This window comes from Camellia sinensis, chromosome 15, assembly GCF_055761805.1.
Source record: "Camellia sinensis isolate YWXY chromosome 15, ASM5576180v1, whole genome shotgun sequence".
Lineage (NCBI taxonomy): Eukaryota > Viridiplantae > Streptophyta > Magnoliopsida > Ericales > Theaceae > Camellia > Camellia sinensis.
In genome coordinates, this window is record NC_138975.1 from 72,143,912 (window position 1) to 72,209,729 (window position 65,818).

Below are 65,818 nucleotides of genomic sequence, written 5' to 3' on the forward strand. Positions count from 1 at the left end.
CTTTGAAGTCGAGCAGAGCGAGGACGAGGGTGACCCCGTATAAAAATACCTATTGTGATGTTTAAACGTAAATCGCGTTCAAAACTATGTAATCGTTTCGCCTAATTGAATAAAATGTTTTATTTTAAATGTGTTTTGTTATAATTTTCATTCGACACACACGTGTTTGCATTTTCTGTTTTCATTGTTTAATTGAATATTTATTCGGCATACACGTGTTTTCTGTTGTGTTAATATTGGCCGGCCCAAGCTAACTACTCATTGTATTCTGAATGTTTATCTGTTTTGATGTATAAATGGGTTTTGCCGACTATATATGAGAGCATTCTACATTAAGTATCTAATCGGCATAATTATGAGGGGCGCCGAGAGACGTCATGCTCAGATGAGGCTCCGAATCCGGAGGCTTAATCGGCCTAAAGACGTCATGCGTCGATGGGGCTCTAAATCCGGAGGCTTTGGCCAATCGTGATATCCACGAAGGGCGCTCCGAATCCGGAGGCTTAATCGGCCTAAAAGACGTCATGCGCCGACGTCATGCGCCGATGAGGCTCCGAATCCGGAGACTATTTGGCCAATTATGATATCCACGAAGGGCGCTCTGAATCTAGAGGCTTTTTCGGCCCAAAGACGTCATGTGTCGATGGGGCTCCGAATCCGGAGGCTTAATCAGTCCAAAGACGTCATGCACCGATGGGGCTCTGAATCTGGAGGATTTATTTGGCCAATTGTGATATTCACGAAGGGTGCTCCGAATCTGGAGGCTTAATCGGCCCAAAGACGTCATGTGCCAATGGGGCTCCGAATCCGAAGACTAGACTTGGCCAATTGTGATATCCACGAAGGGCGCTCCGAATCCGGAGGCTTAATAGGCCCAAAGACGTCATGCACTGATGGGGCTCCAAATTCAGAGACTTTATTTCGCCAATCATAATATCCACGAAGGGCGCTCCGAATCCGGAGGCTTACCCGGCCCAAAGACGTCATGCGCCGATGGGGCTCCGAATCCGGAGACTTTATTTTGCCAATCATGATATCCACGAAGGGCGCTCCGAATCCGAAGGCTTAACCGGCCCAAAGACATCATGCGCCGATAGGGCTCTGAATCCGAAGACTTTATTTGGCCAATCGTGATATCCACGAAGGACGCTCCGAATCCGGAGGCTTAATCGGAACACCTTTGAACTGGAGTTGTAGTGAGTAAATAAGGATATTTTCATTACAGAAAATAAGATGTACATGGCGAACCATTCAGAACAAGTATCATGCTCCACAAGTCAGGTTAATGATAAAATTTACGTAAATACGTCGAATTCCAAGGTCGTGGCAGACTCTTCCCTGACATGTCTTTGAGCCGATATGCCCCTACTCTTGCGATCGAATCAATCTGATAGGGGCCGTCCCAGTTAGGGCCCAATTTTCCATCAGCCGGTTTCTTGGCAGCTAAAAGTACCTTCTTCAGGACCAACTCTCCGGGTGTATAGTGGCGCAGCTGAACACATTGATTATATGACTTGGTAAGCTGCTGTCAATACCGCGCCATCGACGCAAGGGCACAGTCTCTTCATTCTTCAATAAGAATCAGATCTAGTGCCAGCATCATGTCGTTTCGGCCCATATCATAAACTTGAGATTTTAGGGTTGGGTGGCCGATCTCCAGGGGTGTGATTGCCTGGGATCCAAAGCACAGAGCAAACGGCGTTTCGCCAGTAGATCGCCTCGGCGTAATTCGATGAGCCTATAATACACTCGGCAATTCTTCGACCCATTTGCCTTTAGCTTTCTCCAGCCTCTGCTTGATGCCGTCCAATATGGATTTATTAGAGGCTTCGGCTTGACCATTGCTTTGTGGGTAAGCCGGTGTAGAAAAGTAAGGATGGATACCATATTTGCTGCACAGCTCTCGGTAGATGCCACAATCAAACTGGGTGCCGTTGTCTGAGATAAGAGCTTTTGGAATGTCGAATCGCGTTATGATATTTCTCCACACAAAGCGCTTGACATCAGGATTTCGAATGTGCGTTAATGCCTCCGCTTCAACCTATTTTGTGAAGTAGTCTGTGGCGACGATCAAGTATCGCTTGTTCCCTAGGGCCCTCGGCAACGATCCTACGATATAAAGCCCCCACTGAGCAAACAGCCAGGGACTAGTGATAGAGCTCAACTTTTCAGCAGGCAAATGGGTTAACGGGGAGAACTTCTGGCACTGTTCACATTTTTTCACATAGCACTCCGTATCAGATCTCATTGTCGGCCAATAATACCCCTGTGTTATAGCTCTATGGGCCAAGGAACGCTCGCCAAAATGGGCACCACAACTGCCTTCATGTATTTCAGCAAGAAGCTCTTCGACTTTGTCAGGGTGCACACATTCCAAATATGGACCAGAGAGGGATTTTTTATAAAGCCTTCATTGTGGATCCAAGTAGTATCACAGGGCTTTGTTTCGGAGCTTGTGTGCTTCTTTCTTGTCCTCTGGGAGCTGTTCGGAAGACAGGAATGCAGCAATGGGATCCATCCAACTCGGTCCAGATTCAATAACGTTGACCTGGACTTCCTCCAAAGGGCCAATGCTCAGCTCCGGGATGAAGCCCACTTCAATGGTCCGTTTAATCTCTGAGTTAATGGCGGAGGCTAGGCAAGCAAGGGCATCTGCATGTGTGTTCTGATTACGTGTTATCTGGTTCAATTCATGGTAGTCAAATTTGGCCAGCAAGGAGTTGGCCATTTTCATGTAAGCCGCCATACAGTCGTTTCTTGCCGCGTACTCCCCTTTTAGCTGATTGATCACCAGTTTTGAATCGCAAAATACAAGCAAGCGCCGAGCACCCAGAAGATGTGCATTCCGCAAACTAGCTAGAAGGGCTTCGTATTCGACTTTGTTATTTGGCATTTCGAAGTCGAGCTTGACGGCCTGCTCAATTATTGTGCTGTCGGGGGCCATGATCACAACTCCAGCTTCGTTGCCCTGCTGATTGGATGATCCATCACAGTACAACTACCAGATGTCCCCAACATAAATTCTCCAGTTCGGCTCCGGTCGAATGTCATCGGACTTGAAATCGGCCAGGCCCCCAGTGAATTCGGCAACAAAGTTAGCTAGCACCTAGCCCTTGATTGAGGTTATAGATAGAAACTAAATGTCGTACTGGCCGAGTTCAAGAGCCCACTTTGAAACACATCCTGATGCTACTGCACTTCGTAATACTGATCGGAGGGGAAAATCTGTTAGCACCCCAATGCTATATCCTTAGAAGTAATGTATCAGTTTTCTTGCCGCCATGACTAGGGCTAGGATGAGTTTTTCCAGCGGAATGTAGCGTGTTTCGGCGTCAACCATTGCCTTGCTCACGTAATACACTGGCCGCTGCTCCCCCAGCTCTTCCTTTATTAGTATGGCACTGATGGCCCTATCGGATACTGCCAGATACAAAATGAGCGGGTCACCAGCAGCAGGTGTTGTCAAGAGTGGTACTGAGCGGAGGTAAGTCATGAGGCCGTTGAAAGCGACTTCGCATTCAGCGGACCATTCAAAAGCCTTACGCTACCGTAATGTATGGAATAATTGTCGGCAGCGATCTGTAGACCGACTGATGAACCTATTGAGTGTCGCGGCCATCCCCATCAAATTTTGAACCTCTTTTACTGAACGAGGGGAGCTGAGTTCCAAGATTGCTGTGATTTGCCGCGGGTTGGCCTCGATTCCCCGGTGGTTGACAATGTAACCCAAGAACTTGCCGGAGCCGATCCCGAACGCACATTTGGAAGCATTCAGCTTCATTTTGTATTTGCGCAAGATGCCGAACATTTCTTCTAGATCGGCTAGATGGGTTTGCTCTTCTCTGGACTTGACTACCATGTCATCAATGTACACTTCCATAGTGCGGCGGAGTTGCTCCTTGAACATAGCCGTGACCAGTCTTTGGTAAGTTGTCCCTGCGTTCTTTAGCCCAAAAGGCATAACCTTATAGCAGTAGGTTCCTCTTGGGGTGAGGAATGCGGTTTTTTCTTAATCCTTAGGATGTATGGCGATCTGATGGTATCCTTTGTAAGCATCGAGGAAGCTCATGCGCTGATGGCGTGCCGTTGCATCGACAAGTTGGTCAATTCTGGGTAGGGGAAAACAATCTTTGGGGCAAGCTTTGTTGAGGTCAATGAAATTGACGCAAACTCGCCAAGTCCCATTTTTCTTCTTCACAACCACTGTGTTAGAGAGCCATGTAGGGTAGGTCACTTCCCTGATTGCCCCGGCCTCAAGTAGCCTGTCAACCTCCTCAACAACGGCGGCGGTGTACTCTGCGGCTGACCGCTGGCTTTTCTGAATAATCGGCTTGCACTTAGGATCAACATTCAAATGGTGCTACGAGATGGACGGATCTATACCTGGCATCTCGTATGGAGTCCATGCAAAGACATCGAGGTTGATGAGCAGGAAAGAGATTAGCTGCTGTCTATCGGCCCGATTCAGGGATGCGCCGACCATGAAGAATTTGTCTGGGCTTCCATCGATTTCAACTCGGTCTAAACTTTCCGTGGCCTTTTCATTTGGGAGCTGCCCAACATCGTCGAGGCTCTCTTGATCTAGCACCTCAATAGAATTCACCTGCAGCTCCTTTGGTGTTTTTTAAGCAAGGAGATAACATGCTTGTACCGATTTCTGGGAGCCACAGATTTGCTCAATACTGCACTCTGTCGAGAAGCGTAGCTGCTGATGATAGGTGCTTGGCACAGCTTGCATAGTATGCAATCAAGATCGTCCCATGATGAGATTATACGGCGACGGCAGCTTGACGACCAAGAACTCCACATCCACTGTTCGGGAGCCTGCTCGAACGGGTATTATGATTTTCCCCAACGGGTACTCTGGATTGGCGTTGAAGCCAAATAGTGGGTAAGAAGCTGGAGAGAGATCTGATTCAGAGAAGCCGAGTTTGATGAATGTCTTGTAGTATATGACCTCCGATGTGCTCCCGGATCAATGAGTACGCGCTCAACTGTGAATAGGTTTATGCACAACTCGATTACCAAGGGGTCGATGTGGGGCAGTGTTACTCCGTCCAAATCTGAATCATCAAAAAGTAATGCTTGGAGCTTCATGGGGCCGTTTAGCCGGAGTGAGTTGATTTTGAAGGTCGGGATTCAACTGAATCGTATGCACCGCTGATGTCATTGGCAGGCTGTATATCATGTGGATCACGCCGAGCGGAGGTGAATCCTGTCTTAAGGCTATTGCTTTGGTTGGGTTGCTTTTTCGGACGTACTGTTGTAGGCGCCCATCTTGTACTAATTCCTCCAGGTGATACTTCAGTGCATAACAGCTCTCCGTGTCATGGCCATGGTCCTTATGATATTCACACCGTCTATCCTGTCTCCTCGTGTCGGGAGGTCCCACCATTTTTTACGGCCACTTAAAGAACAGAAGGTGTTGGGTTTTGGACATAACCACACTGATCGGCTCTATCAATTTTGTATATTTCTTGTTGGCTCGCCTCGTGTACCTACTGTCGACTTGTAGTTGTTCATTTTCTCGATGGGAGCAGCGGTCGCTTGATCGGCGAGAATCTCGCCTCTTATCTCGTTTTGCCCGGTGCCGTGGTTCAGGGCTTTGGGGTGCTATAGAATTTAACGGCTGAGCAATTTTCGCAGGGGCCGTCTTGTTGATCACATTTCCGGCTTTAACCCGCAAGGCATCATCTTCTACTTTACAGTATTCTTCAACTTTCTTCATCAACGACCAAACTGTTTTGGGGTGCCGTTTGGTCAAAGAGCTACGGAGGGCACTATCGGGATGCAGCCCCATCTTGAAGGCAGTGATGGCCATGGAGTCATTACAAGCATCGTCTACCAGATTAAAGCATTCCCAATACCGAGCCGAATAAGCATGAAGGGTTTCCCCCTTTTGAATTTGCATTGCCCAGAGGGAGTCGGCTTGCTTCGGCTGGACCTCATTAGTGATGAACCTTGCTTTGAAAGATTTTTGGAGTTGGTGGAAGCTTTTAATCGAAGCCGGCTCCAGTTTATAATACCACCTGACAGCTAGTGGTCCCAAAATTCTCGAGAATATCCTGCACATCAAAGCCTCGTCATCCGCATGCAGTGTCATAGCTTGCTTGTAATGGCGGATGTGATCGGTGGGGTCTGATTTTCCGTCATACAGGGTGAATGACGGTGCTTTGTATTTCTTGGGTAGCACTGCCTTTGCAATCTGTCATACAAAAGGATCATGTTGATCTTCATCTGAACTATTTTTTCTTTGTTTATGCCTTATACGGGGACTCTCTTCAGAAGAACTGGAAGTTTCAGATCGTCCCTTCTTTTTGGGCTTCGGGATAATGAGTCGGAATTGCTATTAGTGTCTTGTTGTCGGGCTCGAGATCGTCGACCACCTACCCTCACAGGTCGTTCCGGGCCTTGCTGTATAACTTGTTTGGACTTCGCCACCTCCAAGGCCAAATCCTGACGGAGACGTTCGTTCTCTGCGATCATGTTCTCCAACCTTTGTTCGTTTTGCTTTGCTTGTCCCATGATCACTTGCATTGCTTCATGCTCTGGAGTCGAGGATGAGGGAAAGTTCAAAACGCGTCTTATGGGGATAGTCTCCGATCCAAGCATGTTTGTTGGAGTGAGGTTGTCTCTCTGCGTGGTTTCATCAGCAACTATCGGAGGGTCTTCCGTTATGCCCGCCATGGATGTGTTTGAGTATTCCCACAGACGGCGCCAATTGTGGGGATATGGTTTGGAAATACTCTTCTGATCTTGGGGGACGCTCATGATCCTTTGCTAGTCACCTGCAAAGGAATAAACACTCCAGTCGTGGGTGTCGGAATTAGCACTCTGACGGGCAAGTTAGTCTCTGCACCCAAGATTACTTGTATTCTAAGTTAAGCTTAATAGTTCTCACATACCTTTCCTCGTCTGTTGCCCCTTTATTTATACTCGTTTCCTGGGCCTCAGGGCCTGGCCCACTTTTCACTCATTATTCTCATATTTACTCGGCTTCATAGTTTAATAGATACTCGGCCTATCTAATTCACTCGGCCTCCTGGTCATGCAGGATGGAGCCGAGTAGTATCCATCTTGCAGAGTGTGCACTTCTGATTATGCTATTTATTCGGCTCCCCAAACTTTGATATGAAAAAGATTGATTATGCTTCATATGATTTGCAATGTATACTCTTTGATGATACTCTTACCTAAAAATCATGCATATGGTTAAATGTGTGGTACATATTGAAATTCATGATTTTTCTTGGCATATGGATTGCTATACCTTAAACATGCTTCATTTTTTTTGGAATTACATTAGCTCCATGAGATTATATTGAGTTTAACCTATTATGAGCAATATTTGATATTCTACATAATGCTTGAGCTATGATTATTAAATCTTCTAGATTGCATATTAGTATCTTTGGTAGATTGCATGTTGGTATCATTTTGACATCCTATTTGATATTATTGACGAGAACATTTCAATCATAAGCTTTCATTTATCATATCTCCTATTGATTTTGCCAAATGAAACAAGGAGAATAATTTAAACTTGATTATTTTTTAAAATCTCCTCAGTTTCTATTCTGCTTTTGATATCAAACTTATGGGCTTGTACCTTCACATGTTACTATTTTTTTTGCCCATTATTATCAAATGGTATGAGCTTCAATTGTATGATCATTATGTGCTATCATTTTTTTGGTATCATAGAGTTACCTTGATATAGATGATTATTTGTGCTATAATGAGACTTACATTCTTTCATCCTATATGCTATACCATACTCCCTCATTGTGCTTCATTTTGTTGAAAATGTCATCAGGGGAGAAAAGAGACTTGATTGATTTAGTATCTCTGATTATTTTGGTATCTCTATGCTTTTGGTATCTTAATTCTTACAACATGACCTTTGAGCTGATTAGTTGTTGATAATGTAAGAGGAAGATCGTTTTCCTCAAGGAAGAGTGACTTGAACTTTAGCTCCATAATTATGCTCTTGCTTGGCAACCTTGTTTGATCTATGCATTGTTATGTTTATTATAGTCTTGAGATTGGTATGCTCTTGCTAAGAAATTGAGAATTAGATCATGCTCAAATGCTTCTCATATACTCATTAACAATTTGGTTTCTCATTATTATTTTTTTATTGGGCTTAATTTTCTTATTTTTTTTCTCTGCTTTTTAATTTCATTTTTCAGTACTTAAACATAAACACAACAACAAATCAAAATACAAATATTTACATAAAAAAATTTTTTTTAAAAAAAACACCCCTCATTTTTTTTTTACGGCCACACGCCAATCAAAATAAACATAAAAAAAAGTCCTTCATTTTTTTCTGGCCATACGCCGATCTTACGTACTCGTCTCTTCCGTTGTTTTCTTCTTATTTTTATCACCTTGGGCGACCCTTGATGCCCCTGGCCCTGTGCTTTCGTCGAGAGCGACGACTCCCACTGAATATCAAAGGCCAAGAACGACGTTGCTCCAAATCGGGCCATGGAGGTGGTCTTCCATTTAAGCTCTTTATTTTCGGCCTTCAGTGCGCCTATTTCTGCTCGCGCATCCTTGTACATGCGTTGTAGCAGAGAGAGTTGGGCGTTGACCTGATGGAGCTCGCTCATCCTGTTCTGCAATCGGTGAGTCAATTTTGTGATTGTCGTCACCATTTCCATACAGGACGTTAGTGTGAAATGATTGGCTTCTATGTCAGATTGAGCTACCATGATTTGCTCAATCGATATCATAGGAAGAGGAATGACAGGGAGAGTAGGAGTAGGGGCACTCGGTCCAGCAGAGCTTATGGGATCGTTTAGGTCCGGAAATGGAGTGAGGGGACAGGATGAGGAAGCCCTGGTTTAAAGGTGAGAAATGAGTGGTAGAGAAATAGAAGAGAACAGATTGAGATTTGGCCTCCTCTGTTCAGTTTTTTTTTGTCTCTCGATGAGGAAGAAGAAACAGACGAGAGTGGTGAAGAAGAGATAGAAGAGAATGGTGAAGAAGAAGCAGACGAGTGTGATTAAGAAGAAGGCTGAAGAGAAGCAGCTGAAGAGAAGAAGACAAGGAGGGAGAGATAGCCAAGGTGAGCGACAATCGAGGAGAGCTGCTTTTGTCGGCCAATGAAGCAAAAGCCAAGCCGCGTGGCAATCGCGTTTTGCGAAAAAAGAGAGAGACGCGGGAGAGTTATTGTGACGCCTCGATTCTACGCTATTGGTTGCAGACAAGGGAGAGTCACTAATGAGTCCTATGGTCAATAGCCAAGTAAGATCCCAGATCGCCGGAGGAGTCAAAATAGCCTCCCTTCTAAGTCCAGCTTTCTTAGGCAGCGCACTACCCTTTTGACAGATCTTAAAAGGTATTGACACAAGGTCTCATAAGCAACGATAAGGTTCATGCATATAAATATATAGAACATAATAGCCATGAATATCCTTTATTACAAAAGTTCGTTCTATTACATTACATCCCGAAAAGAAAGTTTTAAACTTCAAATGAGTCTTACAAAATATCCAAAAGGAAACTTCTAATATTGTAGGATAGCCAAGAGTCTTCAAAGGTTTCAGGTTCGACGTCTCCAGCTATGAGTTTCTCTTCGTCACCTGGCATGATACGCTGTGAGCTTTGAATGCCCAGTAAACACACACACACACCCCGTCCCTTTTTCCCAGTCCAATACACACACAATCACAATTATAACATCAAGTAGTAAAGCATGATATTCAAATAAATAAGTAAAGAGTTAGGTCAGATGTTAGTAAACTAGAAATCCCCCAAAGAGATTTCGTTCTCCCAACCACAAGAATCGGACGCGGATTATTCGGTATGCCCCTTCTTTTGCTGCTTTGTTGCAGAACTAACCTCGGATGCCTACCAACGGTTATATACCGCGTAGCGCCAACCGCAGGGCCTCAAAAGAGACGGTAAAAATAGGGCCTTGCCCAAATCCCTCCTTACACCAAATACCTAGGGTCCGAATACAACCGCTCCGTTCAAGGGTTTCGAAACCACTTGCGCAAGACTTTAACTTTCAAATAGGGAACGCATCCCAACAGTCCATATATCACATTTTCTTATCTTTTCATTACTCAAGTGTTCGAAAACCCAATACCCACCCAATTAGATTTCCCGTTGAATTAGGTGTTTTAAGTCAAGGTTAGTTCAACTAAACGATAAAATAAAATTCACATAAGCATGCCTCCTCAAGATAAGAAGATAAATAACATAACATACCCATACAACATTATGCCAAGATATGATAATAAGCCATTAAACATTTTCACGAATACAAGGGTATAAAACATCCAAACATAACAAATTTCCAGATTTAACATCACATGAAGGTTAATATGGAAGGACTACTTAGGTTCATCCACCGGACTCGGTTTTCCTATGGTTCGTAGAGAATTTGATCTAGTTCCTAGAACATTTTTCAGAAATGGGATTGCTTTTCCCAATTTTAAGTTATTTAGGAAATAGTCCAGCACTGTTCCAGTATCTGTCCAGAATCTGCCCAGATCTGTCGACTGTTACCAAAACTTGATTTTCTTGCAAACCACTCAATGTTTTTCGATGAAACCAATTTTAGTTGAAAGCCAACTCCTTAAGGAAGGTTTTTACATAAAATAGAGGTTCAGAATATTTTTGTCCATTTTTATGGAATTTTTGAAAGTTGACTGAAAAAAACAGGTTTTAAGGTAGAGTGCCCAAACAAGGAAATTTAAAAAAAAGGGGTTCCACCATGGGAAAGTTTCATTTATTTTGTGAAGAAAATATGCTAACTATCACATGTTTAACTCAGAAATTTTGTTTGAAAGAGTACCCTTGAAAAGTTGAGAGATTTGTACAAAAAGAAGATGGTTTGTACCAAAATGAGGAAAATACAAGAGAGATGGAAACAATATTCAAATCTTGGTATTTTTAACATAAGAACATGATAATAACAGATCTGAAACATCACTTAAAATCTTTAAAAGGACATGCATTAGAAAAGAAAATGAAGAGAAGGTTGTGTTAGTGGCTTACCTTCTAGCTTTGAACAAGAAAATCTCTTCTTCTTCCCTCTCCTCCTCTAGACTCCTCTTCCTTGCTCTCCTCTCTCTCTCTAACCAAAATGTGTGAGTGTGTTGTGTGAGTTTGTAAGCTAGGGGGTGTGGTATATATATAGGCAAATAGGGGGTAAAAGGACATAAAAGCCCTTTAGTTGGAATTGGATGGAAAGTTAGGATTTTGCTTGAATTCTAAAGGAATGGAAGGGACTTAGGAGGTGTGTTCCATTGGTTTAGGCCACATCTAGTTGTAATAAAACTAATTCTTGGATTTTGTATCCTAGGTAGGTCACTAGGTTGTATAATTTCCTAGAATCTCATGATGGTATTTCTTGGAATTTGATTTCTCACATTCTCCAAGGAAGGGCAGCCATAGGGAAGTGTGGAGGGCAAATTCTTTATTATTTTATGTCCTAGGGTACACTCTTCAAGATGTATACATATATTTATATTACATGATTGATGGTACTTCAGGGTACAAGGTACAAGTACTAGTTTTGGGGTAAGTTTAGAATTTAAATAAAAAAGTGAGGGCTTGGAATTAAACTCATGTATTGGAACCTTACTTATGTAGAATTAAATTAAATTAGGTTAGGGAACCTAATCCGGCTAGTGTAATTCCTGTTCCGATAAAAATTAAAAATGCTATCAGGCAAGATTCGAAATAATTTAAGAAACTAAGGGGCTTTAAGGAAATAATTCAAATACATTTTTCCGGGGCTTCACATTAAATGTAATGAAATGAGGAGGATGATGTATTTAATTATGATCTAGTTAGGTCTAGGACTAATGTAAATATCTTAGAAGTACACACAAAAATATAGCAAATCTTTATAGGTACCAAAATCATTATTGCTCCAAGATTTCAAGAGATTTTAAAGTACAATGATTATAGTCTAGGGGGGGTATGATGGCTAGCCATGTGATGGTGAATTGATGGACATGTTATATATATATATATATATATATATATATATATATATATATATATATATATATATTTTGTACAAATCTTGGAAATTGTAAAATATATTATTAAAAAATATTTAAGTGTATATATATAAATATATAATAGTACTTGTTTGGGGTCAATTTGTGATTTAATAAAAATGTGCGGGCTTGGGTTCAATTAAAGTATCTATTTCAAGTGTAAAATAATTCAGTTTGTATTATCTTGCTTTGAATTTAAAGGTAAATAACCGAACGATGACTATAAAAATTGAAAGTTAAGGTTTAGAGCGATTAATCTAAAATTTGAGAGTTAAGTAATTAATATTAGAGTGTTAGAAGTGATTTCTAAGCTTCCAGGATCGATTAGGGTTTGTATGGATTCGCCCGTGATGCGTTTTCAGTCCTAGGGCTTAACTTGCGATTAATCGACGAACTAAGGGTTTTGTTATAATAATTTAAAATTTAGGGACCTAATAAGGTTTACAAAAAAAGTCAGGGGCCTCACAGTTATATGTGTAAGCATATATGTATATATATGTTTTGATTATCTATTTTTTGATGTCATTATCCCTATCATTTTCCTCCTCCTCCTCCAGATTTTGACCCATGATTTCCTTTTGATAATGTCACAGGGAGAGAAAACTTATGATGCTATGTATTATGTATTATTTTGAAACTATATGATGTTATGATGTTATGTATTATGGTATTATTTTCAAACTAATTTGATGTTATGTATTTATAGTTTGATATCTTAGTCTCATATCATGTCTCTAATTAAAGCTTATTTATTACACATATGCTAACTTATGTATTTAGAAATGAATTCAGGGAGCATGACTTGAGGGGGAGCTTTTCTTACTCCCAAATCAAATCAAAACATCATTGTGTGCCATTATCAAAAAGGGGGAGATTGTTAGACTTATTTATTTTGATGATTTATTTAATTATATTTTAATTTATTTGAAAGAGAAAAATAGAATCCAAAATTTATTTTGATGATTTATTTAATTATGTTTTAATTTATTTGAAAGAGAAAAATAGAATCAAAATTTATTTTGTTCCATTAATTATCACCTAAACCTTTATCCTAAATGTTGTTAGAATGTATTTAATATTTGATTAAATTAGGAGTTCAAATAGCCCAAAACATAGGTTCAAACAGCCCAGTCCAGCAGCAGTTCAAAAGGTTCAAGTGGAAGATATTCAAATTTGTAATAATGGAGTGAAAGATATTCAAATTAATAATGATGGAGTGAAAGATATTCAAATTAGTAATGATGGAGTACAACGGCTATAAACGGCTATAAATTCAAATGAATACAACGGTTGTAAACGGCTATAAATTCAAATGAATACAACGGCTATAAACGGCTATAAGTTTCGTTATATATACTACAACCTCTAATGTAAACAAGTTACAAAAAAAAAATCAGAAAATATTCTTTGATCTATAATCACTCACATCTATTCTCTGAAAAATTCTTTGAGAAGTTTTCTTCAATTTTTGTTTACATTCTCTCTCAGAAATTATATACTGAGCCTTATAGCATTAAACTCATCTTTCCTGTGTGAGGCCAACAGAAAAACCAGAGCTTCATTTTTATATCTATCTTTGAGAGATAATTATTGTAGCTTTTTGTGAAAGTAAAAACACCTTCTTTTCAACTTTGTAAAAGTGTAGTACACTCAGTGTTATTGACTTAGAAAGTCTGTGTAAAATCTGTGGATGATTGCTCCATCTGTGAAAAAGGTTGCTAGCACCCTATGAAGCTAGAAGATAGTGGAAAATTTCAAGTGAAGCTTGAGGAGTGGATGTAGGCTTGGTTGAAGCCGAACCACTATAAATCTGTTTGTCTCATCTTCCCTAATCTCTTTACTTTCCTACTACTACTATATCTATCTAATATTCATGTGTTAATCATTTGATTTACCCTGTATGTTAGTTATACTTCATTGTTATTTTGTTTGTTTATTTACTGTTAAGTTCATCATTGTGCTTGTTAATAATTTGTTGTAACAGTAGTAAATTTTATTGGGGTATTATTAATTTTAATTTGTAGAAATCTAATTCACTCCCTTCTTAGGCTGCTTTTTGGGTAACATACACTTTGAAGAAGTCTTGGACTTTTAGGAGTATCCAAAAAGTGTCGGTGTTTGATAAGAGTGTCCATCACGATACACCTCCTCCATAAAAGTATTCATGCTTCTTAGTTGTGTACCAAACATGTTTTTTGTTTCCATTTTCCCCAAAAATAAACAAAAACATGTTCAATGTTTTCTGCAAATCCAAAATAGTAAACTACAAACATTACCAAATGATATCGTAATTTGGTATTGTTTTCATTTCTTGTATTTGATTCTCACCCACACAAAAAATAAAAGATAAAAAAATAAAAAATAAAAAATTGATAGCTTTTTTGCAAACTTTTTGTGGAAGCATGTTTGGATAGTGTACGTGCTAGAGCAATGATAAATTCATAAGCCATGGACTTTGTTTGGCTTAGTTTAAAAGGGACTTATAATTGGAACTTAATCTCAAAACTAGGGTCAGCAACAACTGGACTTTTGGATAGATTTATGTATAAAAGTATACCTTGCACAGGTCAAAGTTTAGAACAAACTACCATCCATTCAGTTCCAATAACCAAACAAGCCCAAACGTAACAACAAAGTGATTCTCGCACTCGAAACTAGTGTCAGAAAGCCACGTTGACCAAACAGTCAAGACCACTAAGGTGCCAAACACTTGATCAGTGGTTCACTAAGCAGTCAGCATAACTGATCATAAAGATTACTCATGCAATTGTTTAATACTAGCTCACTGATTCAAACTTCATCGCACATTCTTTCTCCAATTGTAGATTTCCTAATTCTTAGTTATATTTAGAAATGCTTACTTTCTCTTTTCTCAGCTCAATATATATAGATATATATATATATATATATCAGTTCAACAGCAATTCAAATCCATTGATTTTTCCCATCAGGACGAGGAGGAATGTCATCTGAAATGACCGAGCGTTTCATTTACACTGTGTGTGGTTGGGGAATTTGGGGAGTGATTTGGAAAGAGAAAGGGAAAATGTTTGTGAAACTAGGTGAAATTTAAGTATGTTTTATTCTTATTTCACCTACCTTTTCCATTTCCTTTTTCAAATCCCTTCTCAAATCCTCTAACCAAACACCCCGGCCCGGGGTTGTGTTGTGTTGGGTTGGGGCCAAAGAAAATAACAATATGACAGTTTTTACCAACAATTAATAGATTACGATTTTGATGCGCAAAAATAACACCACAAAATACACTTTACAAATTGATCTCGGTAACAGTAGAAAATCAAACGCAGAGAAAGAACTCTAAAAAGAGGGGCACATACCTGAGAAGGGTTACACAGTGTAGAAATTCCAAACTCGGGCCCATTGGCATCAGACCAACCTATTTGAATCAATTGAGAAACTATTTTATTTTGTTTTTTTCTTTTTTGTTATATCAACTTCTGTTTATCTCTCTCTGTCTGTTCATGCACAAAGTTTCTCTCTCAAACTAATGAAAGTACATTACTTGATCGACCAAGTAGCATTCACACCAAAATTTGTTGATTTTAAATATAGAGTGAGAGGGGTCAGATGATGCTTGACCTGTCTCATGCGCCTCGTGTGCGTGAGAGGCATATCTTTGCAGTAATTTGGAAAAGTCACCTGAAAATTAATTTTTTTTATTTTTAATTTATTTTGGATCATGTTATTTTTTATATTTTTTACACAAAAAAAATCAAAAAATCAAAAAAAAATAAAAAAGTTAGCTTTCACGTAACTTTTTAGAGAAATTACGGCCATATTTGATTTTGTATTTATAAAATAATTTTTTTAAATAGTTTATAAAATTTAAAAATTTGTTTCATTGCTATTTTGAAGATAATTTTGAAATTTGAAATGATTTAACTTTTTTTTTTTCTAATTAAGTAGATAGGTGTGAGAGAAAAATTGATTGATTGATATATAAAATATAAGAAAATGAGAGAAGAGAGAAAAAAAATCAATTAATTAATATGGAGTAGAAAGAAAAGTAATTTTGTATTTTTTTAAAAAATTTTAACCAAACAATATTTGAAATTTTTTCTTAAAAATTGTCTCTCAAAAGACAAACCAAACGAAACGAGGTCTACAAAAAACAACAATCCCATCACATTTGTCAAATGTAATTAACAATTCAATAATTGCACATTTTTATAGTGGAGTTAACTATATTTACGTATAAGTGATGATGTGATATCATTATTACATTAAATTTTTGGGCAAATTACAAACACCTCCTTCGAGATTTGATGAAAATACAGATTCCCCCTTGAGATTTGAGAAATTACAAATTGCCCCATGAAGGTCAAATTTGCATAACAAATTATGGGGGAATTTGTATGAAAATAAAAATCTCAGGGGATAATTTGTTATGGAAACATAAACCTCAGTGGGCAGGATGTAATTTCTCAAATCTCAGGGAGGAATCTGTATTTTCACCAAACCTCGAGGGGATGTTTGTAATTTACCCTAAATTTTTTTACACAATTTCCATATATAATGCTATGACTTGTTATGATTTATTTATTTTCAATCAAAACAAATAATTTTAAAAATATCATTAAAAGATCATACAATATGATATTTTATATCAATTTTTTTATTTATTAATTATTTTCTTTATATATAATCCCCCCAAAAATTTTAAAATTGAAGCCGCACATGCGCCTGGTCACTTCAGAAATCCATCCTTACCCATTGTATGCTAATTGTAGATAACTCATTTTTTTGTTTGTTGATGATTCAATGGAAGAACAACTTGTTTTTTGTATTTTTCTCTTTCATTTTTTGTTTTTTCTCATTTTGTTTTACGTAAGTATTCTCCCTATGGAAAGAAAATTTTTTGCGTCTTCCTATTCGAAACTAAAATATTCATTACAGTTTTATTATATTACTTAATGACAAGTATAATGAATTTTTTTAATTTAAATAATTATAAATTTGGGACTGTTAGATGCTTTGGTTACCAAGTGGTAAGCGGGGTAGATACGATTCAAGGATTAGAATTGGAGAGGAGCACTACAAGAAAAGAGGGCAAAAAAGACGGAATTATTAGCGACGGCGCGATCCCCGTCGCAAAAAATGGTATTTTGCGACGGCAAAACAAACCGTCGCAAAAAAGTAGTTTTAGCGACGGCGTTTAACCGTCGGTAATAAACTGCACGGGCGAGTATGAAAATCAGGAACTATTAGCGACGGCAATGTTGAACCGTCGGGAAAAAAAACTATTTGAGACGGCAAAAAGTTTGCTGTCGCAAATACTCGACCATTTGCGACGGCAAATATCTGTCGCAAAAAAGTATTATTAAAACGACGTCGTTTGTTAATCGTTTTGTATAATTTGCGACGGTGTAAACCTTACCGTCGCAAAAAGTAAAAAAACATTTTCCCCCCTCTTCCCTCTCATCTTGCCGCTCGGTTCCATCGCAAAATCCCTAAAATTGATTTGAAGCACAAAATCCCTAAAATCCCTAGCGGTGTCCGATAGAAATCCCTTTCATCTTGCCGCTCAATTTTCCCCCAAAATCCCCAAACCAGCGACGGGCGACCGGCGACGAACGGCGAAGGGCCAGCGGTGGTGCGGCGACGACGAACGGCGAAGGGCTAGCGGCGGTGCTTCGACGACGACAGCAACTCAGGTATGCTCTCTCTCTCTCTCTCTCTCTGCATATATATATATATATATATATGTATGTATGTATTACCTGTTGCATATATATATGTATGTATGTATTACCTGTTTCATATCTAAAAATATTATGAACCTCAAATTAATAGGAGGAACCTCAAAGAGAAAGGTCACATTCCAGAGGTGATTCAAGATTGTCGCTTTTTAAAATCAGGAAAAAAAAAATGTTATGTGTGAAAGACAACATTAATCTGACTTTCTATTTGGTTTTATGTGTAAAATCAGGAAAACTTACTTAGATTTCCCCAAAAAGTTTGGATTTTCTCAAAAACATCGAACAAGAAAACTTACTTAGATTTCCCCAAAAAGGTTGAAATATTTCGATAGATGTCAATGCATCTGCTCCATTATGTTTTCAATAGTATGCTCAGATATGGAATTGTGGAGTGTCAAAGGGTTCTCGTCATGTGAAATAAGTTACTGGAAAAAATCTTAATTTCTCAAATCAAGTGATGCTTTTTCTGTGTTTTAGTAAGTAATTGTGAATTACTTAGAGAAACATTTGAAGATGATTTGTCATTGAAATTCCATTTTGCTATGTTTATTATAAGAACTTGACTGGTGCATTTGATCTCGAATGAAGTGGCAGTACTGGCATTTTTTATTGCTTTTGGTAAAGCTAAAAAATCTTCTATATTGCACACCTCAATCACTAATTTTATAAAATTAGTTTTGGTACCAGTAAAGTATTTTCAGAATGTTAATAAAGGAATTTAACAATATTAGGATTTAGCTTACAAGTATAACTGTGTGTGTGTGTGTGTGTGCATGGTGAGTGTGCTTAAAAAATATCAGCAGAATTTGATCCTTTAGATTTTTTGTCACTGCCGAGAAGCTGCAAAATGTAAATTGGAGATACAACATATTGATCTAATCTTTGAGGTTTTGAAGTTCTAAATTTCTGAATAATCTAAAAACCTTGGTTTAGGCTTTTAGCAGCTAGACATCCACCACTCATCGTGTGTTGCACACACTGTTAGTTTGTGAATAGGTTTCAAATTGGCAATATAGCCTCTCTCTCTCACACACACACACACACACACACACACACACGTATTTAAATGTATGTAAGGCTTATTTTCTCCAATAATCTGACTTTCTATGTCTCATCAAAAGGTTTTGAGAATTAATGAATTTGACAGCAGTGGTGGGGCAAGATGACAGATTTTTATTTGGTGGGGATACTGAAATTTTTTTGTGTGAAAGACAACATTTTTAGGAGTTCAAAATCAGTAAAATTTGAGGTGCATCACACAAGTCGTATATGGACTCACTTGAGAGACTTTGCATAGGGGTTTTAAGTAAATTCCCATTTGGACCAATTGTTCATTCCAAGATTCCAAATACAAAATCAGCCACAAGATTTGAAAAAGGTAAAATGTTCCTGCAGATGAGAACTACCCATGATTAGTTAAGACTTGTATACTTGGTAAACCCTAATAAATTATTGATAACACAAAGCCTCAGACAGTTAATACATTTTTTTTTTCTATTCAAGACAGTTAATACATTCTGTTGTTCCTTTTGATGACACTATATAATATTCCAAATCCTCCATTGACTCTATGATACACATTTTTGAGAGAATTTTTTTTATTTTGAATATATGGGAGAAAGACGTAATATGGGAAGGGAAACCTTTGTTTACGAGACTGTGATAAGACTTGAGCCTTTGACTTTCTACTATGTATACAAGAGTTCTGGTAAACTGAATTAGCTCTAATTGGTTTCTTGTTAGGCTTTTGTGCGAGTTTGCAAGATAATTTTCAATTAAAAATGGAGTTTTGTTGTTTATGAGTAATCCGCCAAACCCATGATCACATTGATAAGGTTTGCAATTGGATAGAAGGACAATATACTATTGAAACCTTTGTAAAATAAGGGGCAGCTTCCTTCTCTTAAAAAATAAAAAATAAAAATACTCAAGCTCTACCAACTCTCCAAATCATTCAATCATCTTCTAAGAAAGAATCAAATAAGATTAAAAAAATGTAAAGAATAACTGTCCACTATTCATGATTGATTTCAAATTTTTTATTATTCAAAATTTTATATTTTTAGATGGCACATGTAATACATTCGTGTGTAATATTAGGAAATCCGATAAAAAATTCATTTATACATAATATTACTCTTTGTTTAAAAGTAAAATAATAGACTTCGCTTATCTCCTATCTTTATATAGACTCGATTCATTCTAAACTCCTAACTTTATCATAAGTCGTACTTTAATAGAATAATATGTTTATTTTATAAGTTTATCTGTAGGAAGATATATTGATCTGATAATTATAATAAAATAATTTTGTTGTATTTATTTATTTAATAATGAACAATTTATTTTCAAAATAATATTCTTTTTTAAAACATAAATACGATGAAATTATATTGTTATAATTATCAAATTAATCTAATTTTTATTATAAATGATCTACACACCTATACCTTCAAAAAGATCGAGTCATTAAAACACATTGGGCCATATTAATGTAGAAATCAAAATAAATTCATGAGACCAGATTGGACTGATTCATTCTGTACCATGAACCAGACCCCCTACGAATTTACTCTGGAGATATTAGGCATCAATTATAATGTTATATCATTCTTTTAAATTTTTATATGATTATAATATACACATTCATGTTAAACATGTAATATGACATACATGATATATGTCCATAATTAAGTTTTGAACAAATAGATAAATAAAATAATGCACCATCAGTAAAGTCCCCTTTCCTCGTTATCCTTTTACTCAATTTACTTTTCTTTTGGAGCTTTGGAATGGATAGCTATATTCATTTCTATGGAATGGAAGTGTACTACTTGTTTTGATAGATGAGGGTGTAATACGTAGGTATTATATTTAGAGTTATTTTGATGAGATATTTTTGTGGATGTCTACACAGCAAACACCTTGAAGTACTTCAGCTCAAAATGCCTCGTGTCGACGATCATCAGCTTCGGCGTGAACATTTTGAAACTTTTCACATTTGGTTCAAGGAACATGTATGTATTTAACTCTATAGATTCTAGTTACTTAAGTCGAACTACATTTAAATTTTACATTTTCGTGTTAAATAGGTCCAAACTTTGCGAAGGACTACTGATGTCATATTTTCTGAAGAGATTATTCTATTGGCAAATGGTCCTCATAACCTGGCAAGGAGGTTCAACGGGTATATACTGAATGGGTTTCGGTATCGAGTAAAGGCCATGGATGATCGTCGAGCCACACAAAATTGTGGTGTAGCTTTGAAGGCAGATACCATAAGTTATGCTAGTCGAAAAGACAAGAATCCTCGTGTGGGGTCTGTGTACTATTATGGACAATTGACAGATATTGTTGAGCTTCGATATTCCAATGAGAAGAAACATGTGTTGTTTAAGTGTGATTGGATTGACAATATTCACGGAAAAAAGAAGATGTCTTCAATTTCACGTTGGTAAACTTCAATCATTTGTTGTACCGAGATGATCGAATTACCAATGAACCTTTCATCTTGGCGTCCCAAGCAGAGCAAGTTTGGTACGTTGCAGACCCGTTACAACCAGACTGGCAAGTCGTGGTGAAGATGTCTCAAAGAGGTTTATTTGATATGAGTTCGACTGATCCACAAATCGAGCCATACATAAGCCAACAATTGGAAGAAAATATAATGCTTCGTGATGAAGAAGTTGGTTGGGTGAGGGAAGCCGCAGAAGGGGAAACAGTTGATGTTCAAATAGGCTGATATTTAATCAACATTAGTAATTCAATTAAGGCAAAGGTTGTAGTTAATCATCAATTTCTTAATTTACTTTGTCTTTGTAATTGTATTAGTTCAATTAATGTCATATTATAGTTGATGACAACCCATTGTCTATGTTTCTAATGTCAATTAATGTTATATTGCTTGCAGATTATTATGGGAAGGAAGAGGAAGCCTGATCATCCCCGGCGCATGATGTCTGATGTGCTACATAACAGGACATCAGTAGCACCACCATCAGAGGACGCATCACATCGGCCACGATCGGAGGGGCCATTAGTGCCACCACCATCTGAGGGGCCATTAGTACCACCGCATCGACCACCATCAGTGGCACCACAGCAGCTACCATGTACTCAGCCCCCACGCCTACCATCGGTGCGTCCACCATCAGTGGCACCACAGCAGCTAGCATCCCGACTAGAGTCATCAGCTTATGAGCTATCCGCAGGTATATAAATTTGCCATTTTTTTTGTATGAAAATTATTTAAACATACATTTATTTATGCTCATTATATATAACTTGTTTATTCTCATTGAATTTTGCAGACCCTTCGTCTTCTTCACAGCCTACATCAGGTATAAGAATTCGATTTGTATTCACATAATTTAAATTTGCATTTGTTTATTACCGTTGCATATTGTTTATTGTTTTTGTATCTCGCAGGTCATGTTAGTTCTTCATCAATCTCGACTAGGCGTGGTAGAGGATGTGCCAAGGGCATTAAAGAGTGGGGTACTGGTAAAAAGCTGGACATACAATTTGATGAAAATTACTGCCCAATAGGGGATAACGTCGCTAAGTTAACTACTCAACTTGGCATCACTGTGCGGAATGGTAACATTGTTCCTCTTACTTTTCTTGACTGGAACAATGTGCCTGATGATATTGTTGATGCTATCTGGAAGGATGTGAAGGTAAAAGTATATTTTTGACCACAAATTCGAATTCCAAAATTGTGTTATTATTATTTACACTTTGAAATTGTGTTTTATAGGACAATTTGAATATATGTCCAGAGGAGTACAAGCCAATCTGCATGAAAAACTGCAACAGCATATGGAAGGATCACAAGAACAAGATTAAGGTTAAGTATTTCAAGCCTAGAAGTTCTGATCCTAATCTGAAGGATGATGTTCCTTTGCACATTGTGCCAAGCCAGTGGGAAGAACTTGTGGAGTATTGGCGTACTTCTGATGCTGAGGTATACAAATAAGTTATATTTATGATATGTAAACATACAAATCATATTTACATACTTACATTTGTTGAACCTGTTATAGAAAATTGCAAGTAGGAATGCTAAAAATCGGCGAGCTCACGGCATAGCTCATACCACAGGGCGTACTAGTTTCTCTCAGATACGACATGAGGTTTACATTTTATTGTTTTATTTTTGTATATAAATAAACATTGAATATTTGCAAATTATTTGGATTCTAATTTTTATATTTCTAAAAAAATGTAGATGACCAATAACGGGAAGTCTACGGATAAGATGAATGTTTGGCTTATGACACGTAGAGCAGATGACCCAGAGGTTATCCAGACCTTGGTAGTTTCCAAACACCTTTGATTGTATTTGAAGTTTATTTTATGTGTGTCAACCATCTTAATTTGGCATATACTTGTATGTCTTATTCAATACAGGATGAGTTTAATCATCAACTCTCTATGCTACCTGAGGATGGTCAGACTTTGGAGGCTAGGAATGCCATTTTCCATGAGTTGATAGGTCATGACGGACATGGATATTGTCGCACATACGGGAGAATTGTGCCTCGGAGAGCGGTGTATAAAGATGGTGCTGGGCCATCACAGTCAACACCCCAACCATCGACTATTGAGCAGATCACGCAGCAGGTTCGTGCAGAGCTAAGGGATGAGTTGAAGGAGGAGCTGCGAGCAGAGTTCTCTACACATTTACAGCAGATGAGAGCTGAGATGATGGTGTTTGTGTCACAGGGGGCGAGTGTGGATCCCAACAGACAGGTTCGATATAAATTAAATTGTTTGATAGTTCAATTTTCACACAAGATTATGTATAAAATTCGAATATGATTAACACATTATGCATTGACTATCATAGGTTCCTGATGCATCGAGTGGCCACCGGGCATTTAGGGAATCTGCAGAAGATGAGAATCCATATACACCACCACCAGAAGATCAGGTATAAAATGTATCTTTGCATTCTTTACGTTGTAAGTTAAGAGACTTGTGGGAAAAGATGAGACGGTTTGGCACGAAACTTGGCACACACAACCGCCTAGGCACGAGAGACTTGTGGGAGAAGACGGGGCTCGAATCGGGTTCCCGGTTTTGGAGTTAGAGCCGGATTTCACTTTAGGCAAACTAGTTTCTTAAGAAACTTGAACTCAAGGTGTTAACGCCCCAAAATCACCAAACGACGTCGGTTTGGCACGAAACTTGGCACACACGACCGCCTAGGCACGAGAGACTTGTGGGAGAAGACGGCGCTCGAATCGGGTTCCCGGTTTGGGAGTTAGAGTCGGATTTCGGTCTAGTCAAACTAGTTTCTTAAGAAACTTGAAATCGAGGTGTTAACGCCCCAAAATCACCAAACGGCGTCGGTTTGGCACGAAACTTGGCACACACGACCGCCTAGGCACGAGAGACTTGTGGGAGAAGACGGGCTCGAATCGGGTTCCCGGTTTTGGAGTTAGAGCCGGATTTCACTTTAGGCAAACTGGTTTCTTAAGAAACTTGAACTCGAGGTGTTAACGCCCCAAAATCACTAAACGGCGTCGGTTTGGCACGAAACTTGGCACACACGACCGCCTAGGCACGAGAGACTTGTGGGAGAAGACGGCGCTCGAATCGGGTTCCCGGTTTGGGAGTTAGAGTCGGATTTCGGTCTAGTCAAAATTATTTACTAAACTATCTTTGTAATTATATAGTAGTTAATTTTTTTATATTTTTCTGTAATTAAAATATTAACACCATTATATTGTTATTAATTACTTTTATTTTGTTTTTTTCAGATATTTCCTTAGTTGCAGTTTGCTTCTTGTGGAATGCAGGCGTATAAAGATTATAACCAGCTTTTATTTTTTGAACCCACGAAGGAAGCAAGACGAAAACTTTTGGTTTTGATTTTGATTTTGATTTATGTTATTTAAATTTGTGAACAATATTATGTATGTATTATGCGACATTATGTAGTGGTATAATTTTTATTTCTGTATTGTTATTAATGGAACAACATTATGAATGTTCATCATGTGCCGTCTTTTGTTTATATATGTATTTATATTATTATGTAATTTTTAGATTTTTTTTAGTTATTTTTCATTTAATACAGGTTTTTTTATATTTTTAATTATTTTTGTACGGGAATTTTTTTTTTAAATTTTTTTTTTTGCGACGGCGGAGCTCCCCCGTCGCAAAAAAAATGGTATTAATCTTTTTCGACGGCTCAAATACTGTCGCAAAAGGTAGGTATTAAATTGAGAATAAGACCTTTAGCGACGGCTTACGTTACCGTCGCCAATGGTCATTAGCGACGATACTTTTACCGACGGGATTAGGCAGTTGACAAAACTACTTTAGCGACGGCAAGTCTCTACCGTCGCAAAAAAACAGATTTTCGTAGTTTTTTGGCGACAGAATTATGCCGTCGCAAAAAAATGTTTTTTACCGTCGCAAAAACAATTGCGACGGCTCTTGCCGTCGCTAAATCCCTTTTGCAACCCCCTCTCTTGCGACCCCCCACCTGCCGTCGCAAAAAACTGATCCCCGTCGCAAAAAACTATTAGCGACGGCGTTTGGAGTATTTGCGACGGCAAAACGCCGTCGCAAAAAACAATTTTTTTTGTAGTGGAGGCTGACTCTACCATGGTTGTCACGATAATTTATAAGTAGGATAATATTTGAGACTTTTAAATATATATATATATATATATATATATATATAATTTAACTTATAATAATGTGATTTGGCAAGTGTTATTTTTTTATTCGTCATTCACTCAATTATATGAGACTTATCATTTTTGACATTTGCATTTGTTGGTGTAAAATATGAGTCTCTAACATTGTTATTATAATTTGATGAAAAAAAATAAAAAATAAGAAGGCATTGTTATCAGAAAATGCTATCTTCTAATTTTTTCCTTCACACTCTCCCAATAATATGACAAACAATATCAACATGCTATCTTCTAATTTTTTCCCTCACACTCTCCTAATAATATGACAAACAATATCAACCAATCATTTCTTTTCAAATTCTTCTCTCCCCTTTTAAAATTATTTGTCACATCATTGAGAGAAATTTGGAAGGGGAAAATTAGAGATTGCCCAATTTATAATTGTGTGTAGATAATTTTCCAACAAAAATCTGATAATTATAATTGTGGAAAAAAAGTAAAAATTATTAATAAGTCATATTTTGCTCTTAAAATTAATATTGAGTGTTATTAAGTTATAATTATTTGTCATAAAATATTCTCAAAAAGTTCATTACTCCATAAAGGTGTATCTTATCCTAATTTTACCCTTTTCATTTAATATGAATAATAATTTTTTATATAATTTTAACTTAATTAAAATAAAAAATTAATTAAATAAAATATTAATACTATATCAAAAAAAATATAAGTAACAATTGGATTGAAATAACTTTAGTACAAAATGAGTCACTTTTTTGTTATCTTCAATTTTAAATTTTATTTAGTATAAACAATCTGAAAAAAGCTAAATTATATTAAACTTTCAAAGAGCTGTGAAAATAATACTATAACAAATTTATATATTTCTCAATGCATTAGAAAGTTGATGAATCATAAGTTGATGAATCATATAATTATGATTTTGTTTATGAAAAAATGACGTCTTTGTCAATATTGATATTTGATGTAATTCAATAGTAATTTTAGAACAAAATAAAACTTACCGGTAATTTTTTTCATTGTAGTTTTAATATAATATCATAATTTTTATAATTAAAAAATATAATTTTGTTTCAATTAAAAATATTTATGAAATCATTGTTCATGTTAAATAAGGGGTAAAATTATGATGACATACACCATTATGAAATAATAAAAATGCTTTAGACCACTAATTAGTGGTGTCTCTAATGATGTGGCAGTGACTCTAAGACTTGTTAATAATTTTTTCAAAAAATTATTATCAAGTACAACAATTCTGGTTAAACAATAATTATCAAGGCTTTTCTTTTTCAAATATTGAGTAAAAAAGTTTAAACAATCATCGAAAAATCGGCCCACATATTGTAACAAGAACAACCCCATATATGAGGAGGTATTCGTAACCAAAACCAAAAAGACACTCTTCAAACTTCAAGCATTATGCTACGTACCTACAGGGGTGAGTATGCTTCCGATCGGATTAGTTTGGAATGAAATTAAGATTAATTCCTGAATTATGGTTTTATAAAAATTATAATCAATCTGAATTATTTAAATTATGAAATTAATTCGAATCAAACCATATAAACAGGGATTGTTTCAGTTTGGAACTACTGTTTCACACAATAAAAATCATATAATATTGTTCTAAAAATATTCAACATGTAGCAAATAAATATACCTTTATTATTTAATAAATAAATATAAGTTTAACATCTAACAAATAAAATTCTCATTTAACAAAATATTTTGTTGCGACAATAACAGTTACAAAACTAAACTTATACTAAATAATTTATAAAAACAAAAATAGCAATACAACACAGTAACAGCAGCAAACCAAATCAACTTGTAATATTAATAAATTGATTCTTGATAATTAGTGGTAATTCTATTGAGAGCACCGCCTATTTCTTTTCTTTGGAGGGTTCCTTATTTGGGTTATATATATAAATGGTTAGAATTATACGTATTCGTATAATAGTAGGGTAGAATACTAAACGGTCCAAATCGGATTCAATTCGGAACCGTGTATCATAATTTGAAATCGATCCGTAAACAACAAATTGTTAATTTTTCAAGCTAATTCCGAACCACAAATTACAAAAGTCAAACTAAACCTATCGGATTGGACTTGACCGGTTTAATTTGTGAATTTTTCAATTACTTACATAGAAAATGCTATGTGAGTATTTAATTGAATTAATAGTATTAATACAGGTTCGCAGTTGAATTGAATCAATAGGAAATATGTGGAACCGCCCAAGTCCAAATGTTCAAAAGCATCTGTATCAGAAACCGGTGGCATCTGACCGAAAAGCGGGCTGTGTACGTACTGGTTCGAATCGAAACCCAGGTATGACCCGATTTCCTCTGGGTATGTGATTGTAGTCTGCTCCGGGAAACCAAGAAGGGTGGTCGGTGGTGGTGGGTCACTCCAGACCCCATAACCCGAATCTGCCATGTGCGAAACCGAAATTTGAGGAGGCAAAGGAGGAAGCTCCTCCGAAGGCTCATCATGGAATTGGTGGGACAGGCCGCCGCCGCCACTACCACTACCACTACCATAGTCAAGGATCGGTTGTTGGTTTTGATGTTGTTGCTGCTGCTGCTGATGATAAACAACAACCGATCGGGAAGAAGCCCATGCGTCCCCACCACCAGCAGACATTCCACCAGAGAAATGGCATTGGATTTCGGAAGTAGAATTCTGGGGAAAGAAGAGGAGCTGGATTGAAGAAGGGTCTTGTTGTTGGGGACGAGGAGGTAGAGGTGGTGGTGGGACGTGGAAAGAAGAGGAGAAGTCTGCTGCTGCTAAAGGGTAAAGAGGAGGGTTGGGGATGGGGATGGGGATGGGGATGGGGATGATGGGTTCGTCTGGGGAGATGATGGAGGTGACAGAAGAGCCAGGGGGCATGTCAGAGTAGACAAAGTTGGTTCGAGCCCGAGAGCCCCGCATGGATCGGGCTGCTCTGTCGTAGGCAAGGGCGGCCTCCTCTGCAGTGTCGAATGTCCCCAGCCAATGCCTTTCTTTGGTGGTGGGGTCTCTTATCTCTGCTGCATATCTTCCCCAAGGCCTCCGTCTCACACCCAGGAACCTGTTCCCTCCTCCTCCTCCTCCTCCTCCTCCTCCTCCTCTTATTGTTTCCTGTTGCTGTGTTGTGTCGGTGTTTGCTTTTTTTTTTTTTTGCTCTTTGACGACGTACCAAGGTTCATGGTTTTTATTATAACAAAAATGTTTTAGACCACTAATTAGTTGTGGCTCTAATGATGTGGCAGTGGGTTCCATTCATTATCACATGTGTTTTGTGTCTTGTTTTTTTTATTTATTTATTTATTTTTAATTACCACCTCACTAGTGATGGTATTAGTGATAGTAAATTAGTGGCCTATAACATTGCTCTTATTATAATTAGATAAAGATGGTTTGATTTAATCACAACGAGAGAGACAGAGAGTTTGAAGGGGCTATTAGAGCAGATATCAAAAGACTGACTATTCAGCTTTTCAATTCTATCCATGTACCTATGGGTATATATATATATATATATGAAAAACGGACTGTCGTTTTCTTTTCCACCGATGGTGTTTGGTTTCGTCGAAGTAGTAAAAACGAGTGATGTTCTTTATTTGGATGTGCAAAGTTAGTTTAAAGGTGTTATTACGTCTCAGTTCAAAAAAAATACATATATAAATTCATGAAAATGTTAACAAATTTGATTATTAATATTTATAAATTTTTTCAATAATCTGTAATTACTTTTTCAACACTAAGTGATATGATATTTCCCCACCAAAAATGGACTGTTTTATCATATTAAAGAGTCGCCACCTAAATATTTTTAGAAATTTAGAAAACCTGTGACTCATGCCGAAGGCCATCAGTCTGTCATTACTAAAATGTCTCGGCTCGGGAGCTTAGATATGAGAGGGGAAGGTTATGAATTAAGTACTCCACTCATCCGATCAAAAATTGGCCTCTACTTAATCATGATATGATTCTCATTTACATTATATGCTCTCGTTCCAATTAGTTGATGTGATTCTCATTTACATTTTATGCTCTCGTTCTAATTATTTATGCTATCTTTACTGGGTGATGCACACAAGTATAGACCAATTCACAAAATATGGAATGCATTGATTTTATGTATGTTTTGAAACAGTGTTTACGTGTCACTTGAAAAAGCGAGCTTGTATTAACATTAACCAAATTATTCCAACTTAAGTAAAATGGCCTTCATCCATTAACATTCAAATAAGTATATCACTTAAGCACTTAGCCTCATGGAAAACAAACTCGGTATGACAACACAAACATACATGCAATATACTAAAGAAAAAAATGCTCACCTAGTATTACAAGGCAAGCCAAATAAAGCTAAAATAGTTAGAGGAAATGCATGCTCCTAAACAATGCAACGCGACTAATGCAATCATGCAATTAATAAGCTCGGCTACTAGCATGACATGTAAATCAATTCAAGGCATGTGATAAAACATGTATTTGAGTAAAGAATTTGAAATTGACATTGGTTAGTATGATGAGCTAAACCTTAATGCATGCAAGCAAGACGAATGGATGCAAATCATAAAAAATGCTAAGAAAATATAATGCTCTATGTTGCCCATCATAAGCGAGTAAATAAAAGGGAGAAAGAAATGAGGGTTGGAAGACATACACAATTATTACATATTTTGCCCTTATGCATAAGGGTCCGAATGTCCAAGTATCCGAATTAAACTAACTATTACAAACCCAAATGAATAATGAATGAGGAACTAACTAACTATCTAATTTATTACAATAAAGATATTACAACAAGAATATGAATAACAATATTACAACAATAAGATAAACAACAATAAGAATGCACAAGGATCGTATGCGCATTGATGAAGACGGTTTTCAGAAACTGCTCTGTCTGCCCTCTAGGAATCTGCTTTGTTTCACTCTCAGCCACTGCCCTCTGTTTCTGCCAAAAGTACTCTGGTTATTAAACATTGGAGCTCGGCCGGCCCCTAATGAGGCCCAGCCGGGTCCAAACAAGTTCGGCTGTGCCCTATTTTCTTGCAGAAAAATGTTTTTGTGCTCTAAGGTGAAAACAGTGCAGACAAACCTTTCTAAGCCATGTTTGTCCTTTCTGCTTTTCTCTATCATGGAGAAATTCAAGAGAAGAGCGAGTTCGGTTTTGAAACCATCAATGGTCACAAGTTGATTGCTTGATAATTTCGAACACAATTGGACATAAATTAATGAATGCAATGAAAGACACACCACCCCTCCCTCCTATTATGACGTTAGTTCAAGGAGGGAGGTAGACATGCCTCTAGAATCATCAAGCATCACAAATTAGTATGTGATGACTCTAGAAGTGTTGAATTCGGTATAACGTTCGACCGAATCCAACCAATTTTATCAATCTTCTTTAAGTTGGTTGATCTAATTTTAAGCTGATTTTATTAGCCATTTTCAACTTACTATTCCATTGTTTAATCATTTTGTCCAAAAGTGAGTGTTACATCCACGAAGTGTAAAAGCAATAAAGATGAAAAATTATCGGCTTAACCCAAGAAATGAGCTTTTCAAGCCCTTTTCTTTGGGGAAAATTACAAAGGAGGAATCAAACTCGTTTACATGCGATAATGGATTCCAAATCAAACCCAAAATGAGCGATAATGACTAGTCAAACTCAAAAGAGCGATAATGACATAGCCAAACCCATAATGAGCTATAAGGAATCTAAACCCAAACTTGAGAACAAGCTATAATGAGACATTCCTTTGTGATTTCCAAGGGCCTAATTAACAAGCTAGCCCCTTAGAAGCAAATACACCGGTGATAAAAAGGAATGACAAACAAAAGGTTGTGTTTAGCATAAAAGAGATATGATGCCTTGGTAATGAACTTCCGAAGAGATTAAACCAGTAAGCATGGATTTATTTTTATGCTTGAACGACAACCTTTTATTAAACACAACTCTTTGATCAAAAAAACAAAGAATGGAGAGAGGTTGCAGAGATGATTATGCAAAGTTGATTAATACAAAAGTGAGACTCTTTACAAGAATACTAAGTAAATAAAGCTATCAACTCAAATGACTCGATGTCTAAGGCTTAAACAACCGAAGCCATGAGGACTTACAACACAACAAGTATAATATTCAAAGCATAAACTATTTAAATGAATTAAATAGGTCCTAAACATCCCCTAAAATGTAAAAAATAGTAGCTAAAATTATGTTTAAAAGAGCACAAAAGATAGCCAAAAACAAAGAGATGCAAAGCTAGTAAGCAAGACTAAAGAGGGGTGGCTAACCCCTCAACTTTTGGGACTTCTAAACCATATTTTCCAGCCCTTTTAAGCTCTAAAAATCAGTATGTAAACCTAAGAAAAGAGTGGTAAAACAAAGGGGATGAGCTATGGGATAAGGTGTAAGAAAGGGTGTTAAGCCTCTCTACCTTTGGTAGCTCTTTAAACCCAAGTTTCAGCACTTGGAAATGATCCAAAACAGTATGAAAACACAAGAAAAAGATAGAAATGAAAACAAGGAAAAAGGTGGCAAGCTTATACCTCTTGAAGAGTGAAAGCTTTTGTTGTAAACCAAACTCAATCCTAAGGTACTCTCAAGTTTGAATTATGGTTTCAAAGTCTCAAGCAAGGTTCCAAGCTTAAGCTCTAATGGTGTAGCATATAGTTCAAGGATGATATAAGAACACAAAGTTAGCTTGCAAGGAAAGAAAGGGCTCTCAAAGGTGTTTTTGGTTCTTTGAAATTTTTCTAACCCGCAACACAGAGGCATCAACTCTTATTTATAGAATTTAAGCCAAATAGATCGTAAATATCTTCAAAAATAGATAGCTGGTAGATTTCCGCCCAAAACAGTGTTTCTCGCCTAAATGGCACGACCAGGCTCTAATGGCCCCGGCCGACCCCAAATGAGGCACGGTCGGGTCCCAATGTGGCTCTCCTGTTCCTCTATTTCAAGTTCAATGTAGGTTGGCATAGTTCTCAAAGATGGATTTCTAAGGTAAAAACAATGTGGGTATAGAAGGTTGGGATTGTTTAGAGCTCAAATTTGGATTCCTTCGTTAAGAATTCAAACCATTTACACAATGTAACTTTCATCATCGAGTGCTCAGAATAAAGCGCCCAAGTTTTGCGGACGGTCAAAAATGGGGTGTCTACAGTTGCCTCTCTTTGATAGAGCTTAGAGTCATGAAATAATGTGAGTGAATGTCAAAGCCCAAAGATGATCCATTTGACAAGGCTATAAGACTTGGGCAAGGAAACAAATGAAAATACAATTGGTTGAACCCGAGGGTTGCCTACGTATCCCTTTGCAAGTAATCAAACTTGTTTATTTCAGGGGCAGAATGCAACTGATATGCAAAAAGAATGCCTTTGAAAGTTGGACTTACATGTTGCGCAAAATCAATTACTTTTGAAAACTCATGAGCATGCAAGACAATGCAATAAGCAATAGCAACGTAGCAGCACAAAATGAAAGCTCCAAAATAAAACCATGCCTCCTACAAAAAAGGGTAAACAATGAACAAGACGGTACAACCGACAGACGTATCTCCCCATATCGCGCACGGAGGGAAAGAGAAAATTCTAACCGAGAGAAAATAACAACTTAACGCGGCTCACGCGAAAGGAGATAAGATGGTGTGAACACCAGGCGCATTGATGTTTTTAACCGAGGAAATCGACTACCTAGCGTGTCTCACGCGAAAGGATGAAAGATAGTGTGAACACCAAGCACACCTAATGTTTTTTAATCGAGTAAAATCACAACCTAACGCGTCTCACGCAAAATGAGGAAAGATGGTGTGAACACCAGGTGCACCTGATGTTCTTAACCGAGTAAAATCACAACCTAACGTGTCTCACACGAAAGGAGGAAAGATGGTGTGAACACCAGGCACACCTAATGTTTTTAACCAAGTAAATCAACTGCCTAGCACGTCTCACGCGAAAGGAGAAAAAATGGTGTGAACACCAGGCGCACCTGATGTTTCTAACAGAGGAAAATCACAAACTAACATGTCTCATGTGAAAGGAGGAAAGTTAGTGTGAAGCACTTGATGTTTTTAACTGAGTGAATCAGCTCTAAGCTCGTCTCACACGAAAGGAGGAAAGATGGTGTGAACACCAGGCGCAATTGATGTTTTTAACCGAGTGAATCAACTCCGAGCGCGTCTTACGCGAAAGGAGAAAAGATGGTGTGAACACCAGGCGCCCTTGATATTTTTAACCTAGTAAAATCACAACCTAGCACATCTCATGCGAAAGGAGAAAAAATGGTGTGAACACCAAGCGCACTTGATGTTTTTAACTGAGTGAATCAACTTTGAGCTCGTCTCACGCGAAAGGAGGAAAGATGGTGTGAATACAAGGCGCACCTGATGTTTTTAACCGAGGAAAATCATAACCTAACGTGTCTCACGCAAAAGGAGGAAAGATGGTATGAACACCAGGCGCACCTAATGTTTTTAACCGAGTGAATCAACTCCGAGCGTGTCTCACGCAAAAGGAGAAAAGATGGTTTGAGGTTCAAGAATCTGTGAAAGAGCAAACGAGTTTTCGGAACTCGACGAGGTTATCCCATCCTGAGAAGGCCTCAGAGAATGAAGCTTATGAAGATAACCCAATTCATGGTGCAAAGTTTAAAAGCTAATTTGACGAAGATTCGAACGTGAGTTTTAACAAACTAAAATAATGCACAAGTCAAAAGCACAAATCAAAACGATGCTCGTATTGATAATATAAAATCAGACCTACCGATTTTTCCTTAAAAATAGGCCTAATTTGGAATTAACATGCCTCAGAAAAATAATATAAAGAAAAGAATGCAATTTGGAACAAATTATGCAATAAAGTAAAACAACAAAACAATCAAAGGAATAAAACTTTTTTCCTCTTTTATTGTTTTTTCTTCTTTTTCCTCTTTCTCTCTGGTTTTTTTTTTCCTACTTTTCGTTTCCTTTTCTTTTCTGTTTTCTTCATTTATTTTTTCTCTCTGTTTTTTTTTCTGCCTTCTATTTTTTTTTTTTTTGCTTTTGAACTAGGACCCACCCAAGTTAAACAAAATCATCTATTCACTGGAACAAATAATAAAAGAAAATAACCTCCAATGCACTTGGGGCCGACCGAGCCCAAATGAAGCACGGCCAGGCTCCAACAGATACGGCCAAGCCGCGATAGCAGTAGAGGGCAAATCAAGAAAACCACGACCCATGGTTAATTTAAACACATTCTAACCCTCATTCCATCCATACGCACATTCGAAAACCCTCTCCCTCTCTCTTTAAGCTTCTCATTTCTCTAAATTTTCCCTCTATTCACAGTACCCAACAATCTTCGCAAACTTTTCCTTAAAAACCCTTCCTCCCCCCTACATTTTGAATTGATTAAAAGTGGTTTTGGCGAGGGTTTGGAATTTCTCTTTGTTTTTCTTGGTTTCTTTTGTGTTTACCCAAACTTTTCCTTCTCCCTCTCTGATTTTCCACTCGCTCTTTATTTTTACTCTCCTAAGGTTTGGGTTTTTGGGATTTTTCACTTAATCTCACTTACCACTCATTTTTCTTCATTTTCCCTCATTTTCCCTCATTTTCACTCTATGACTAGTGACAAGATCCCTATTCTAAACCCTGCTGTGGGTATTGGTGCCATCATTGGTAAGGATATGGAGGCCAAGGATATTCTCTCTCCTGTTCTTGAGCCCGAGTTGCTCTCCTTTGCCGATAGGCCTTTTGATGCGACCACCTATCATCCACGCGCACATGCTTTGACCACTAGCGGTATTCTGAGATTTGAGGGCCCCATCCTAGGGATTGATGAGGAGGTCCTGCTGCGAGAGCTCGTAGAACACTTATCTGCCGATACCTCCACGGTAAGCAGTTTTTTCTTTGTTTTGAACACATTTGAAAAAGCAAGCCAAGCCTTTATTGTCCTTTAATGTGAATACTGACAACATTCCACACCACAGGCAATAGCCAGGAAGATAGGCGATTACGGGACTATTTTCGGCCCCCGACATTGGTACGAGAGGCTCCTCTTAGCGGTCCACACACTAGTTGACACTTCCGGCTTCAGACCTTTCTGCTTAGGACTTATACAGATGAGGGCCGAGTCACTGCTATATGGGGCCCTAGTGGAGAGGTGGTGGGACACCACTAACTTTGTCCACTTCTCATCGATCGGGGAGCTGACTCTGACCCCATACGATTTTTTGATGCTCATAGGCCTGCGGGTAGGGGTTGGCAACCCGATCCTATTCGATCCTAAAATGACACAATGGAGAGTTGCACAACTTCATTTTCTCGGGGTGATTCCGGATACTGCCGGCCATAGGATGGTTCACTATAGTTGGTTCTTGGACCACTTCTCCGGCCTCTAGCCAATTACTCTAGAGGAGATTGCTTAGTATACCCGCAGATTCCTTATGTTTCTCTTCGGTACTACTATGTTTATGAATAGGGAAAATATCGTGGGGCTATACATCTTGGGCACACTAGTACATCTCTTGTAAGTAGGGGAGTATGATTAGAGTAGTACCAGCCTAGCCACCCTCTACTGCTACATGAGCTCGGTATTTGGCCGAAAAGCGGACTCACTTGGTGGATATTGGAGAGTCTGGGAGGTATATCTTCACACTTCCTTTTCTGTTTTGCTACAAACTGCTTTATGCTTTGCACTTTCTGTTTATATCTGCTTCATTTGTTCACTTGGTTCCTCAACTTGTTTTATTTTTGTAGTTGTGGGTTTACACATATTTCACTTCCCTTGCCCTAGTCCCAGTGCGGCCGATTGAGTTGTCTGTACCCCACTCTTGGTATTACAACTCCCGGTTTGAGCGGTGCCGGCGTGTAGATCGTATTTCCCTTATTTCTGCCGCTTCTTTGACACCGTCACCGCGAAGAGGGTAATAAAACCTAATAATAGTCTTTATCTTTTACTGTTTTTATTGTTTCCATACTGCTGTTTCCATACTGCTCAACCCATGATATCTAACACTTAACTTGCATCTTCCACTCGCAGATTGACTGGCACCCCTAGGCAGGCATTTCTCAGGCATCGAGGACAGTCTATGTTGCTTCATAGAAGGCCTCCACTATGCGGATTCTATTTGAGGGTCCTTTTGGCAAGGCATATCATTTAGGAGAGCGATTCATTCGCTAGACCCAGGACCAAGCTGATTCGATGTTCCCCATCCCCCCTTCAAGCATGAGGATAGCTGATGATCTCTGCGACGGCCCCTTGATTGATCACCTTATGTAAGGAGAGGATGATGACCGGTACCACGAGATCGGCGACTTCATTGCCTTCTTACAGACTCGGGTGATGGCCCTTCTTATTAGGGGTGTGGTCTGTGTACTTCCTGAAGCTACTGCTGCCACTGCTAGAGGTGTTCCTCCTGTAACTCCTATTCATGGGCTTCCTACAATACCGACAGAGTTGGTATACATGCAATCTGACGAGGTGATCTAGCAGATTCCTTTTGACCATATTGAGGAGAGGGATTGCATGTTAGTGTTTGCTCCCAACGTCGAGCAGGTATATACTTCCTGTATATTTTTGCCCTCTATGCTTTACCGCTCTGTTCCATATTCTCATATCCTTTCTCTTTTGCAGGTGCCTGCGAGGTATATTGATGACCTCCGCCGGACAGTTGACCATTTGCTTCTGATGGTGCGGAGGAGACAGACTGCTCTAGTCACTCACGGGATCGAGGTACACTCTGTCCACAGTTGTTACAAACTTGCCCATAATGCTGTTGAATCTATTCTAATATATGTACTCTTTTCAGCTTGAGCTGGTGCCAGCTGCACCTGCAGAACCCCCTCTAACTGGGGGAAGAAGAGAGAGACGGGGCCCAGTAATAGGTAGAGAATGGGTTGATCGTGGGAGAGGTAGAGTGAGACAGTGCTCGCCTTCTTCCGAGGCTACTTTTGATGAGTACACAACCCCTGAAGAAGAGGGGGATGATGTTGATATCCAATCCAGCAACACTAGTGATGACAGTGATGCGCCTCCCCCAAGGCCAAGGAAGAAGAAGGCTAGGATGGGTTGATTTATTTTCTTTTCTCCCTTTTGCTTTGTAGTTAGGAACTATGTGCTTCAGATTGTAACGCCTTCAAAATAAACCCATAAAACATACAATATTGGCATGCTTAGACATAAGAGAATAAAGCATAATTACATTTCATCAGAGTATTTCTTACAAATGTATTACATGTTGACAACAAAAGTAAATGCCTTACGGGCTTACAACTTTCCAAGTCCACACTTGGTTACAAAAGGAGAGTACTAACTCTATATAAAATAAGCCATTGGCTTGATGTACATGTAATACAACAAAAATAAACAAAAGAGTCTTCAACTCCCACAACCATCCAAGCTAAGATCTTGGAGGCGGCATAATACCTGAACTTGAAAATGATGTCCTATATAGGGTGAGCTAATGCCCAATAGAGATATGCTAAACATAATATGAGCAATAACTAAAACATTGGCATTTGATAAATGTTTAACTCATACAAATCAATTCATAACCTATTTAAATTACATGACAAATGTGTCCATGTTTCATTCCATTTTTCATTTCTTATCCAATTCTCAATTCATAACCATGGCTCAGAACCTGGCCAAACAGTTTAAATGAGATTACATCTCATATCAACCGTACTTCCATTTCAATCGAGATAACAACTCATATTAGACACTTCATACGTCACAATGGATACACATAATTGCTATATCAATCTCGAATAAAACACTTCCATACTTCATAAATGATACACCGATTTGCTGTACCAATACTTCAATAGATACACATAATTGTTGTATCAGCACTTCAATTGATACACATAATTGCTCTATCAATGGAGTCCATCCCCTATCTCCTCCCTAATAAAATCCGGTTTAGGAGTCCATCCCCTATCTTCCCCTAAACCGTGGAGTACATCCCCTATCTCCTCCCACACAACACAATGTATATAAACACATATCATATACATAATCAATCAGTACATAAATTCGATGTATTACTCCAATTGTCATATTCGATGACATATTCAATTGATTAGTTTTAGTTCGCCTAATCATCATGCATTGTCTACAACAATCAAGGCTATCCTCTACCGATAGCCCAAAACAATTATTTCTAAATAGATAATAATTACATCCAACAGATAAATTATTAACAATTTCCAAGGTGAGTGATTAATAATTCCAATTCTACAATTCTATCTCATAATGAGCCAATTACATTATTTCTAACTCAATTTCATATTTCCATAATAAATGTCATTAATTACACTAATGACCAAAATATATCCAAACATGGCATTTTCTCCATTTTTCTCAATATTGACAACATCAATAAATTCTATTTCAGACCCAAAACACATATGTATAAGTCAAATGAACAAAACCCCTCTTTTCAACATTATACATCTCAAACCCTAACTTCCCAAATCAAACCATTTATACAAAAAGCTTAACATCTATGTTAAAGTTCATAAAGATGAGTAGGAATCCCTACCTCAAGAGATGAAACTCAAAAATCTTGATGACGAAATCTCGAAATGCTCTAAAACCCAAGATTTTCGGATTGACAGGAAGCCCAAGCCAAGCTCTACACTCTTTGCAAAGACACTAAGGGAGTAGATCACTCAAGCTAGACCAATCCCTAGAGAGAAAGTATATTCTAGAGAGAGGAGCTCTCAAAAGAGGGTTTAGAAAAGTAAGAGAGAGAAAAGAAATGTGAAAAGTGATTCAAAATCACCCAGCTGCCATCTGATATATGACTAGTCCGCTCGAGCAGATAATAGAACGCTCGAGCGTTAAGCACAAAAACTGGACCCGCTTAAGCGCGAAAAGACCCGCTCGAGCCCCAAGACACAAAAACAAAATACACCTGCTCGAGCGCAAAGGAAAGCTCGCTCGAGCGTAGATTACCACCTTCCAGTACTTTTACAGACAATGAACACCCGCTAAAGCGCCAGGAGGCCCGCTTGAGCGTAAGAAAATCCATTCGAGCATGCAAACACACCTGCAATAGTTTTGCAGAGGCACAAAAATGCTGAAAGTGTGTAAACTCCGCTCGAGCGCAAAGGGACCCACTCAAGCGGATCACCAAAAATCTGGGCAACAAGGAATGGGACTAAAGCTCAACCAACCTATTCGAAACACGCCCAATACATCTTAAAACTCAAATATATGGAATTAAAGGATGACAACAAGACATATACAACAACCAACTCCACGGAACCTAAGTCCGGATACAATAGTCAAAGAAGGAAGAACCAGGATCGCTATAACCTCCCCCCCTTAAGGAATTTCGTCCCTGAAATTAAGTACAAGTTTTTCAAAAACATGATTTCTCAATTACCAACATTATTACAATGCAAGATTTAATAACTTGACCCATTACCGGTCATTCCATCTCTATTCAAGAGGCAAACTTCCATATAGTCTCCAACATGCATTATCAACATGTATCTCAAATCATATTCAATGCCAACAATACATTTGTATTTCTAAAACATCATTAACATGTACAATGTTAAAATTAACTTCCATTTTAAGGCAAGTTCCAAAATATATTTCCATAAACCAAAACATTTACAATGTTTTACAACTTAAGACATATTCCATGCTCTTAAAGTTTATCAATATTACAAAATTCCCATTACATGGTTAAACATTAACAAACAAGTCCGGATACTTTTCACGGACATCCAACTCACGTTACCAAGTGACTTCTTCCACTCCGTGATGTTTCCACAAAACTTTTACCAAGGGAATGGTCTTGCCTCGCAAGACTTGATCCCGTCTATCCAAGACCCAAACCGGTCTCTCCTCATACGAGATATCCTCGCCAACCTCCAAGTCGGTCCAATCCAACACATGGGAAGGATCCGGCTCGTACTTCCGAAGCATACTAACATGAAACACGTCATGCATTCCGAACAACTGCGGTGGCAAAGCCAAGCGATAGACAACCTCGCCAATCCTCTCAAGGATCTCAAAAGGGCTAATAAACCGAGGGGACAACTTCCCACTCTTACCAAATCTCATCAAACCCCGCCTAGGTGATATTTTCAAGAAGACATGATCACCCGTCTCAAATGCTAAGGCCTCCTCCTACGGTCGGCATAACTCTTTTGGCGACTTTGGGCTGTCACAAGCCCCTTACAGATAAGCTCAACCTTCTCCGTCGTTTTCCTCACTATCTCCAGGCCCAACAAAGTTGCATCACCCACCTCGGCCCAACAAACTGGAGACCTACACGGTTGGCCATACAAGGCCTCAAACGGTGCCATACCGATACTCGACTGAAAACTGTTGTTGTAGGCAAACTCCACCAAGGGCAAGTGCCTCTCCCATGACCCACTAAAGTCAAGGACACAACCTCGAAGCATATCCTCAAGGATCTGAATAGTACGCTCGGACTGCCCGTCAGTCTGAGGATGATAAGCTGTGCTAAAGGTCAATCTAGTGCCCAAGGCACTCTGCAAACTCTGCCACAATCTAGCAGTAAAACGTGGGTCTCTATCGGAGACGATCGACACTGGGACCCCGTGCAACCTCACTATGTCCTGAATATATAAGTCGGTAAGATGATCTACCGAATCTCTCACGCGCATAAGGATAAAGTGCGCCGACTTAGTCAACCGGTCTACAACCACCCAAATAGCATCACTACCCCGCTGAGTCCTCAGAAGACCTACAACGAAGTCTATAGTGACATGCTCCCACTTCCACTCGGCAATAGGCAAGGGTTGCAACAAACCCGCTGGCCTCTGATGCTCGGCCTTCACTTGCTGACAAGTAAGGCACTTTGATACGAAGACTGCCACATCCTTCTTTATACCCCGCCACCAAAACTGACGACCCAAATCACGATACATCTTAGTGCCTCTCGGATGCACCGCAAGGCGCGAATGGTGAAACTCTTGAAGTATCTCCTCTCGGCAAGACTCCGGCACAAACAAACGGTCTCGGTATCTGACACTCAGGTCGGGATACACCGTCAAACCCTTCTCAACCTTCCCACTGGAGATCTTTTCTTGTAGGGATTCTACCTCAAGGTCACCTCCCTGTGCCTCTAACACTCGAGTCACAAGTGTAGGCTGCGCAACAACAGAAAACAAGGCCGTAGCCTCAACGGATTCACCTAGAAACAAATCAAACTCCCCAAGTGCACCCAACATCTCCCACTCCCGGATGGCTATACAAACTGCATCGCTAATGGATTTCCTACTAAGGGCATCGGCCACAACATTGGCATTTCCTGAGTGATAGTGTAACTCGAAATCATAGTCCTCGATGAACTCCATCTACCTCCTCTGCCTCAAATTCAAGTCTTTTTATGTACACAGATACTTCAGACTCTTATGATCCAAGAACACCTCGAATCTCTCACCATACAAGTAGTGCCTCTAAATCTTCAAGGAGAAAATCACAGCCGCCAACTCTAGGTCATGTGGAGGGTAATTCCTCTCGTGTATTTTCAATTAACGTGAGCCATAGGCTACCACTTTCCCCTCTTGCATCAACACACAATCTAAACCCTCTCATGAGGCATCACAGCAAACTGCATAACCCAAACCTCTCTCCGGAATAATCAAAACCGGAGCGGTGGTCAATCTAACTTTCAACTCTTGGAACGACTTTTCACAAGTCTCACTCCATACAAATTTGACCCCTTTTCGTGTCAATCTAGTCAACGACGAAACCAGTCTGGAGAAATCCTTCACAAACTGACGGTAATACCCAGTTAGTCCCAGAAAACTGCGGATCTCAAAAACACTCTTAGGTTGTGCCCAATCCTACACTGCCTCAATCTTGGATGTATCAACAGACACGCCTTCCCCGAAAACCACATGGCCTAAGAACCTAACCTCTCTTAGCCAGAACTCACACTTTCCAAACTTGGCATACAGCCTATGGCCTCTAAGCAACTCAAGCACCATTCTCAAGTGTTCCTCGTGCTCCTCCTCAAACGATAAGTAAATTAGAATGTCGTCCACGAAAACGACTACAAAACGATCTAAGAATTTCTGGAAGATTCGGTTCATCAAATCCATAAATATTGCTGGTGCATTGGTGAGCCCAAATGGCATCACCAGAAACTCGTAGTGGCCATACCGTGTACGGAATGCCGTCTTAGGAATATCCTCCTCCCTGACCCTCAATTGATGGTAACCCGATCTCAAGTCTATCTTAGAGAAACAACGGGACCCTTTCAACTGGTCAAACAAATCATCTATACGGGACATAGGGTACTTATTCTTAACCGTAGCCCGATTCAATTTTCGGTAGTCAATACAAAGTCTCAACGCACCATCTTTCTTTTTAGCAAAGAGGGCCGATGCTCCCCACGACGATACATTAGGGCGAATAAACCCCTTATCTAGCAATTCCTGGAGCTGAATCTTCAACTCACTCAACTTGGTTGGGTAAAACGGTAAGGTGCCATAGAAATCGGCACCGTGCCGGGCACTAAATCAATAGAGAACTCGATCTCTCGCTATGGTGGCAAACTCACAAGATCCTCGGGAAAGACATCCGAGTACTCACAAACCACTCTTGGCAATACAGTCTGGGTCTCATCACACTCACCACTCATAAAGCTAGCGAGAAGACCACTATGCTCACTCCACCCTCGCAGATCATACACCGGTGGCAACACACTACCAACCGGATCTCCCAAGAAATGGAAACAATCCCCGCTCAAGGTACATACTATGACCCTTTGGCGGTAACAATCAATAACTGCCCAGTATGACGATAGCTAGTCCGTACCCAAAATAACATCAAAACCTGACATAGCCATAACTACAAAAGAAAAAGGAAGCCGGCGGTCGGCGACCTCTATATCGCACCCTCTACACCCTTGTTTCAAAATCAATTCACGCCTAACAGGTGATGCTACACAAATCGGAGATGCTAACTGTGCCAACTCCAGCCCCAAAACAGATGTAAATGCAACAGATATAAAGGAATGAGATGCACCCGTATCTATTAACACATTGGCAATCGAGTTGCAAAACAAAAAGGTACCTCTCACAACAGATGGAGCCGGTACTAAATCCTGCGCGATAACAGCATACACACGCCCTGTAGGCCCCTGATCTACCTGCTCACCCCTCGGAGCAAAAGACTGCTGCACAGACTGGGACGACGAAGCTCCCTGATTGGCCCTCGAGGCCTGTACTGACTGTGTTAGCTGAAAACTCTGTGTTTGTTTAGAACCAAACGCACCCGATGTGGCACTCAATCGCGGGCAGAACCTTTTCAAGTGCCCCGCCTGACCACACTGGTAGCAAGAGAGCGGCTGGCTTCTGCCCTGACTCTGGCCCTGAGGTCGAGCCGAAGATGAAGCTGCTCTCTGCCCTCCTCCCCTCTGCGGGCAAGCTGGAGACTTGTGGCCCAGCTGACCACACTTGTAACAAGTAACGTCTCCCTGACTGCCTCTCCCAGAACCTGCACTCGGCACTAGAAAGGTCGATCTCGTAAAAGCACCCTGGGACTGCTGAGGGTTAGAACCCCTCTGCCTCCTACCATCCCCCTGACCATCCTGAATCCTCTTGGAGCCCTTCTGCCTCTCCTCCTCCTCCTGCATCATAATTTCCATATGGACTGCAGCATCCACAAGACGCCCATAATCTCGGGTCATAGACCCTCCAACTCTCATCTTAAGCCCATGCCTCAGCTTCCGCTCAAACTCAATACAACGGCGTTCCTCGGACGCCACAAGCTCAGGTGCAAACCTGAATAAACTAGTAAAAGTGGCCTCAAACTCGGCCACTGACAAACTAAGCTGCTTGAGCTAACAAAACTGGTCTCTCAGCTTCTCCCTGACAGCTGGAGATAAGACCTTCTCCTGGAAAGCATCTACAAAGGCCTCTCATGTCCCTCAAATACGACCCCTCATGAACTTCCACCATTGACCCGCATCTCCCTTAAGCTGGAAAGATGCCAAGGTCACCTTCGAAGCCCCGTCTTCGATGCCAAGCATCTCAAACGTCTTCGTCATCTGTTCGAGCCATTCATCTGCCTTAAGTGGCTCTTTCAGATCACTCATAAACTCGTCCGAATTTGACTGGAAAAACTCCCTCTTTAGAAAAGAAGGCCCTGCATCAACAACCTGGGCCTGAACTGGATTCTTAGCTCTGAGAATGCCCATGGATTCCCTCAAAGCTCCTACTATCTCGCGAGCTAAGGCGTCCATGGCCTGCTGACCTACTGGCTCGGCCACATTGGCCTGACCAACCCTCTCCTGTTGCGCCGGAACCTCCTCCGGTATAGGCATCTCCTGCCTACCACGCCTACCACCTCGTCCTCGTCCTGACATCCTAATAGAGGTAACGAAGACATTAGCACATTCACAAATGTGCCGAAGCTATAACACTCGCGTCCTAATACATTGGACAACAGTAATTCACTCCATGTAAGCACATAATCACATAAACACCTATGAATTTCATTTTCGAATAATGATAGTCCCGAGGCGTTACTAGAGTTCCGGTTAGAAACAGCATTGATCAAGTGCTTTTCAAACAACACTCACAAAAACCCAAGGATCCAATCAACATCCTAGAAACTAAATCCCATACTCAAGTAGTCACGTAAACATGTTATCACATCAAGCGAGACAAACCCATTGTGATACTAATCACTTCCCACGTACCCAAAGTATTCGAACCCGGTACGCTCTGATACCAAGTTGTAACACCCTCAAAATAAACCCATAAAACATACAATATTGACATGCTTAGACATAAGAGAATAAAGCATAATTACATTTCATCAGAGTATTTCTTACAAATGTATTACATGTTGACAACAAAAGTAAATGCCTTACGGGCTTACAATTTTCCAAGTCAACACTTGGTTACAAAAAGAGAGTACTAACTCTACATAAAATAAGCCCTTGGCTTGATGTACATGTAATACAACAAAAATAAACAAAAGAGTCTTCAACTTCCACAACCATCCAAGCTAAGATCTCGGAGGCGGCATAATACCTGAACTTGAAAATGATGTCCCATATAGGGTGAGCCAACGCCCAGTAGAGATATGCTAAACATAATATGAGCAATAATGAAAACAATGGCATTTGATAAATGTTTAACTCATACAAATCAATTCATAACCCATTTCAATTACATGACAAATGTGTCCATTTTTCATTCCATTTTTCATTTCATATCCAATTCTCAATTCATAACCATGGTTCAGAACCTGGCCAAACAGTTTAAATGAGATTACATCTCATATCAACCGTACTTCCATTTCAATCGAGATAATAACTCATATTAGACACTTCATACGTCATAATGGATACACATAATTGTTGTATCAATCTCGAATAAAACACTTCCACACTTCATAAATGATACACAGATTTGCTGTACCAATACTTCAATAGATACACATAATTGCTGTATCAACACTTCAATAGATACACATAATTGCTATATCAATAGAGTCCATCCCCTATCTCCTTCCTAATAAAATCCGGTTTAGGAGTTCATTCCCTATCTTTCCCTAAACCGTGGAGTACATAATCAATCAGTACATAAATTCGATGCATTGCTCCAATTGTCATATTCGATGACATATTCAATTGATTAGTTTTAGTTCGCCTAATCATCATGCATTGTCTACAACAATCAAGGCTATCCTCCACCGATAGCCCAAAGCAATTATTTCTAAACAGATAATAATTACATCCAACAGATAAATTATCAACAATTTCCAAGGTGAGTGATTAATAATTCCAACTCCACCATTCTATCTCATAATAAGCCAATTACATTATTTCCAACTCAATTTTATATTTCCATAATAAATGTCATTAATTACACTAATGACCAAAATATATCCAAACATGGCATTTTCCCCATTGTTCTCAATATTGACCCAAAGGTCCAAATATTATTGACAACATCAATAAATTCTATTTCAGACCCAAAACACATATGTATGAGTCAAATGAACAAAACCCTTCTTTTCAACATTATACATCTCAAACCCTAATTTCCCAAATCAAACCATTTATACAAAAAGCTCAACATCTATGTTAAAGCTCATAAAGATGAGTAGGAATCCCTACCTCAAGAGATGAAACTCAAAGGAGATGATGAAGAAATCTCGAAATGCTCTAAAACCCAAGATTTTGGAATGATAAGAAGCCCAAGCCAAGCTCTACACTCTTTGCAAAGACACTAAGGGAGTAGATCACTCAAGCTAGATCAATCCCTAGAAAGAAGGTATATTCTAGATAGAGGAGCTCTCAAAAGTGGGTTTAGAAAAGTAAGAGAGAGAAAGGAAATGTGAAAAGTGATTCAAAATCACCCAGCTGCCATCTGATGTACGACTAGTCCGCTTGAGCGGATAATAGAATGTTCGAGCGTCAAGCACAAAAACTGGACCCGCTCGAGCGCAAAGGAAAGCCCGCTCGAGCGTAAATTACCACCTTCCAGTACTTTTACAGACAATGAACACCCGCTCGAGCGCCAAGAGGCCCACTCGCGCGCGACCCGTTCGAGCGTAAGGAAATCAGCTCGAGCGTGAAAAACGCACCTGCAGTAGTTTTGCAGAGGCACAAAAATGCTGAAAGTGTGTAAACTCCGCTCAAGCGCAAAGGGACCTGCTCGAGCGGACCACCAAAAATCTGGGCAACAAGGAATGAGACTAAAGCTCAACCAACTTGTTCGAAACACGCCCAATACATCCTAAAACTCAAATATATGGAATTAAAGGATGACAACAAGACATATACAACAACTAACTCCACGGAATCTAAGTCCAGATACAACAATCAAAGAAGGAAAAACCAGGATCGCTATATAGATAGACCTTTTTGTTTTGTTTTTGAAGACTTTTTTTTTTCTTTTTTGTAAAACAATGATTGGGGTTAGACCCACTAGTTTATGAAAAGAAAGATTTTGAATGATTTCTCCTTGCATGGCATGTGATGGATGGCATAATTCTTGCATGATAACCTTGTACAAGACTTTAAAACTGCAAATGCTTGCTCTTAAATTTATTCTCGAATTGGATAATAACCTACAACCAAACAAAAATGCAAAATACAACTCGATAACAGAAAAACAAAATAAAAACAACCTAAAAACACTAAAAACACTTGATGCAAACAATACAAAACTCAACACACAGCCACAGTGAACCAAGGTAAGAATCTGTCTTTTTTTGCAACTACTTTGTCTGGGCCAACATTTAGACCCGGCCGGGTCCCAATAAACACGGTCGGGCTCCAATAAAGCACGAACAGGCCCAAAAAGGTGGTCGGTTAGTGTGATCTAGCTGTCATGCACTGCCTCTTCTTAAACTCTATAAAAGGTGCTATTATGCTGTTTTTCAAGAGAATAGCAAGTCTTTGATATTTTGCTCTCAAGATGGAGATTCTACTCAACAATAGGTTCTGAGACTGGATAGCCACTTTAGATGGCTCAAAAAAGGTGAATTTTCGTGGTTTTGGCATAAACTCTCTTTTTCCTTTGAGTCGTACTTCACTTTGTTTTCCATTCCTCCATTTCACAGTTCAATGTTGGAACCTGGTTACACATGTATTTCGCTTCGGGGCCCAAGAAATGTGCCCTACACTCGAAGAATTTCAAGCTTTGATGGAGTCAGGGCATAATGAGGAAATTATGGCCCATTCCCGCTTTGGCCATGCAAAGGCTTTGGAATGGATCTGTGGGATTACTTTGTATTAGGCTCGATCTGTGGCCCATGACGGGGAGGTAGATATTCCCTGTTTGATTCATCGCTTTTCGGGTATTGGGGATAGGGGTGACCTTCTCTGGCGAGGTCCCCAAAAATCAAGAACATCAGAGAATATATTAATAGGGTTTATCTAAGGTTAGGAGTCTAGGAAACGGCACTAATAAGTCTTATGGCCAATAACCAAGTAAGACCCCAGATCGCTGGAGGAGTCAAGTTAGCTTCCCTTCTATGTCCAGCTTTCTTAGGTAGTGCACTACCCTTTTGACAGATCTTAAAAGGCATTGATGCAAGGTCTCATAAGCAACGCAAAGATAGGCATAGGATTACAAGGTAAATAATAATTGTAGTATCTCAAATTTTAAATTTACAAAATGAGTCCCATTATTATTACAATCCAAGAATAAATAAAAGCATAGTCAGACTAATAAGTGAAATGGTTTCAAAATTTCTCCAAGGCAAACTTAAGTCTTCAAATGTCTTTGACTCTTCGTTGGCTTTGTACATTTCTTCGATACTTGGCATGAAACGCCATGAGCTTTGAATGCCCAATAAAAACACACACACACCCCGTCCCTTTTTCCTAATCTAATACACAATAGCAAATTACAACAATAAGGGAAAGGAGCATAACATTCAAGTAATTAACACAGGTTACAGGGTTAGTTGTTAGTAGGGCTGCAAACGAACCGAGCCAAGCCGAGCTTTGCTGAGCTCGAGCTCGGCTCGGCTCGGCTCGATAATTTTTTTAATATTATTTATATTATTTAAATAAAAATATTTACGTAAAAAATATTATTTATATATATTTATATATTATTTAATATATAAACAATATATTTATTATATAATTTAAATAAAGGTTAACGAGCGGGGCTTATGCGAGCGCGAGCTCGGCTCATTTACTAAACGAGCCTAATAGTCGGAGCTCGAGCTCGGTTCGTTTACTAAACGAACTGAGCCAAGCCGAGCCCTTAACGAGCCGAGTCGAGCTTGTTCATGAACAACTCGGTTCATTTACAGCCCTAGTTGTTAGTAGTCTAGAAATCCCCCAAAGAGATTTTGTCCTCCCAACCGTAAGAATCGGGCGTGAATTATTCGGTATGCCCCCTCTTTTGCTGCTTCGTTGCAGAACTTACCTCGGATGCCTAACAATGATTATATACCGCGTAGTGCCAACCGCAGGGCCTCAAAAGAGACAGTAATAATGGGCCTTGCCCAAATCCCTCTTTACACCAAATACCTAGGGTCCGAATACAACTGCTCCGTTGAAAGGTTCCAAAAACCACTTGCGCAAGACTTTACCTTCCAAATAGGAAACGCATCCCGTCAACCAATTAATATCTTAGTAACTTGTCCAAAAATTCACAACCCATTACCACCCATTAAGTTTCCCGTTTGAGTTAGTTAATTTAAGTCAGAATTAGAACATGCTCTTGAAACAACATCTATTGCACAAGTATGAACAACTAAATAGTACAAATAGAAGGAAATAAAGTTACAACACATGAGATTCACCTATGAAGATAGGCACAAGTAGCTCTACGCATATTCAAGTAGTTAAGGGAATAATTTTGCACAAGAATATAATTTCCAGATTTGCATAAGTGTGAGCACCATCGAAGATTAAAATAAAATACATAAACCTATGACACGTGTAATATCATACCGAGACATGATCATAAATTAATAAGCATATGAACACAAGAGTATAAAACACCAATGAAAATAGAATTTTCAAATTTAGTACTACTTAAAGATTATACTCAAAAGGGCTATTTCAGATTTTTCCAGAGCTCAGCCTTCTTATGGTTCGTAGGGAATTTTATCTAGTTCTTAGAACAATTTTCGGAAATGGAATAGTTTTTCTAGATTATTAGTTATTTCAGAAATACTCCAGCTCTATCCAGATTAGTCAACCATTACGAAAATTGGATTCTCTCACAAACCACTCACTCGTTTTCAATTAAACCAATTTTCCTTGAAAGATAACTCCTAAAGAAAGATTTTGACATAAAATGGAGGCCCATAATATTTTTATACATATTTCTAAAATTTTCGTAAGGTGGCTGTAAAATAGATTTTTCTGGCACAATTCTTGAAAATAGAAAGTTGGTGAGAAAAGAGGTCAGCTAGGGGAAATTTTCCACTTCTCTTGTGATGAAAACATACTAAATAATATGTATTAAACTCAAAAATTTAAGGTGAAGGTGTGCCTTTGAAAATTTTGAGAGATTGATATAGAAAAATGTAGTCTTACACCGATTAAGAGAAATAGAAGTAAGGTAGAATCAAGGATCAACTCTTTTCATTTTTAACACAAGAATACCATTAGAACACATCTGAAAATACCATTTTAAACTTTGAATAACATGTATTTGAAAACGGAAAATGAAAGAGACAGTTGTGTTGTGGCTTACTTGAGAGTTGTTAGAATTGCTAGCAAACTTTTTCTTCCTTTCCTCTCTTCTACCAAGCTCACCCTCCTTCCTTTCTTCTCTCTCAGTTGAATATAGTGTGTATAAGTGTTGTTCTTGTATGTAAAATGATAAGGGAGGGTTTGTTTATATAATGAATTTGGTGCAAAAGGTCCTAAATGCCCCTTGGTTGGACTTGGATTGGATAGTTTGGATTTAGTTTGAATTCAATGGAATAGTGGAGGATTAAAGATCTTAATTAGGTTCCTAAATATGATCTAGTTAGGATTTTCCTCCTAATCAAACCAACCTAGTCGCATATATACATATATATAAAAGTTTGTACCAAGTCAAAGATTTTCTTCCTTAAATCATGCAAAATTGTCTCAAAAAGTACATTCATCTTATCTATGTAGGTATGGCTGGCCATAAATGGTGAGTTGAGGGACTTGTTTTATATTTTTTTGTGTACAAATCTTGAAAATTGTAAAATATAATGTTAAGAAAATATTTTAGGGTACAAGTGCATATATAAATATATAATGGTACTTGTTTGGGGTCAATTTGTGATTTAATAAAAATGTGAGGACTTGGACTCAATTAAAGTATCTATTTAAGTGTAGAGTTAATAAATTAGTTTTAGGAAAAATAATTCGGTTTGTATTATCTTGCTTTGAAAGGTAAATAACCAAACGAAAACTGTGAAAACCCAAAGTTAAGATTTAAAGTGATTAATCTAAAATTTGAGGGTTAAATAATTAATATTAGAGTGTTAGAAATGATTTCTAAGCTTCCAGGGTCAATTAGGGTTTGTATGGGTTCGTTCGTGATGCGTTTTTGGTTTTAGGGTTTAATTTGCGAATAATCAATGAAGTAAGGGCTTTATTATAATAACTTAAAATTTAGGGTTTACAAAAGTTAGAGATCTCACATGAGGTTATCATCAACATGCCTACTGCTTATGCTTACTACGCACTTCCTTCTTGCCCTCAGTCATGGTGGAGCCAGTATTAGGTTAATCGAAGTAGCCTAATGTCTGAAAAAGGGCAAGAGTTGCATGGGTTTGGCACTAGCCGAGACCCTAATGGGTTTAAACGCTTTCCACAAGCGGGAGACCACTTGATTTGTAGGGAGCCCACTACTTCTTCAGGTATTATTTCCCACCCTCTTTTATTTGTGATTTCTCACATCACTCGGCACTCATTCTCTATTTTTCTCTTAAAGCCATTTTCTTACTTTTCTCTCAACGCACATCTCTCTATTCTTTAATATCTCTTATTTTTCATCTCTTCCTAAGTATGGTTGATGGATAAGCTAAAAGTCGTGGACCTTTGTCCTGCATATTTGGCTAGAGCCTACTTCTTTCGTCAGCGGCTAGTGAACTTCTTTTCCGAGGGACTGTGGTGCGACTGAATGTGCAGCAGATCTGCAACTAACATCTCTTGGCATTGCCCATGGCTTAATTTGACGGAGATGAGCTATAGCATGTCCCGACAGCTGAGTATACAGTAGATTAGTCTTACGTACTGCGTGTTCTATTTTCCATTCCGGTTCAGGCGTCAATTTGGACATGATTAGACCTGTCCGGAGGAAGGGGTGGAATACTCTGCTCCATTTCCTGTTCGTGGTTTGCACTTGCCTTGGTACCTTACTGCTTGGAGGATGAGAGAACTTCTGGCCCCTACCCCTAGCTATAGTTATGCCTTTTCTGGCACGTGCTTGGCTTGGCTACAGGACAAAGGACACGTTGGGCCATCTTTAGCGGTAGAGTCTTCCACGAGTACGAGTAGAAGACATAGGACCACCTGACTTATCTGTACCCCTAATTTATTGCTTTGTCTTTTCTTTTCAAGTTTTTATGATGTAAAAACAACTTTGATTTAATCAGAGAGTTAGAGAATGTACTTGTTTAAATTAATGGAATTAAAGTTGTAAGCACTGAAAATTTTCCTTTTTGGTCTAAAATGGTCTGTGTTGTAACAGGTAAAATTTTGAGAAAAATTAACTTTTATTAAAACTTTTCAAAACAATTTTTGGAAAAGGTCACCACCTGACACACATGGAATCGATCTTTAAGATGTACAATCTCAAATCAGAAAGTCATAACTATTCAGCACTGCATTCACTATCACTGCTTTATCTTGAAACTAACCCTTTTTGCCAAATGGAGGTAACACGACCAAGCCAATAGATGATGGAAAAAGATGGACCGATCAAGCAAATGGACAAGATAGTTGGGTTGGGGATGGTTATGGCCGAACTTCGGGATGAAGTTACCTACGTATCCTAAAGATGGGAATCAGGCCTAACGTAGTTCGGTTCAGGTTCACTCGAGTATTAACTCTCTCTTTTTGTGCTCTAACTTTTTTCAAAGCCACCATTTCGGGTTTTCAACCTTACGAGTTCAGTTTTTCTTTGTTTCTAATTTTTCATGCTCTAACTTTTGCCTAGGTCACCCTTTCGAATTTTTAGCCTAACGAGCCTCTCAGCGATAGTATTTCTTCAATTTGTCCATATTGATCGGCTGCGAAAACTCCAGGCCATCTAAATCTATAAGAATAACCCCTCTTCCTAACCAGATAGATTTGATGATGTAAGGACCAGTCCAATTGGGTCTGAACTTGCTCCTAGGATCATGGATGGGGGCTCGGTTATCTTTTAGTACCATATCTCATTCCTTGAGATTCTTGGACTTAACTTTCTTGTTAAAAGCCCTAGCAATTCTACACTGATAGCCCTAGATGTGACACAATGCCTTCAATCTCCTCTCATCAAACAACATCAGTACCAAGATACTGTCTGTGTCTTAAGGATATAGTGCAAGATTTGTACACATCAGTACTAAGGGCAGAATTACTAGAAGGAAAAGACACAGACAGTATATATCCTAAGGGTTCAGGGATTGATGATAACTTGGAAGCAAAGTGTGGTGCAACAAAAGAATGAGTTGAACCAGAGTCAATGAGGACATGAGCTAAATGACCATAAACAGAAAGTGTGCCTGATACAACGTTCTCGATAACTTCTGGGTTTCTAGGCACCAAGGCAAAAGCTCTTTCTTGGCATTTTTGGTCCTTCCTCACTCCTCCAAGTATTGCTGGTTTTGGGGCTAGTTCAAAGGAGCCTGCTATAGGATTAGTAAACTTCGAATAATCTCTCAGCAAGTGGCTAACTTAACCGCATCTAAAGCATGCTCTTGTATCTCGATGACATCGTCCCCAATGAGTCCTTCCACAAGTTGGGCAAGTTGGAATGGTGTCACCTCTGGGATTAGTAGGACCTTGATTGCCTGCACTAGTTGAGCCCGTATTTACCTTATTTGGAGATGCAACACTAAATCTTCTGTTGTCTTTTTTCCAGAATTGCTTTTTTTGGCTCGTTTCCCCAGGATGCAAGGCCTTAATCCCTTTTTCTGCGATATATGCTCAATCCACCATTCCCACATAGGGTGGCATTTTCAGAACCTCAATCATGTTTTTGATGTCATTATCTAAGCCGGCTTCGAACTTCCTAGCTTTTTGGGCTTCGGTGGGAATGACATATGTCGCAAATCGAGCTAGTTGCGTGAACTTGGTCTCGTATTCAGCCACCGTCATTGTTCCTTGCTTCAGATGTATGAATTCTGATGCCTTTTGTTCTTGCAGCGAATTTGGAAAGTATTTTTCGTATAAGACTTCCAAGAATCTTGCCCAGGTCACGATTTATTCTTTTCCCATGATAAGAAGCCACCATTCATGTGCCTCGTCTTTGAAGGTGAATGCGGCGAAGGCTACCTTTTGTCTTTCTGTACAAGGTAGTGCGCAAAAAATCTTCTTCAAGTTCCTAACCCATGCTTCGGCTACCAGTGGGTTTGGACTACTGGTAAATGTGGTGGGTTTCAAATCCTGGAACTGTTTTATGATAACTAGTTTTTCTCGTCATTCGGGCATTCCATTATTTATGTTGGTTTGCAGGGCCCTCAAAAAACTGGTAACTACTCTTTCCATGATTTGCTCCATTGGGTCGGCACCGCTAACCGACGATCCGGTTCCATTTCCATCGTTGGCCATTACTACAGGGTGAAAATGGTTAGTGGACTAGTCCAAATTATTACGTACTTAGTTATCGCTATATTACATTTATGATTCACAAAGATACTATAAACAACACATATATAATTCCCATAATACTTGTCTTACTTATGCATAAGGTGTTAGTACAACATACTTATATAGCAGTTAGGAGTTAGTGTCTAATCCTACTAATACAAAAAATAAGGATCAGACTAATCATGGTCAGGTCACAAAAATCTCCTGGTCGGGCGTCTAAAATAGACCGTTAGGCAACCATGAGAACTGGCTCTGAAAAACTGGGCCATGGAACAACTCTACAAACTCACTCTGTACGAGGGACTCAAACTCCCAACCACTAGGCTCTATCCCAAAACAACGCCATACAACCTGGACTATTTGGGCAGGAATACCATGATCATATCCCCAGAACTCCCGCCTAGTAACATGTACAATTACCTCCAAGTATGTTGCGGTATTAATGAAATCCAAAGCTGGGACATGGATAATGCGCTGTGGGGGAGATGTCGTAGTGCATATGTGGTTGCTGGGGTACGCGTGCCCTCTCCTCTTAACAAAGCCCAGGGTCAAAGGTGCAACTAAAAAGTGTGTGTGTCCTAGATCTGGAGCAAGACCAACAACGTGGATCGGTCCAATGTATCCCTTGCATGTGCTGTCTAGGCTAAGTCTCCAAAACCAAAAATTCTCATTGGGGTCAGCCTGTAAGTATACAGGTCTCCCTATGAGCCGGTCAAGTCCTGGGTGGGCTTGTCTGACAAGACTCTCTGAATTTCCTGACCCCTCTAATAGATTTGGGACAAGGTGGGCTCTAGGAGGCTCGAACCAGAATAACTCTACTAGATTTGCCATTCCCTACAACACAAGAAAACTTAGCCTAAAACGGTTTAATCGTATTGAACAACTAAAGTGTTTTTTTTTTGTTTTTTGTTTTTTGTAAAGCTTTGATACCATTTTTGTCACGACCCAAACCCAATACCCAAAGGTTCGGCATCACAACAAGACAATAACTGAAGTCATAACAAATTAATAGTGCAACGGAGTAAAATAAAAGGGTACCAAAATCTTTATTTCAGTATAACAAAAATGTATACATTGGAGCTTCTTTTCAATTAAAATACCAGAGCTGTACTATGACTACAAAGTGCCTTGTGCCTACCCCATGTACTGGTCCTCACACGTCACTTGAAAGTGGTTAACAGCTATAAGTATATGGCAGAGTGAGAAATATTATACAGTGAGCATGACATGACCCAAACCCGTTACCTAAAGGCTTGGCGTCACAACAACACAATAAAAATACAATAATTCTAAAATTTATGTATTAGTAGCGCAAGTGGATAAAGTAAAATAAAATAAATGGGTACCAAAAAGTTTATTTAAAAAGAAAGTAGTCATTTGGGCTTTATTTTATTACAAGAGTCCAATCAGAATTACAGTTAGTAAAAAAAATACTGCGATTTATTCCCAATCTCGATCCCTCTAAATCTCATCACCTGAAAGGGGATAACAACCATAAGTACATGGTAGAGTGAGAAATATCATATAGTGAGCATGAGGGTACAAAAATTACCATGGATAATTATTTGGCTAAATGGATATTAGTTTGGTAACTGAAATACATTACTAATTTTAAATAACAGAAGCAGAATGCGGAAATCATATGAGTAAATAATCATAACCACGGTACAGAACATAACAGAACAGTGGTCACTGGAGTGACAATCAGAACAGAGGTCAATGGATCCATGACAAACAGAGGGCCACAAAGTGACCGTTTAGAGGCCAATGGTATTTAAGCCCTCCAAGGCATGGGAATCCCGTAGTGGTACTTACAAAAATAAATATTTATAAAATTATTGTCAAATAATTTCTAAAATTTAAACAATCATATCCATGGGTTTCAATTTAAGTAAATAGAATTTAGAAAATAATTAACGTAATTGAAATATTAATTGTACGGGGAGAAAATATTCCGGCAAGCCCGTACTCCTTTCCTCTAAGCTCCTGCTTGTCCGATCGACCTGCGAGCACAACAGCGGTGAGCTAACCGGTGGTGTGTAGCCGGAATACCCTTCTAACGATCAAGTTAGACACACACAGGGATAGAGAGAGAGAGAGAGAGAGAGAGAGAGAGAGAGAGGATTGAGTGTTTAGTGTAAATCTCACAAAATGTTCATCTGCCTCAGTGTGGGGGGCGCAGACTCGCTTATATACCATTTGTGCCCCAAATCTACTTCGATTAGTCTCTCGACACATGATGCTACTATCCCATCTATCAGCATAAATCTAGCTGAACATCACCTAACTGCCAGCCCACACCACTGGGAGCTCGGCAGCCAGGCTGCAGCATCTCAGCTGTCAACGGTCGTGCTGCGCAGCTAGCCAGAGCGCTCCGCTCGCCAAGCTCAATGACGACCGAGCTCGGTTGTATTCCGGCTTAGCCGAGCTCGGGACAAGTCATGCTGGTTAGCTGTCGGCCTTCCTGCCGAGCTAACGCATGAACCGTGGAAACCAGTGAGGAAGCGGACATCTCGGCCGAACCTCACTTGACTGCTAGTACAACATCAATTATGCAACTATGCCATTACCGAACGAAAATCCTTTCTGGATGGGCCAAGATTGCTCTGGCACAAATGTGTTCGGCCCACAATTTGTCCGGCCCTTACCATGGCCCAATCTAAATCATAAATCTCCCTCTCAATTGCCCCTTAATTCCGTCTGCGCATGTGACACCCCTGTTCCGTAGTATGTTAATTGGTCCTTAACATGATGTGATTATGTATTTTGATATGATTTCGTGTTCCACTATGTGAAAATATGTGGTTTGAAATTTTATCTGTTCATCGTAGGAATATCTGTTTGAGTAGTCTGCTTTGGAAATTTAATTGAGGGCCTTATCGGCCACGGAACCCGAAATTGATTACGCCATTGTGGTTGGCATAATTTTTAGGGCCTACGGTGAAATTTAATTGAAATTTGATTCTGGTCAATTTAAACTGATTAAATTGATAAATTAAGTACCCCATTATTTTATATTAAAATATTTGTTAGTGGGGCTTGTTGTATATTTGTATTGCACTCTCCTTTAGCTCTCTTAAAACTCAAAATCTGAGTTAGACAATTGAGAGTGAGAGAGAGGCCGGCCATGGAGAGAAAAAGGGAGAGATTTGTGTAATTTGGGCTCAAGACTTGGGAATTTGAAGATCTAGCTCAAGATTTGGCTAGAGCTTGAGTGTTGAAGCTCTTAGGTAAGTGATTTCATGAACTCTTACTTGTAATTTGTAAGTTCAAGGGTTGTTTGTGATCAAGAACATGTAATGAGTTGATTTTTGTTGAGATTGAAGTCTTAGAACTCATGCATGTAAGAAATTACTTTGAATTTGCATGTTTGAGCTTGAAACACATGATTCATGTGGAGTTTTGGTTAAAGCTCATGTTGTAGTCACCATTTGTACCATCTAAGTTGAGAATGATGAGCATCTCCCACATGCATGTACAAATCATGGGAGTATAAGTCTTGAATGTTTGAATTTGAGCATGTTGATGATGGGTTTGAGATAATTTGGGACATGCATGTAGATAATTCATGTAATTGAGCTTCCTAATGTTGTAATCTTGCATTAGTAGCATGTTAGCATGTGTAAATGTGTAATTTGAACCATTGCATGCAAGAAATGTAGATGGAAAACTGAATTGGAGCTCAAGAACACGATCTGGGAAACCCAGATTTTTGAGGTCCGCTCGAGCGGGGTAATGGCCGCTCGAGCGGGAAAATCGTGCTCCCAGCATTTTTGCAGAGTTGGATGTCCGCTCGAGCGGGACACTTCACGCTCGAGCGTGGATTTTTGTAGACAGACCTTCAGCTCGAGCGCTCTATTCCACGCTCGAGCGCATCTTTCGTGCAACCAGTACTTTTGCAGGCCTTAAGGGTCCGCTCGAGCGGAGAAGCTTACGCTCGAGCGGGGACCCTATTTCCTGGAATTTTGTTCATGCATTCTGTGATTCGTTTTCCGTTCTTTTTCACTTGTAAGCACTCTTAGGCATGTGTTAAGCATTGTAAATGAGTTAATGAGATAAGAACAAAGCCTAAAGAGGAATATGTGAATTAAAGAGCGGATTGAACTGTTAGTGACCCTTTTGTATTCATGAAATGTGTAGGGTCAAGCTCCAGGGCGCATCCACAAGCCGATCACTGTGAGTAATATCAATATTTGAAAACTTGTCAATGTCCAATTGTTATTCCCCTATAAATATTATGAGTTGTTAATTGGGATTGTGGACAAAAGTCTGACAAGAATAAATGAATGAGTGGGCCAAAGGCCGTTTTGACATGAAAGAGTGGGCCGAAGGCCGTTTTGACATGAATGAGTGGGCCAAAGGCCGTTTTGACATGAAAGAGTGGGCCGAAGGCCGTTTTGACATGAAAGAGTGGGCCAAAGGCCGTTTTGACATGAAAGAGTGGGCCGAAGGCCGTTTTGACATGAATGAGTGGGCCAAAGGCCGTTTTGACATGAAAGAGTGGGCCGAAGGCCGTTTGACATGAATGAATGGGCCAAAGGCCGTTTGACATGAATGAATGGGCCGAAGGCCGTTTTGCCATGAATGGAAACCCGGATGGGCCAAAGGCCAGAATGTTTGGAACTACAGTTACTTGACTTGCATTTCGTATAGTTATATATATTTTGCTGTTAAACAGAAGTATGAATTGGGCCCAAGACCGTTTGGAGCATGTTGTTCTACATATTGTTATGTAACTGTTATATTTGATATTATTCACTGGGCTATCGCTCACGCTCATTCATGTATTTGTAGGTGAGCCAAGGGAAGTCCAAACCCAGCCCCAGTGAAGTCTGCTAGAAACAACAGGAGTTTTGGGAGAGTCAGCCTTGTGCCTCGCGCATGAGACCATCCTTGCCCTTTTACTATGTACCTATGTTTTGTCTTGTTGGCAAGGACCTAGTGCATGTCTGTATATAGTCTGTTATAGGTTGACTCGTTTTGGACGATCCTGTCTGTAATGAATTTGGTGAAACCGTACTTTTGATGTGAGTTATTAACGTATCTGAGTATGGTTTGTTTGATGCGCATATAAGCACGGCTCTATGGACAAAGTTTTTAATTTTGCTTCCGTTTGGCCCCCATTAACTCTGTTAAAATACGTTTTCGACAGTCTGAGGCCGTAGGTAATCTCATGATTACTGGCCGGTTACGTCCTTAACCCACGGGGGCGGGTTAGGGTCGTGACAGCGCAAGCGTGACTGGGATTACCTGTTCTGTTCGGGATAACTCTTCCTCGGTTCACAGTCTGCTAGACGGTGACCGGGCTAGTTGACATGCCTGTCTTCAAACTTGCCCAGTCGACGCCTCGACTTGCCATCCTGTCTCTTCAGTACTGACGCCGTCGTCAATAGGGACACGTGTCGTCGCTCGCTCATTGGCCTTGAGCAGCCAACCGTCCCTTCACATTCAAATTTTTGGCGGTCTTCCACCCACATATACGCCATTTCCTCTTCATTTCATTCTTACTGTTCCTCCTCCATTCCAAGCGTTCCAGAGCTCCTGTGCCTCTTGCAAGCCTCGTTCCTGCCTTTCCTTGCATTTGTGTTCGAGAAGGAAGCTCCTGCCCTAAACTGGTAAGTCCTTCGAGCCTCATTTTTTGCTATTTTCATTTGGTATTTCACATATTAGGGCACAAAATCCATAGGTTTTAGGACCTAACCCTCTCCAAACCCACACTTGCCCCTGTTCTCTTCGTTGTTCTTCAATCCCAGTGATGAACACATGAACACACGAAGAACTAGAGCGGACCAGGCTCTAGGTCGCCTTTTGATCCAAAAAATAATTAGACCGAACAATTTACAAGTTTGCCAAAACCTTAGTAGAAACCGAGGTAGACAGAGGACTTGGCCGCTTGACCGGGCTAACGACTGGTCTGCTTGAGCGACCGAGCTCCTTGGTTTGCCTTCGCGACCGAGGTGGTCTGGCACTCTTCATGACAGAGCTAAAGTCAAGCTCGTTTTGCACGACCGCGCTTCCACTTACACTTGCCATCCTTTTCCTGCAGAGTCCAAGGGGACCACTGACTAATTATCGAGGCTCTCAAAGACTGAGCAACCATTAAACACTAGTATATACCAAACCACCTCAGCCGAGCTAAACTAGTCGGCTACACATTGGGCCCTTCCGCTTCCTTGTTGACACTCCGGCCGCCTTGGCCGTATTCTGGGAAGAGTATGGTATCCCGGCCGACGTCCACCTAGAGCTCGGCGAAATTGACACAATCCCTTGGGGCAGATTAGACCAGTGCCCCTTTACCGTGCTATCCATCATTGAAGGAGGCCTCCGCTTCCCGGTCAACCCACTGGTGACTGAATTCTTGCGCCGCACCAGGCTAGCACCCTCTCAAGTCTCAACCAACACTTACCGAATAATCAACGGGGTCCACGAGTTGAACAACCGGCTAGGAACCAACTTAGGTTTAGCCGAGATACTCCGTCAATACACCCTTGGGCACACGGGCGACGACTTTGCCTATTACTTAAAAATTCGACCGGGCAAAGAAAAAATAGTGACCGACACCCCAGACAAGGACTTACATGACGACGACTTTTTCTGGGTGTCTAGCAACTATGAAACGGCCGACGTACCGGGCTGGTTTATTAGCAAGAACTTCAGCGAGACATGTAAGCCGTGTTAACTGCTCGGTCAATTTATCTTTCTTCACTATTCTGTACTTGACACTTTTCTTCTTTCCTTTGCAGCGATTCAAGCCTTGCAAGCCAACTACTACTACCCCAATGAAGCAGCCATCAGGACCGTGCTCCGTTACCGCAATCGGGGTTGTAACGAGCTCCTTAGCTACACTCTAACATACCGGTATTCAGCTCCGCGCCGGAGTAAAGTCACTGACTTTCTCCGCGCTTCATCTCTGCCGCCAGATCCCACACTGCCAGACGTCCCCTTCATTCGTTTAACCGAAGCAGAAGAGATGGCCAAGAGAAGCCGCATCAAGAACCTGATCACCGCCACCTCCATCGAGATACCGAGTGTCATAACCGCTTTGCTGCTACCGGGCAATCCAGCAGAACCGTGGTTGCATTGGCGTCTCCCGCCGTCGGGTAATCCAGCCAAGACACCCGCTGGGCTGGCAAAAGGCCACGTGCAGACCCTTCAGTCGAGCTTGTTACGGAGCTCAGTACTGAGCAACCTGCCGTGATAGCTGACCCAACTCCTCCGTGGAGGCCCCAACTTAAGCACTGGGGTAAAGAGATCCCAGCGACAACTTCTGTTAAAGGTGACAAAGAGCATCTTCTCGCCTTTGACCTCACCAAGGCCCTTCTCTTACCGAGCGACGTGGTCGACAGCGACCATGTTCTAAATACCCGGTTGGTGAAGTCGTCGGTCAAATCCATGACTAGGGTAAGAATCTCAAACTTGTGCTCAAAATTTCACTAAGTGTTTGTTCGGTTTTCTTTCTGATCAATCTCTTTTCTTGCAGGCCATCCAGAAGCAGCACTTGGTCATGGAGCGCATTCACCGGCTTCGGCAGAAGGCAACTGACTCTGCTAGCCAAGTTCAAAGCCTCCAAGTCGAGCTCGGGAGAGCCCAGTCTTCATTGCAAATGGCGAACTCCAACAATTCTCGGTTGCTCAGCCAGCTTGGCTCCGCCGAGAAGGAGAGAGACGCGCTCTAGGCCGAGCTAGATGCGCTGAAACAATCACGGGAAGAGGATCTAGAGGGTGCAAACAACGCCAGTTTCCTTGAGGCCGAGGAGAGTTACACAAAGCAGGTCCGCGCCACCCAAGGCATTTTCTTCAAGGCTGGGTGGAAGTCTGCTTGTGAATATCTCGGCTAGGGACCGGGGACCGACGTGTTCGCTACTTCTCCAGCTGCCTCCCTACCGAGCTATCTTGTCCCTAAGCCAACGACGTCTTCGTGGCGTTGCAGGCTGAGGCCAAGGAAGAAAGCGATGAGGAAACTGAGGAAAATGTGGAGGGGGAGAATCACACAGTTTAGCCCGTCCAAACGGAGACCGGTGTCCAAGACCAAACACCAACGGTCAACCTGGAGGCAGCCGAGGACGAATTCACTGACCTTTCCCCCTAGCTTAGTTTTCTTTGTCTTTTTTCTTCCTTTTTGGTTTACACATGTAACCGGGCTATCCGCCCTTCCTCTTATAATTACTTTTCATATCAATGAAAAAGCTCCGTTTTCTTCAAGTGTTTGCATGTTCTTCATGCTAGATAACGTCAGCTGTCAAAATACCTCGGCAAGACTAACCACTTTATCTAACTTATCTAATCGAAAAAGACATCGCGGTTTCCAGTATAAAGTTGAGTAAATCATCAACCGCGTTAACCGGAGTAAAATATCTCTGTTAAAATCACATTTTTGAACAAATCATCAACGAAATTAACTGGAGTAAAACATCTCAGTCTTGAATCATAAATTTGAGCAAAACATCAACTCATTCAACCGGTGTTAACATCTCGGTTGAGAGTCTCAGAGTTGAGCAAAACATCAACTCATTCAACTGGAGTTAACATCTCGGTTGAGAATCTAAAAGTTGAGCAAAACATCAACTCATTCAACCGGAGTTAACATCTCGGTTGAGAATCTAAAAGTTGAGCAAAACATCAACTCATTCAACCGGAGTAAAACATCTCGGTTTTAATTTCAAACTTGAGCAAATCATCAACTCATTCAACCGGAGTGAAACATCTCGGTTGAGAATCTAAAAGTTGAGCAAAACATCAACTCATTCAACCGGAGTAAGACATCACGGTTAAGAATCTCAATTGATCAGATCATCAACTCAATGAACCGGAATAAATCATCTCGGTTTTAATCTCAAAATCAACCGGAGTAAAACATCTCGGTTGAGAATCTCAAAATTGAAAAGCAACAATCAGAATGCTAAGGCAAAGATGAGACACTTCTATATATTGACAAAAAGAATATTACATTCTGAAGTGTAAGGCAAAAAATTCCTTTGCACAAAAAGAAAACAAAAGCTAAAAATAGTATAGTTTGAGGTTGGCTGCATTCCATGGCCGGGGTATTCCTCTGCCTTCCAGGTCCTCCAAGTGGTATGCCGCCTTGCCCGCCAGACCGATTATCTTGTAGGGTCCTTCCCAGTTTGCCCCTAGTTTGCCTTCACCTGGCATCAGTGTATTGCCCATGACCTTCCTCAAGACCCAGTCACCTACTTTGAACGGTCTGGGGTGCACCGTTTTGTTGTATTTCCTTCAGAGCTCTAGTTGGTAGGCGGCCACATGGATGAGAGCCTTTTCCCGGTGTTCTTCCACGAGGTCCAATTCCAGGGCAATGGCTTTGGCATTCAGCTCGGGCTCAAAACTTTCACTTCTGAGGGTGGGCATTCCAACTTCCAAATGTATGACCGCCTCCATGCCATATGCCAAAGCAAAAGGTGTTTCCCCGGTAGATCGCCGCGGGGTTGTTCGGTATGCCCAAAGGACGTTGGGGAGTTCCTCGGCCCATTTTCCCTTGGCTTTCTCAAGCCTTTTCTTCAACCTATCAAGGATGGTCTTGTTTGATGCTTCGGCTTGACCATTAGACTGTGGGTAAGCCGGGGTAGAGTTGTAGAATTCAATCTTCAAGTCTTCACAAAATCCTCTGAATAGGCGACTGTCAAATTGGGTGCCGTTATCAGAGATCAGAATTTTTGGGATGCCAAACCGCGTTACCATATTCTGCTAGACAAACCACTTGATGTCTTTTTCCTTGATTGTTGCCAAAGGCTCTGCTTCAACCCATTTGGTGAAGTAGTCTGTGGCTGCGATGAAGAACTTCCGGTTGCCTGGTGCAGTTGAGAGTGGCCCCACTATATCGAGACCCCACATCGCAAAGGGCCAAAGGCTGGTGAGGGGAAGAAGTTCTCTGGCCGGTTGATGAATTTGGTGGGCAAACTTCTGGCACTTCTCACACTTGCGAACATACTTCTGCCTGTCGGCTTGCATGCACGGCCACCAGTAGCCTTGCGAAATAGCTCGGTAGGCCATAGATCTGCCCCCTATGTGACTGCCACAGATGCTTTCATAAATTTCTTACAGGAAGGCGTCCACGCTACTCGGGTGCACACACTTTAGATAAGGACCGGTAAAAGACTTCTTGTATAAAGCGCCTGACGGAGAGAGCCAAAACCGCTCTGACTTCACCCGGACTTTATGTGCTTCCTTCTTCTCGGCTGGAAGGGTCTGATCTCTGAGAAAGAGGATAATAGGGTCCATCCATAAAGGACCTAGCTCGGCGCAGAGTACTTCTATCTGCCCGGTTTTCTCAATGCTAGGCCGCGGAAAGAATTCAATCAGGAGAGGGTTGGGAGATGTGCTATCAACCATGGAAGCAAGGCCGGCCAATTCATCTGCTTGACCGTTTTTTTCTCGGCCAATCTGTTGAACCTTTATTGCCTGGAATCGCTTGATGTGGTCTCTGATCAGAGCCTGGTACTTCATCATTCTGTCATCCTTTGCTTCGTAAACCCCAGAAACCTGGTTAACCACAAGCTGGGAATCACTGTAAACCATTAGCTCGGATGCATGCATCTGAAGCACGCTCTTGAGCCTGGCCAAAAACGCTTCGTACTCAGCCTCGTTGTTTGAGGCAGGGAATCTGAGGGTGATAGAATGTTCGATAGTCATCCCGTCTGGCGAAATCAGAACTATACCTAGCCTGGCACCGTGACGGTTCGGGGCTCCATCAACAAAAAGTTTCCGCATTTCACCAACAAAGAGCTTTCAACAGTCTGAGGGGTCCTGAGAGGCTTGAAGGTTGATGGGATCACGGTTGTTCGGCTGTTTGGCTTCAATGAGCGGTTCCACTTCAGCTCCCCTCGGCGATTCGGCGCCGGACTCAACAAGTTGATCCGTAATGCCTAAGTCCATAGGCGAATCGCCGGGTTACAGTATTATGCTGGCTGCAGGCTCTGTGTTGAGCGGTTCCACTTCTTCCCCCCTTGGTGATGCGGTACCGGACGGAGTAGGTTGGTCGATGATACCCAACTCCGTCATCGCATCGCCGGGCTGTGGTAGTGTACTAACCGAAGGTTCTTCGGCGGGGCGTGCAAGTTCCGCGTCGCCGTCATCGCCTAGTTGTGTTATTGCGGTCTGGCCTACATTCACCTCCTCATCTAC

At 40.1% G+C, this 65,818-nt stretch overlaps 2 protein-coding genes across 2 annotated transcripts; one reads left to right on the forward strand and one right to left on the reverse strand.

Annotated features, from left to right (window-relative positions):
• Window positions 1–21,214: 21,214 nt before the first annotated feature.
• Window positions 21,215–27,296, forward strand: LOC145813058 (uncharacterized). Its single transcript, XM_082908321.1, has 7 exons — window positions 21,215–21,960; window positions 22,060–22,089; window positions 22,178–22,428; window positions 22,509–22,715; window positions 22,795–22,884; window positions 22,980–23,066; window positions 27,291–27,296. Exons 1-7 carry the CDS (start codon window positions 21,642–21,644, stop codon window positions 27,294–27,296), a joined length of 990 nt encoding a protein of 329 aa, XP_082764447.1. The 5' UTR covers window positions 21,215–21,641.
• A 278-nt stretch (window positions 27,297–27,574) lies between these two features.
• LOC114315570 (uncharacterized) lies at window positions 27,575–28,696 on the reverse strand. The gene has a single exon (XM_028262170.2). It carries the CDS (start codon window positions 28,694–28,696, stop codon window positions 27,575–27,577), a length of 1,122 nt encoding a protein of 373 aa, XP_028117971.2.
• Window positions 28,697–65,818: the final 37,122 nt, after the last annotated feature.

Excerpts from the sequence above, each read along its gene's own strand:
- LOC145813058 (XM_082908321.1), top strand. The coding sequence starts at position 21,642 with ATGTTATATTGCTTGCAGATTATTATGGGAAGGAAGAGGAAGCCTGAT. Across the intron at positions 21,961-22,059 it reads AGCTTATGAGCTATCCGCAG|ACCCTTCGTCTTCTTCACAG; the intron begins GTATATAAATTT and ends TGAATTTTGCAG. Across the intron at positions 22,090-22,177 it reads TTCTTCACAGCCTACATCAG|GTCATGTTAGTTCTTCATCA; the intron begins GTATAAGAATTC and ends TGTATCTCGCAG.
- LOC114315570 (XM_028262170.2), bottom strand. The coding sequence starts at position 28,696 with ATGGAACCCACTGCCACATCATTAGAGCCACAACTAATTAGTGGTCTA.